Raw genomic sequence first — 72,089 nt, 5'->3', positions numbered from 1 at the left:
AGGCCAAGTTTGTGTTTGTGTCTCTTTCTGACAGTTGACTCATGCACTTCAATATTGATTGTGGCAAGAGAGGCCTGTAGATCCCTTGATGTTACCCTGGGGTTCTCAGAGACTTCTATGAGCATCTTTCGGTCAGCTCTTGGGCTGAATTTGGTGGGACGACCTGTCGTAAGTAGATTGCCAGTGGTCTGGAATTTTCTCAATTTTTAGACTGTCAGACAGTGAAATGATGTACTTTGAATTGCTTGGAAATGTATTTGTAACCCCTCCCAGACTCAAGGACATGAATAATATTTATTCTGATGGCCTCAGATAGGTATTTTGATCTTTGCATGATGTGTTACCACACACCGATATGTTTAATACCAAACCAGACCAAGTTTCTAATCTTTATGGAAGGCTGGCCCCTCCCAAGGTACTCTCTAATGATTTCTTAATCATTGTCACCGGTTTGGGTGCACCTGATCCTAATTTTAGCCATTTTAGGTGATGGTAAAGGCAGGGGGGTACAAATTATTTCTGCAGAAGGAAATTGTATTTTTGTTTATTTTAATTGCATAACAATTTCAAATATGTTTTGTGTGTGAGTTGTTAAATTGGGTTACCTTTATCAATTCATTTGGTTGCAATTTAGCTCAAATATCCATGTGTCCAAATACGTAAAAAAAAATACAATAAAAAAATTACCACTTTCCAAAGAGTGTACTTACTTTTTCACATTTTTATTTATTAAATTTTTTTTATTTCAGCTTTATTTAACCAGGTAGGCCAGTTGAAAACAAGTTCTCATTTACAACTACGACCTGCCCAAGATAAAGCAGAGCAGTGTGACAAAAACAACAACACAGAGTTACACATGTGATAAACAAACGTACAGTCAATAACACAATAGAAAAATCTATATACAGTGTGTGCAAATTTCGAGAGGCAATAAATACGCCATAGTGGCGAAATAATTTGAATTTAGCATGTGCAGATGATGATGTGCAAGTAGAGATACTGGGGTGCAAAAGAGCAAAAAAATAACTACATGGGGATGAGGTAGTTGGGTGGACTATTTACAGATGGGCTGTGTACAGGTGCAGTGATTGGTAAGCTGCTCTGACGGCTGATGTTTATAGTTAGTGAGGAAGATATAAGTCTCCAGCTTCAGTGACTTTTGCAATTCGCTCCAGTCATTGGCAGCAGAGAACTGGAAGGAAAGGTGGCCAAAGTAGGTGTTGGCTTTGTGGATGACCAGAGAAACAGCCAACGAGGGCATACAGGTTGCATTGGTGGATAGTATATGAGGCTTTAGTGACAAAACTGATGACACTGTGATAGACTACATCCAATTTGCTGAGTAGAGTGTTGGAGGCTATTTTTGTAAATGACATCGCCGAAGTCAAGGATTGGTAGGATAGTCAGTTTGACGAGGGTATGTTTGGCAGCGTGAGTGAAGGAGGCTTTGTTTGCGAAATAAGAAGCCAATTCTAGATTTAATTTTGGATTGGAGATGCTTAATGTGAGTCTGGAAGGAGAGTTTCCAGTCTAACCAGACACATAGGTATTTGTAGTTGTCCACATATTCTAAGTCAGAACCGTCCAGAGTAGTGATGCTAGTCAGGTGGGCGGGTGCGGGCAGCGATCGGTTGAAGAGCATGCATTTAGTTTTACTAGCATTTAAGAGCAGTTGGAGGCCACGGAAGGAGAGTTGTATGGCATTGAAGCTTGTTTGGAGGTTTGTTAACACAGTGTCCAAAGAAGGGCCAGATGTATACAGAATGGTGTTGTCTGCGTAGAGGTGGATCAGAGAATCACCAGCACCAAGAGCGACATCATTGATATATACAGAAAAAAGAGTCGGCCCAAGAATTGAATCCTGTGGCACCCCCATAGAGACTGCCAGAGGTCCGGACAACAGGCCCTCTGATTTGACACACTGAACTCTATCAAGTAGTTGGTGAACCAGGCGAGGCAGTCATTTGAGAAACCAAGGCTATTGAGTCTGCCCATAAGAATTCAGTGATTGACAGAGTCGAAAGCCTTGGCCAGGTCAATGAAGACGGCTGCACAGTACTGTCTTTTATCGATGGCGGTTATGATATCGTTTAGGACCTTGAACATGGCTGAGGTGCAGCCATGACCAGCTCGGAAACCAGATTGCATAGCGGAGAAGGTACGGTGGGATTCGAAATGCTTGGTGATCTGTTTGTTAACTGGGCTTTTGAAGACTTTAAAAAGGCAGGGCAGGATGGATATAGGTCTGTAACAGTTTGGGTCTAGAGTGTCTCCCCCAATCTTTAGGGATCTCAGATGATACGAAAGAGAGGTTGAACAGGCTGGTAATAGGGGTTGCAACAAATGCGGCGGATAATTTTAGAAAGAGAGGGTCCAGATTTTCTAGCCCAGCTGATTTGTAGGGATCCAGGTTTTGCAGCTCTTTCAGAACATCAGTTATCTGGATTTGGGAGAAGGAGAAGTGTGTGTGTGTGTGTGTGTGTGTGGGGGGGGGGGGGGGGGGCGTCTAGTGCGTTGGAAACAGAGAATAAAAGGAGCAGATTTCTGGGCATGGTGGAATAGATTCCAGGGCATAGTGTACAGACAAGGGTATGGTAGGATGTGAGTACAGTGGATGTAAACCTAGGCATTGAGTGATGATGAGAGAGGTTACGTCTCTGGGGGCACCAGTTAAGCTAGGTGAGGTCACCGCATGCGTGGGGGGTGGGAAAAAAGGGCAAAGGCATGTTGTGCGTGACTGGGGGCTCTACTGTGAAATAAAACAATACAAACAAACCGAAACAGCAGTAGACAAGGCATATTGACATTAGAGAGGGGCATAAGGCAAACACCGGTGTTGATCGGGAGAGCTAAGACAACAACAGGTAAATGGCGTTGAATGGGCACAGTTAGGTACATACAGGACCTGAGTTCAAGGCTGGAGCCAACAGATAGACAAAAAGATGTACAGTGTTAATGAACAGTCCAGCAGGCATCAGCTGTGTAGCCGAGTGATCATATGGTCCAATGAGCAGCAATTGGTGAGTCAGGGAGCCGTTCGGTAGTCGATACTAGGTGAGCGGGAGCAGATGGGTCTTCGCGACATCGCAACGGAAAAGCCTGTTGAAACCACATCGGATGATTACGTCGGCAGAACAGTCGTGATGGATACATGACTGTATTCCAGAACCGACACATACAGTTGAAGTTGGACGTTTACATACACTTAGGTTGGAGTCATAAAAACTATTTTTTCAAACAGAAACTATAGTTTTGGCAAGTCGGTTAGGACATCTACTTTATGCATGACACAAGACATTTTTCCAAAAATAGTTTACAGACAGATGATTTCACTAATAATTCACTGCACCACAATTCCAGTGGGTCAGACGTTTACATACACTAAGTTGACTGTGCCTTTAAACAGCTTGGAAAACTCCAGAAAATGATGTCATGGCTTTAGAAGATTCTGATAGGCTAATTGACATAATTTGAGTCAATTGGAGGTGTACCTGTGGGTGTATTTCAAGGCCTACCATTAAACTCAGTGCCTCTTTGCTTGACCTCATGGGAAATTCAAAAGAAAACAATTGTAGACCTCCACAAGTCTGGTTCATCCTTGGGAGAAATTTTCAAACGCCTGAAGGTACCACGTTCATCTGTACAAACAAGTATAAACACCATGGGACCACGCAGCCGTCATACCCCTCAGGAAGGAGACGTGTTCTGTCTCCAAGAGATGAACGTACTTTGGTACTCTCAATCCCAGAACAAGAGCAAAGGACCGTGTGAAGATGCTGGAGGAAACAGGTACAAAAATATCTATTTCCGCAGTAAAAATGAGTCCTATATCAACATAACCTGAAAGGCTGCTCAGCAAGGAAGAAGCCACTGCTCTAAAACAGCCATAAAAAAAAGCCAGGCTATGGTTTGCAACTGCACATGGGGACAAAGATCGTACTTTTTGGAGAACTGTCCTCTGGTCTGATGAAACAAAAATACAACTGTTCGGCCATAATGACGATCGTTATGTTTGGAGGAAAAAAGGGGAGGCTTGCAAGCCGAAGACACCATCCCAACCGTGAAGCACATGGGTGGCAGCATCATGTTGTGGAGATGCTTTGCTGCAGGAGGGACTGGTGCACTTCACAAAATAGATGGCATCATGAGGGAATACATTTATGTGGATATATTGAAGCAACATCTGAAGACATCAGTTTAAGTTTAAGCTTGGTCGCAAATGGGTCTTCCAAATGGACAATGACCCCAAGCATACTTCCAAAGTTGTGGTAAAATGGCTTAAGGACAGCAAAGTCAAGGTATTGGAGTGGCTATCACGAAGCCCTGACCTCAATCCTATAGAACATTTGTGGGCAGAACTGAAAAAGCGTGTGCAGGCAAGGAGGCCTACAGACTTCACTTAGTTACATCAGCTCTGTCAGGAGAAATGGGCCAAAATTCACCCAATTTATTGTGCGAAGCTTGTGGAAGGCTACCCGAAACGTTTGACCCAAGTTAAACAATTTAAAGCAATGCTACCAAATACTAATTGAGTGTATGTAAACTTCTGACCCACTGGGAATGTGATGAAAGAAATCAAAGCTGAAATAAATAATTCTCTCTACTATTATTTTGACATTTCACATTCTTAAAGTAAAGTGGTGATCCTAACTGACCTAAGACAGAGAATTTTTACTAGGATTACATGTCAGGAATTGTGGAAAAACTGAGTTTAAATGTATTCAGCTAAGATGTATGTAAACTTCCGACTTCAACTGTACAAAAGTTATTTTGTCTTCCATATTGTTGATGAACATGTAAGATGGCAACAAAAAAATGAAGCATTCCTAATCTTGTACCATGGCCATCCCTTTAACGTGTTCTTATTCCTAATCTTGTACCATGGCCATCCCTTTAACGTGTTCTTATTCCTAATCTTGTACCATGGCCATCCCTTTAACGTGTTCTTATTCCTAATCTTGTACCATGGCCATCCCTTTAACGTGTTCTTATTCCTAATCTTGTACCATGGCCATCCCTTTAACGTGTTCTTATTCCTAATCTTGTACCATGGCCATCCCTTTAACGCGTTCTTATTCCTAATCTTGTACCATGGCCATCCCTTTAACGCGTTCTTATTCCTAATCTTGTACCATGGCCATCCCTTTAACGCGTTCTTATTCCTAATCTTGTACCATGGCCATCCCTTTAACGTGTTCTTAAACGGCTCTTAATTAGATGGTAAAGTAATCCTACAGATAAACAGATTGCTCTGAATGCGCTTGCAAAAATCCCGCATTTCCCTGTGCCTGGCTTGCATTCTTCAACCCTACAGATCTGAAGTGGCAGTGCCAGTTGTATGATGACACGTCTATATTGAGATATAGGTGAGTGAAATAATTCCCTGTGTATTCCAATTTAAAGGGGTGAGGATAGAAGACTCAGGCGGCAAAGGGAAGTCCACAGACAATTGTATAGGATTTATATTGTAATTTGGATATAATGCATGGTCTGGATAATTATTGTGAGATAATAATTAAAAAAAATGAAAATAACACCTTGCTTCTTTTGTAAAACTATCCATGGAAGGCTCTCACCATTAATGTTAATCAATTCCTGTAACTGTAGAATTCTGATATCAGGAAAGTGTTATCTCATTATGGAGTTGAATTGCTTCAATTATACATTGCGTAGCAATACTGGCACATTTGTGTCTGGGCTGAAGTACGGTACATCTACCTGGGCACTTTTTTCAGTAGTGTTCAACTGGGAGGCAGCTGCGTGGGAAGATAGTTGAAGATGGTATGGCTCATAAAGATATCGGAGGTCATCTTCTCTCCATTATCTATGTTTCTATGGATAAGACAGCACTACGAACGTGCAGAACTGCAGCTACGGGAACGTGCTGACTACAGTGGGTGGAACATGTTGTACATGTCGTTTTAAACTTCATGTGTAAAATCAGAGGTGGAAAAAGTACTCAATTGTCATAATTGAGTAAAAGTAAAGATACTGTACCTTAATAAAAAATGACTCAAGTAAAAGTACAAGTCACCCAGTAAAATACTGCTTGAGTAAAAGTCTAAAAGTATATGGTTTTAAATGTACTTAAGTACAGTGGTGGATATTATATTAAAGCAAACCAGACAGCATGATTGACTTTTTTTTATTTACGGACAGATGGGGACACTCCAAAACGCAGACATAATTTACAAATGCAGTATGTGTTTAGTGAGTCCGCCAGATCAGAGGAAGTAGGGGTTACAACTTGTGATATATTGATAGGTGCTTGAATTGGACCATATTGCTGTCCTTGTCTAAGTAACATTTTAATTCCCAGAACTGTAGTAGCCTATCACGTTTACTCTTTTATGATGTATTCAGAACCTCTGTGAATGGAAAGCTGAGTAAATAATGCCCTCTTGTGGTGTAAATGAGTCATGACACCACCACTGTAAATTTGCAGCTTAACCTTAGAACATGTGTTGTTAGATCCCAGACCCTTTTACGGTCAATGGTTTGATCTTCTTGTGGGCTGTGAGAAGAGGAGGTTCCTCGTATTGTATAACAAAAACTACATCTCCACGTGCAGTGTCAAGAAGAGCCATGTTTAAAGCATATGTCCTCCAGTCTTTGTGGATCAATCAAGAGAAAAAAAGATCATAGCACCTGAAAAATAATGTACCTGGTGTTGACTAGGGTTCTGATTCTTGTCCTTGTGCATGAGCCAATGGTCAATTAGCTGTGTAACTCTGTGAAAAGACCCTGTCATTAAGGTGCTTTGTTATGCCTTTCCCAAAATACATCATGAATATTCTCTGACAAGATACACACAGACAGAGGGAAAGAGGAATGAGAGGAGCACACAGCCATTGCAGAAGAAAGGACTGTAGCAACCAAGGGCACAACTTTCACTGGGGACATACATTTGAGGACATGTCCCCCCCCTCCCTCCCACACATTCTGAAATTGCATTTCTGTCCACCCCAGTTTTATAATTGGATTGTGATACAAAACGGGGTAACGGTGCACATTAGGACCAGGCAGACGCCTCCGAGCGGTCGGGTAGGCTGTTTGAAGTGTTTATCCGACTGGATACAAATAATTAAAAAAGATAATAAAATGTCCCTCCCCTGGTAGCAGCTATAGCTTTTGACTGTATTGAACAGCCTCACAAAGAGTTTGCATGGCATGCTGGGAAGTATTCCTCAGGTCCTGCCACTGCATGAATGCCAAGGCCTGTCTATGTAAAGCCTAGTTGTTTCGCTACACAACACCTCCCAGTGGGCACACACTGGTTGAATCAACGTTGTTGCCACGTCATTTCAATGAAATTATGTTGAATAGACATTGAATTGACGTCTGCGCCCAGTGGGCTACGCTTCAGGAGCTCTGTAAATGGACTAAAAGCACTTCAACGCTATAATGAGTAGACTGAGCCGGCCTGACTTTACTGCAGCAATGAGTATAATGACTTGTTTGGTTTCAAAGCAGTCCTCCCAAGTGCAGATATAGAGTAGGCCTAATCAGCACCACTTAAAAGCAGGTTCCCACCCATGATTTCCTTAGGCTATAAAACTCGTGGTGGAGTTTCCCTCTGTGGATTTTGCAGTACTCCCGGCAGGAATCCCACTCAATTGCCTACACACACACGGTGCTAAGCATCTAGTTACTGTGCAGAGGAGCCTCCTCACTCAAACTCATCTGCATCTGCAACACCTGGCCACACGGTAGTCTCTCGGCAAGCCAACAACTAAAATAAAGCAAATCTACCATTTATTGAAGACTTTATTGAAATAGTGTGTCTTAGAGCATCAATCAATCTTCTGTCTCAAGATGCACTGTCCCGTTGAACACTAACATACAGTTGAAGTGGGAAGTTTACATACACTTAGGTTGGAGTCATTAAAACTCGTTTTTCAACCACTCCACAAATTTCTTGTTAACAAACTATAGTTTTGGAAATCAAGACTATTGTTCTGACATTTCACGTTCTTAAAATAAAGTGGTGATCCTAACTGACCTAAAACAGGGAACTTCTACTAGGATGAAATGTCAGGAATTGTGGAAAAACTGAGGTGTATTTGGCTAAGGTGTATGTAAACTTCCAACTTCAGCTGTCACTTACCTCAAAACAAAATCATTACAGAACATTGCAGAGCCATCCATTTTGTTTTCGATTTTCTGCCATACTCCTATGTTTCTTTGTTGGGTTAAGGTGTCAGTTTCCATATTTCTATCCATTTGTATCCAGGAGAAGATTGACAGTTTTCCAACACTTGAACTAGTGGTGGGAACAGTGGAGAAGGGGTGTGTAACCACAGTATGCTTACTTTGTGTAATGCATAAACCAGTAAACCATCATAAAACAATCAAATATAAATCTACATGTGATATTGCAGGAAAATACATTTTAGATTAAAAAAAATCCCATTAGTCATGTCCTGAACATTAAAAAAAGCATATTCATTCCCTCAAGTGTTTTGCTTGATGGAATACCATGAATTTGATTTCAAAAACATTTCTAAAATGATGACATGTCATTGTGGCCAGAGCTTAGCAATTAGCTATTAGCTTTTCAACACATTTAGCTAAAGGTGGGTGAGAGAGGAGTGTGTCGTTAGGATCTTTTTTGTTTTTGTTTTTCGGCGGTGGGAGTATAAAGAGAGATGTGTTGAGTGTAGCTGGAGGCACTGTGTTGATGAGGGCAACAGCTACATCCGTTACTTCACCCTGAACGCTTCCATCATGGATGCAGACTTTTTGTGCTGAATTATCATCGCCAAGAACCATTCAAAAGGCTTAGAGACAGACAGAAATATAGCCTACTGCTGCTGTGGGTTATGAGTTTACAGCACTTGAATCTTAGATCCACTTGATTTATTGGTCAGTGGGAGCGTATACAATTGTTTTCATTGGGCCTATTACACATTGTAAAAACTAAATAAAATCACGCATCTAAATCAAATGATTTTTATAGTTTAAATGATCCTGTTGTCCAAGTGTTTGCCAACAATGCCACCATAAATGGTCTAGCCTGTGTCCCATGCCAATTATAAACCGTATCATAACAATGGGAACATTTCTCTCCCTTAAGATTTCCCATTCAACTTTAATGTGTCCCCGCATCTGACACCCTTGAAGAGGACGCACCGAGGAAACCCATCAGTCTGCCTCTAACTCATAAGGATACTAAGCTCACCTAAAGTCATTCAGGGTCTACTCCCACCAGAATGGACAATGAATGGTCGAATGAATAAATCAAGGCGAGGGAAATAAACTACACAGTTAACTTCTGGATTATAATTCAGACCACACGGTATTTAAACAATGATGTAGTACACAGCCACATCATTCCACTGGTGAAGCATCATCCTTCATGTCTACATCCTTCGTGTAGCCTACCTGGTTGCACCTTTACAGCAGCGGTGTTTTGGTATAACCACTGAGGATGATCAACCAAGCCAGTAAAAGAGCCATATCGCAACCGACGTGGTGATAATTGCATTGTTTTCTCTGTAACCCGTTCATTCACGTGCCACCGTGGTATACAATAAAGACCTGACAACAAAAAAAGACAACTGTCACACAGTGGCAGAATGTATTCAACTACACACGTACGGTTGTTTTTATCCAGAAACCGGAGAGCAACATCTGTCCTAGCAAATATTGCGTGTAACAAACTGTTATATCACCTGCAGCATGGTCAAGCAAGTTCATGTTTGACACTTGACTAACCATCTAGAGATTTAGAACCACAGAGTCACTGCAACTCAGCACAAAGATAACAGGAGCGCTGCCTTCGCTATTCCAGCACCATTTTAACTTAAACACCATCAAATCAATACGGCTGTACATGCTTTGTTTAATACACTGAAAACAAACTTGAAGATACCCAAAACAATTTAGACCAATCCAGTGGCATTTTTAGCATGTGAATCCTGGTGGGGCAAAGCCACTACACAGCTCAACGCAACACAACACTAACCAATTCATTCATTGCACTATAATGGTGACAAATGGTGCCCACAATACGAGAGCTTTCTTTTCAGCACCAGGGAGGGACTCCTTACCACCGCTACACCTGGCTATCAGCGGAGCCTTGTTTGGCAGTGAAACGGTTAAATCAGCCTCATTTGCTGCCTTGTAAAAAAAAACATAGCTGATATGGCTGACTTGCTTAAACAAATGTGGTTTCTACTGACAATTGAGATGTAGAAACTATGGCATAAAGGAAAGATGAGCGGATAAGAGGCAATCCATAATTTCGATTAAGACATTAATGAGCGAGCTAAGATGGACGGAGTCAATATAACTATTTGTTCAGCACTTTTGAAATGTACGGCAACAGAATTCAGAACATGGGCCGTTTTTACAGTATTCCCCATTTATACCAAGTCAGAACCGTAGGATAAATAAAAGGGGCATATAAGCAGATAATGAAATCTCTTACAATATTCGATGATCACAATTCTCTAAAACAGGCAAAGTTATGAGGGAGGAAAGGGACCAAATGATTAGGGTGAAACACATGGGCTACTAACAGCTTACTACACAACATACACTTGGTATTACTTTCTTGGCTACAGTATGCATATCTCCATGGCATATTACTTCATTTGTGCAGTAGCATACAAGACATTTTTGGACTCACCTTGTTGTGCTGTGGTCACTTGAACAGGAAGGTGGCGTGGCGGTCCTTCTTGTGGGCTCTAGAAAGAGGCCCAAAATCCTGACTTTGAATTCCGAGTTGGATGACCGTTCAAAATTATTTTGGGTATTTTCCCAGTCGGAGCTAGTTTTATCCGAGTCTGACATTTCCCAATTCCGAGTTTCCAGTTGTTAGTAACGTGGCAGAAGTCCTGCTGGATTGACATGCCAATGTATTGAAAATTTTCTGGCCCATGGCGTTATCCCCATTTTTGTGTTATCCATTTGGTAGTTACGATCTTGTCTCATCGCTGCAAACCCCCTACGGACGTGGCGAAGGTCGAGAGCCAAGCCACACTGCTTCTTGACACACTGCTCGCTTTACCCGGAAGACAGCTGCACCACTGTGTCGGAGGAAACACTGTGGAACTGACAACCGAAGTCAGCTTGTAGGCGCCCGGCCCGCCACAAGGAGTCTCTAGAGCACGATGAGACAAGGACATTCCGGTTGGCCAAACCCTCCTCTAACCCGGACGATGCTGGGCCAATTGTGCGAAGCCTCATGGGTTTCCCGGTCACAGCCGGCTGTGACACAGCCTGGGATCGAACCTGGGGCTGCAGTGGCACCTTAGCACTAATTGTTGCATTTGCGATTTCAAACTTGTTGTGTAATGTTTATGTCCAATGGCTGATACAGCCAGCAATCTACTGGCTGCACCCTGATACGTTTTATATATAATTTCTCTTTACATGACAAGGATTGAAAACAATTTGCCAGTAGATTGCTGACTTTCTGCATAATGATGACTGCTAGCTTGCTAGCTATGATTTTGAAAGTATGATGTTGACATGATCAGTCCAATCAAAGCTATGGTAGATATAACACGATTTTACATAATTGTATCTGTGGCCAATGACCTTGAGTATTCTTCGATGGGCACTTCTAATGGAAGTCTATGGCAGCAACCAAGGGTCTTGCTGTGACGTGGTGTCCCCATGAGTGACAGAACACTGAGCAAATCACGGCGCATCTAGAGAACATTATCAACCCCTACGCTCTGTATTTACCGCTAGCACTGAGCTAGGCTGAAACACCTGCATTTTGGAGCTGCCTTACTCAAGAAAGCAAAAAAAAAGAGGGGGTTGTTTTACATATGTGAAACATATTAATGATACGTTTTTTACTTTATTGTTTATATGTAAATAGATGGGGCTCTGCCCTGAATGACAGGTCCAATCAATTTAGCTAAATATCATGTGGCTGTCCATGGCACTGATTTCTTTCTGTGTGTGTGCGCGCAAGTAAAAACACCCTACTTATAGACTAGATGAATACCAATGCCATCCTCCTCTTTCATGTTGGTAAAACGGTCTATGGCTCTGTCATACAGTAAGTACACTTTTAGTTTTTTTTGTCATAGGCTACCTAGCTAAAATGCTTGCTAGCCTAACTTTCTCGAATGGGCAACAATGAACCTGCTAAATTAGCTAACTAGTTAACTAGGCTACATGTAGGCTACATATTGTAAAGTAAAATCCAAACTGGCTTCCCTTGTTGGGCGTTTTGCTGCACCAGGACAAACCACAGTTGAGCTCAGCTCAACGCTGATTGGCTAATTATTTTATCAAGGGAGGCCAAATGCTTGCTGGCATCAATCAATCAGATGCTATGGCGGCAACATACTCTTTTGGTCCAGACAGCATCAGATACAGTGCCTTCGGAAAGTATTCAGACCCCATGACTTTTTCCACATTTTGTTACGTTCCAGCCTTATTATAAATTTGATCAAATAAAAAAAAAATCCTCAGCAATCTACACACAATACCCCATGACAACATAAAAATTAGTTTTTAGAAATGTTTGCAAATGTATTAATACAAAAAACAGAAATACCTTATTTACAGAAGTATTCAGACCCTTTGCTTTGAGACTCGAAATTGAGCTCAGGTACATCCTGTTTCCATTGATCATCCTTGTGTCACATCCTGATCTGTTTCACCTGTTTTTGTGCTTGTCTCCACCCCCCACCAGGTGTCTACCATCTCCCCTCATTATTACCTGTGTTCTCTGTTTGTTTGTTGCCAGTTTGTTTTCTTCGTCAAGCCTACCAGCGTTTTCCCCTTTGCTTTTATCTGCTTCTAGTTCTTGTTTTCTGCCTGCCCTGACCCTAAGACTGCCTGTCGTCCTGTACCTTGTCCCACCACACTGGGTTATTGACATGTGCCTGCCCTGACACTGAGACTGCCTGCTGTTCTGTACCTTTTGGACTCTGATCTGGATTTACTGACCTCTTCCTGCCCTTGACCTGTCGTTTTGCTTGCCCCTGTTCTACAAATAAACTGATGTTACATCAACACTGTCTGCATCTGGGTCTTACCTAAAACATGATACCGTGAGATGTTTCTACAACTTGAATGGAGTCTACCTGTGGTAAATTCAATTGATTGGACATGATTTTGAAAGGAACACACCTGTCTATATAAAGACCCAAAGTTGACAGTGCATGTCAGAGCAATAACCAAGCCATGAGGTTGAAGGAATTGTCCTTAGAGCTCAGAGAAAGGATTGTGTCAAGGCACAGATCTGGCAAAGGGTACCAAAAAAATTCTGCAGCATTGAAGGTCCCCAACAACACAGTGGACTCCATCATTCTTAAATGGAAGAAGAACCATCAAGACTCTTCCTAGAGCTGGCCGCCCAGCCAAACTGAGCAATCAGGGAAAAGGGCCTTGATCAGGGAGGTGACCAAGAACTCGATGGTCACTCTGACAGAGCTCTAGATTTCCTCTGTGGAGATGGGAGAACCTTCCAGAAGGACAACCATCTCTGCAGCACTCCACCAATCAGGCCTTTATGGTAGAGTGGCTAGATGTAAGCCACTCCTCAATAAAAGGCACATGACAGGCCTTTTGGAGTTAGCCATGAGAAACAAGATTCTCTGGTCTGATGAAACCAAGATTGAACTCTTTGGCCTGAATTCCAAGCGTCACGTCTGGAGGAAACCTGGCACCATCCCTACGGTGAAGCATGGTGGTGGCAGCATCATGCTGTGAGGATGTTTTTCAGCGGCAGGGAATGGGAGACTAGTCAGGATTGAGGCAAAGATGAACAGAGCAAAGTACAGCGAGATCCTTGATGAAAACCTGCTCCAGAGTGCTCAGGACCTCAAACTGGGGCGAAGGTTCACCTTCCAACAGGATAATGACCCACACAGCCAAGATAATGCAGGAGTGGCTTCGGGACAAGTCTCTGAATGTCCTTGAGTGGCCCAGCCAGAGCCTGGGCTTGAACCAGATCAAACATCTCTCCATCCAACCTGACAGAGCTTGAGAGGATCTGCTGAGAAGAATGTAGCGTCATACACAAGACTCAATGCTGTGATGCCTACCAAAGGAGCTACAACAAAGTACTGTGTAAAAGGTCTGAATACTTATGGAAATGTGATATTTCACTTTTTTATTTGTAATAAATTAGCAAAAATGTTCAAAAAAATACTTTTGCTTTGTCATTATTGGTTATTGTGTGAAGATTGATGAGGGTAAACACGATTTAATCAATTGTAGAACTGTAAGGTAACAAAATGTGGAAAAAGTCAAGGGGTCTGAATATTTTCCGTAGGCTTCACATACTGAAACAGAGTGGCGCTGTTTCGCTCGTTTGGATGCTTTCTCCTGTGAGAATCAAGACACTTGCGAATTGATGGAAAATTATTGAAAAGAGAGAGAGACGAAAGAGAATGTTTCAATTGTTTTATTTGTCAAATATTTTGCTACGCCTGGCTTTCCTTGGCATCCATGAATACACGTTACTGCACCATTATGTCCTTATGTCGAAGTACCTTTTATTTTTCTTGACAATAGCGGCAGTAGACTAAAGACATAAACGCGCTCATTGGGCTTGAGGTCTCTACACAAATTTCGTATGGATTCGCTTTGGATTGGTCGACGTAACCTCCTCGCGTCTGCCTGAGCGTGCACAATTCGATATTCCCGTAGTTTTAGATTTGCGTAGAGCCCGTAGCGGGTTGTCCCTAGTTACCACAGCCACAAAGTCATACACCCCGCCCATTTCTAAAATGTATTTTCTTAAAATGTGTTTTTAATCCTAACCCCGTTGATAACCGTATGCCTAACCATGGCCTTAAATTAAGACAAAAAATACATGTTTTATTTTCATGAGCCTTTACAATATAGGCACTTTGACTCTGTAGCTGGGCTATCTAGTGGAGATCGTGAAAGAGGTTCACCCACTCAATAGTTTAAGTAATTTGCGTTGTTTTGGTCGTAGTCTGACAAAGAGAACTAGCAGACAGAGAAAGAAGGAATCAAAAGAGAATTTCACATTTAGTGGAGCGGTAGCATGGCTGTTTTCAACAAAAAAATACATTTGGAATAGTCTTTCACGTCGTCGTCAACCAGCAAGGACTATCGACAATTGCTTCTGTGTTTATGGGGGCGAAGTTCTCAAAGAAACGTCGGTGCGTTTCTTTCGGCCTGAAATCGGGAATTTTGTTCATTTGTGTCCGATTTGAATGTTGGTCGGTCTGACACTGGGAGCCGCCATGGCTGGTGCTGTCGGATCCTTTAGTGTCAATATAAGAATATGAAGATTAGCTATTGGACCTGATATTGTTTTATTTTGAGAATCATTCAACGTAAGCAGACTTGTCGTTCATGCCATTGTATGTAGCCTATTCCTCTTTACCGCGTTGTTTTTTTAATGGACTGGCAACTTTGAGAGGCCCAATTTTATGAGACACCTGGCTCAGGCCGTTATTTTCTAGAATGCCTTTATAACGTTAGCCTAGGTAAGTGAAAGGAACATACAAAATAAAAGGGATGACAGATTATTGCTGAATGTGGCTGGACGACAGCTCGAGAACAGACACAGCTGACCGGTTCGAAATTAGTTCGCTAGCTAGCTGGCTGGCTAGCTCGTGTTAGAACGATATAAGAAGAAGCAGACCTCTATCGTGGAATTGGCTACCAATTTTTTTTAAACATTTTTTAAAATAAAAAACAACGCATTCTACATTCTTTGTATGACAGTCGAAGACTAATAGAACTGGAAAAAGTACGATTCGACTGAAGACGAAGCAGGGATAACTTGGATTGGAATATGTCGGGTCGGCCCAGAACCACCTCCTTCGCAGAGAGCTGCAAAGCGGTGCCGCAGCCTTCAGCATTTGGCAGTATGAAAGTCAGCAGTAAGTATGACCATAGAGCTAACGTTTTCTCTGTGCTTTTTTTTGGTCATAATAGGCCTAGCCTAATTCACAGTCAATACTGAAATGCCATATGGGTCCATACATAGAATAACCCCATATTTCCAGACAGTAACGTTACACTCCCATTCACTGTCCAATGCGTTTGCTTAGTTAACCGTTGTTACCTAGACCCAACTAGTGCGCTTCGAGCCACCGTCTGGTATTTTACTATGATGTTATTAGCATATGTCTGGGATTATTGAGAAACGTGATCATACAAAATGTAAATGGATGGTAAGATACCATTGGAGCTTTCCAAATGATCACTGATGATATTATTATCGACCATAAAATAGCCTAAATGCAAAAGTATCTTTGCTTGTAGTGCTTCATGTGTAAGCTAGTCAAAATGTATCTGGCAGGAGTGATCACTGCATTTGAGCCATCCCTCTAGTCTAGACTCTAGAGATTGACCCCTTAATTTTTGGGAGTACTGAAACAATGGATTGGTGAAAGAGCTGATAGGACATGCCTAGAGGTACACTGTCATGTCCGCTCCTCTCATTCCCCACCCTGCAGCTCTGAGGCAGGCAGTCAGACAGACCAGGGGTAGTGTTGATCGAGCACTCTCGGGTATCAAGCAGGGATATGTTAAACATGGCTGGTCAGATGAAGCCTCGGGGCTGCAGAATTAATTAATCCAGACCAGTGGATTTAGAGGTGAATGTCCACTGGATTGGAGAGCCTACAGTATGTACTGCAGGTCGGTTTTGCTATTCTGTTGGGTCAGGTGGGACCCACAGTATCTGACCATTGGTCTTTGACAAAGAGTTTGTGAAAGTGGAATAAAAACCTAAAACGTTGCTTAACTTTTCCATAGGATTCCATGTCATTATACTCAAATCTAATGCCAACATACGATTGCTTGGTTCATCAAAAGAATAACTCACATAGGAGCATCAGCCTTTCACTAAATTCATTCATATTCATCTACATTCTCTCTGTACTGGATGCTTTGGCTTCATGGGTCTAATTCTAGTAAAGCTTCAACATCTGGCAAATGAGGCTAGTTCTGACTACTACTACTATTGGAGCTTCACACACAGCCAGCCAGGTCACACAGCTCATTAGCACTTTGTTCAGCTCAATAATTGACAAGTTTCTCAGTGGATGGAGTGCTGCTGGCCTCTGCTCTGCCGTGCAGCATCAGCAAACCCCAGGCAATGGGGGTAGCACCGGGACTTTCTGATTGGTTCGCAGCATCTTGTGTCTGCCTACGTCTCTGAAGGTATCTATGGTTGGTCATATGACTCCACACAGTCAGTCCTCCTGACCTACTAGTGCTTTTTAAAATGTCTGTCTACTGAGAAGCCTGGTCAACCCTTGGAGAGCAAATAACATTATAAATAGACCAAAACCAAGTTCCCATCTTTGGAGAGTCGTCCTGTTTATGTACATAAGATGACAGTGGGCTATGCTCTTTTCTCACACATCAGTGTAGACTTACATGTAGGGTTGCACATTTTGGGGCATATTCAGAAGTGGAAACTTTCCATGGGAATTAACGAAAATATATGGGAATTAATGGAAATATATGCAAATTAATATGAATACCATTTAAATGTAGATACTTTTTGCATTGGCTATAGAAACATAAACATAAACCTTTCACCTTATCATAAGTAGACATAATTGCAAATTATGAAATCCTTCCAATTTAAATAAAAAAGCAATTTAGTTATGAATTGAACTGTAATTAAATGAGTTGACTCGTCACATGGGATGATTTCACTGAACAACAAAATAAACGGAATATTGAATGATCCCCAAATCAAATTTATTTATATAGCCCTTCGTACATCAGCTGATATCTCAATGTGCTATACAGAAACCCAGCCTAAAATCCCAAACAGAAAGCAATGCAGGTGTAGAAGCACGGTGGCTAGGAAAAACTCCCTAGAAAGGCCAAAACCTAGGAAGAAACCTAGAGAGGAACCAGGCTATGCAGGGTGGCCAGTCCTCTTCTGGCTGTGCCGGGTGGAGATTATAACAGAACATGGCCAAGATGTTCAAATGTTCATAAATGACCAGCATGGTCAAATAATAATAATAATAATAATCACAGGCAGAACAGTTGAAACTGGAGCAGCAGCATGGTCAGGTGGACTTGGGACAGCAAGGAGTCATCATGCCAGGTAGTCCTGAGGCATGGTCCTAGGGCTCAGGTCCTCCGAGATAGAGAAAGAAAGAGAGAATTAGAGAGAGCATACTTAAATTCACACAGGACACTGGAATAAGACAGGAGAAGTACTCCAGATATGACAAACTGACCCTAGCCCCCGACACATGATCTATTACAGCATAAATACTGGAGGCTGAGACAGGAGGGGTCAGGAGACACTGTGGCCCCATCCAATGATACCCCCGGACCGTGCCAAACAGGAAGGATATAACCCCACCCACTTTGCCAAAGCACAGCCCCCATACCACTAGAGGGATATCTTCAACCACCAACCTACCATCCTGGATCAAGTCCGAGTATAGCCCACAAAGATCTCCGCCACGGCACAACCCAAGGGGGCGCCAACCTAGACAGGAAGATCACATCAGTGACTCAACTCACTCAAATGACGCACCCCTCCTAGTGACGGCAAGAAAGAGCACCAGTAAGCCAGTGACTCAGCCACTGTAATAGGGTTAGAGGCAGAGAATCCCAGTGGAAAGAGAGGAACCGGCCAGTCAGAGACAGCAAGGGTGGTTCGTTGCTCCAGAGCCTTTCCGTTCACCTTCACACTCCTGGGCCAGACTACACTCAATCATATGACCCACTGAAGAGATGGGTCTTCAGCAAAGACTTAAAGGTTGAGAACGAGTTTGTGTCTCTCACATGGGTAGGCAGACCATTCCATAAAAATGGAGCTCTATAGGAGAAAGCCCTGCCTCCAGCTGTTTGCTTAGAAATTCTAGGGACAATTAGGCCTGCTTCTTGTGGCCTTAGCGTACGTGTAGGTATGTACGGCAGGACCAACTCAGAGAGATAGGTAGGAGCAAGCCCATGTAATGCTTTGTAGGTTAGCAGTAAAACCTTGAAATCAGCCCTTGCCTTGACAGGAAGCCAGTGTAGGGAGGCTAGCACTGGAGTAATATGATAAAATTTTGGGGTTCTAGTCAGGATTCTAGCTGCCGTATTTAGCACTAACTGAAGAATATTCAGTGCTTTATCCGGGTAGCCGGAAAGTAGAGCATTGCAGTAGTCTAACCTAGAAGTAACAAAAGCATGGATACATTTTTCTGCATAATTTTTTGACAGAAAGTTTCTGATTTTTGCGATGTTACGTAGATGGAAAAAAGCTGTCCTTGAAATGGTGTTGATATGTTCTTCAAAAGAGAGATCAGGGTCCAGAGTAACGGCGAGGTCCTTCAGTTTTATTTGAGACGACTGTACAACCATTAAGATTAATTGTCAGATTCAATAGAAGATCTCTTTGTTTCTCGGGACCTAGAACAAGCATCTCTGTTTTGTCCGGGTTTAAAAGTAGAAGGTTTGCAGCCATCCACTTCCTTATGTCTGAAACACAGGCTTCTAGCGAGGGCAATTTTGGGGCTTCACCATGTTTCATTGAAATGTACAGCTGTGTGTCATCCGCATAGCAGTGAAAGTTAACATTATGTTTTCGATTGACATCCCCAAGAGGTAAAATATATAGTGAAAACAATAGTGGTCCTAAAACGGAACCTTGAGGAACACCGAAATTTACAGTTGATTTGTCAGAGGACAAACCATTCACAGAGACAAACTGATATCTTTCCGACAGATAAGATCTAAACTAGGCCAGAATTTGTCCGTGTAGACCAATTTGGGTTTCCAATCTCTCCAAAAGAATGTGGTGATCGATGGTATCAAAAGCAGCACTAAGGTCTAGGAGCACGAGGACAGATGCAAAGCCTCTGATGCCATTAAAAGGTAATTTACCACCTTCACAAGTGCAGTCTCAGTGCTATGATGGGGTCTAAAACCAGACTGAAGCATTTCGTATACATTGTTTGTCTTCAGGAAGGCAGTGAGTTGCTGCGCAACAGCCTTTTCTAAAATGTTTGAGAGGAGTGGAAGATTTGATATAGGCCGATAGTTTTTTATATTTTCTGGGTCAAGGTTTGGCTTTTTCAAGAGAGGCTTTATTACTGCGACTTTTAGTGAGTTTGGTACACATCCGGTGGATAGAGAGCCGTTTATTATGTTCAACATAGTAGGGCCAAGCACAGGAGGCAGCTCTTTCAGTAGTTTAGTTGGAATAGGGTCCAGTATGCAGCTTGAAGGTTTAGAGGCCATGATTATTTTCATCATCGTATCAAGAGATATAGTACTAAAACACTGTCTCTCGGTCCAGAGTATGACTGTGACAGTGAGTAGGTCCAGAGACATGTTGGACAAAACCCACTGAGTCGATGATGGCTCCGAAAGCCTTTTGGAGTGGGTCTGTGGACTTTTCCATGTGAATATTAAAGTCACCAAAAATTAGGATATTATCTGCTATGACTACAACGTCCGATAGGAATTCAGGGAACTCAGTGAGGAACGTTGTATATGGCCCAGGAGGCCTGTAAACTGTAGCTATAAAAAGTGATTGAGTAGGCTGCATAGATTTCATGACTACAAGGTCAAAAGACGAAAACGTCTTTTTTTTTTTTTTTTTTTTTTTTTAAATTTACATTTGTTTTGGTAAATGTTTGCAACAACTCCGCCTTTGATCCATCGTATCCCCAATGATCCATCGCATCTCCCAAAAATGTTTTCAACATACATCTGTAAAATTATTGTCTAGAAACTAAAGCTTTGGTTGTCTTCCTCTCAGGCTTCCATGTCTTCTCCCTGGACCTCAATGTCCACCTCATCTTCACTGTCACTTTCCAACCTTGTTGAGGATGGCTCGTTGTCAGGCTCAAAAAGCCTCAAATTTGCCCGGATGGCCACCAATTTTTCGACCCCTGTATTGGTCAGCCTATTGTGTGCTTTGGTGTGTGTGTGTGTGTGTGTGTGTTCCGGAAGTGATGACACCATAGGCCTTGTTGATTTCTGCATCAGACAGGATGCTCTTGCCAGCATACTTGGGCAGTATGGATTTCTTCTCTTCCATCTGCCAGCAGAGTCTGAACATCAGACAGGGTGGCACTGTCTCCCTCAGTCCGTGCAATGGCTACTGCTATAGGTTTCAGGCTGTTTACCACTCGCCCAAAATAGATCATCCTGGAGGATCCTCTTGATGGGGTTGTCCATATCGGCAGACTGTGATATGGCCATTTCTTGGAGAGACTCCTTCCCCTCCAGGAACGGGTGTTGCTGGGCAGCTTCAATGTGGTGCTCTTATTCTTCTCACTTTGCTTGGTGAGGTAGATTGCTGCTATAACTTGATTACCCTTCACATACCTAACCATTTCCTTGTCTCTCTTGTATAGTGTATCCATTGTTTTCAGTGCCATGATGTCCTTGAGGAGCAGGTTCAATGCATGAGCAGCACAGCTAATGGTGGTGATGTGGGTGAACCAGTTGCATACACAGCTCGAGCAAGACATTCATCAGCATTTCTCTGACTACGTTCCTCTATTGAATCAAAAAATCTTCTGATTCCAGGAGGACCATGAGCTGTTGCTATCGATAAGGTGCCTGATTCATAATTTTCACCTCGAATATAAGTTGAGGGACTTTTGTCAGAGGTTGCTTGTTGTGAGCGCTGAGGGAACTATGCACTTGGCCAGATGATTCTGCATCTTTGTTGCATTCTTTGCATATGATTTGGCACAGTATTTGCAAATGTACACAGCTTTTCCTTCTACATTAGCAGCAGTGAAATGTCTCCACACATCAGATAGTGCCTGTGGCATTTTCCTGTAAAGATGAGAAAGAAATTAGTAAAAATAAATAAATACAATTCCATGTTCAGAAATAGTTAAGCAGTTAGATTAAACAAGTCCTTTGTAAGATACATGTTTTAAAATGAAACATGCATGGAAACAGGTGAATTAACACTCCACAGTTAGCAGGTTTAAGCACGCTAATACCCACATGGTAGCAGAAATTAGCAGAAACTAGCAGAAATTGTTTAGTTAGAAATAATTTCAACACATTTTGCTGTAGGCTAGTATTTACTAGTTAACAAAAAATCATGTATGTCATATAAAATACACTGCTCAAAAAATAAAGGGAACACTAAAATAACACATCCTAGATCTGAATGAAATATTCTTATTAAATACTATTTTCTTTACATAGTTGAATGTGCTGACAATAAAATCACACAAATTATCAATGGAAATCAAATTTATCAACCCATGGAGGTCTGGATTTGGAGTCACACGAAAAATTAAAGTGGAAAACCACACTACAGACTGATCCAACTTTGATGTAATGTCCTTAAAACAAGTCAAAATGAGGCTCAGTAGTGTGTGTGGCCTCCACGTGCCTGTATGACCTCGCTACAACGCCTGGGCATGCTCCTGTTGAGGTAGCGGATGGTCTCCTTAGGGATTTCCTCCCAGACCTGGACTAAAGCATCCGCCAACTCCTGGACAGTCTGTGGTGCAGCGTGGCGTTGGTGGATGGAGTGAGACATGATGTCCCAGATGTGCTCAATTGGATTCAGGTCTGGGGAACGGGTGGGCCAGTCCATAGCATCAATGCCTTCCTCTTGCAGGAACTGCTGACACACTCCAGCCACATGAGGTCTAGCATTGTCTTGCATTAGGAGGAACCCAGGGCCAACCGCACCAGCATATGGTCTCACAAGGGGTCTGAGGATCTCATCTCGGTACCTAACGGCAGTCAGGCTACCTCTGGCGAGCACATGGAGGGCTGTGCGGCCCCCCAAAGAAATGCCATCCCACACCATGACTGACCCACCGCCAAACCGGTCATGCTGGAGGATGTTGCAAGCAGCAGAACGTTCTCCACGGCGTCTCCAGACTGTCAAGTCTGTCACATGTGCTCAGTGTGAACCTGCTTTCATCTGTGAAGAGCACAGGGCGCCAGTGGCGAATTTGCCAATCTTGGTGTTCTCTGGCAAATGCCAAACATCCTGCACGGTGTTGGGCTGTAAGCACAACCCCCACCTGTGGACGTCAGGCCCTCATACCACCCTCATGGAGTCTGTTTCTGACCGTTTGAGCAGACACATGCACATTTGTGGCCTGCTGGAGGTCATTTTGCAGGGCTCTGGCAGTGCTCCTCCTTGCACAAAGGCGGAGGTAGCGGTCCTGCTGCTGGGTTGTTGCCTCCTACGGTCTCCTCCACGTCTCCTGATGTACTGGCCTATCTCCTGGTAGCGCCTCCATGCTCTGGACACTACGCTGACCGACACAGCAAACCTTCTTGCCACAGCTCGCATTGATGTGCCATCCTGGATGAGCTGCACTACCTGAGCCACTTGTGTGGGTTGTAGACTCCGTCTCATGCTACCACTAGAGTGAAAGCACCGCCAGCATTCAAAAGTGACCAAAACATCAGCCAGGAAGCATAGGAACTGAGAAGTGGTCTGTGGTTATCACCTGCAGAACCACTCCTTTATTGGGGGTGTCTTGTTAATTGCCTATAATTTCCACCTGTTGTTTATTCCATTTGCACAACCGCATGTGAAATGTATTGTCAATCAGTGTTGCTTCCTAAGTGGACAGTTTAATTTCACAGAAGTGTGATTGACTTGGAGTTACATTGTGTTGTTTAAGTGTTCCCTTTATTTTTTTGAGCAGTGCATATTCACCCCACCCAGTATTGTAATCAAAACTTACCAGAAAGCATGTAGTCCTTGGCTTAGACAGTGCAGTAGTGTGGGCTCAATAGCATCTCATTAGTGTGCAAGATCTTGAGAAACAGCTGTACATGTGATGGAAGAATTCTATTGAATTGGGGATAGTTTAACCAAAATATGCCACAAGACCTTGTGTATCCCACAAAAAAGGTTCACTGTTATAAGCTAACTTTTTTGATGAATTTTAAGCAAAATTTCCCAAATTCCTGGGCTTAACCCCCAATGGAAGATTTTCGTTGAAGTTCCGACCTTTTGCATCCCCCTACTTACAGGGCGTGACAAACCTTTTAGCTACTTGTCTTAGGAATATTTTTTACTTGTCCAAAATCTCAAGTCGCTTGTCCACTTTACAAAATAAAATGCATTAGATTTTTTTACCATAGAGAATCAGACAAAAATGTAGGCAACACTCTGCCTATTGGCTTTTTTTTCTCTTTCTTTTTAAGGCTCTCCTAGAGGATGGTTGGCCATCCTTGGTAGCCTATAAAATATTGCAACATTGCAATTACAACCAAATACTTGTCTTTTTAAAATAATTCCCTCCAGGGCTCGAAATTAAGGACGTCCAATGAGGCTGATGCAGCAGGTCAGACCGTTTAGCTTAAAATGTTGATACATATTTATTACTTCATATTATAAGTTCAACAATGCGCACATAGCTGTAGGCTATGCGTGAATGCTCCAAAATGCAATAAGGGGGAAAACACTGTCTCAAAAGCGCACTGCACGTACAATTTGTTTAATGTGACAGAGATGAAAATATCCTTTAGAAATTAAGTAAGAGGGGAGTTTTAAAGATGCATCAACTAGTATGGGTTACAAATATGACTAGAATTCTGTTATTGGCTGCTGGACAATAAAATAAAGTTGATTTTGAAAACCAATGGAACATGAGAAAAATGCTTGTTTCAATGGCATATTAATCAAGTATTTAGATGATGTTAATTATCTTTCATTATGTGTCAAATATGACTGGCTTTTAACCTATATTTATGAAATTAAAAGGCTCATATCAGCATCGCTTTGGACATGAGACTCTAGCCTACACTTTGAAATGTAGCCATTTTTAATATGAAAAAGGATTTGAATATTATTCTGATCGGAGTAATTGTTTGACATTGTGATTGTGTGATTTTATAGTTATTTAAATATATATATATGTTTCACTTATCCATTCATAGAACTTAAATTCTATGTTCTTGTCCCAGTCAGGAGGACAATTGTTAATGTTGAGCTAGGCCTTGGTGTTTGCTTGCTTGCTGATGTACAAATTAAAGAACCTGGACAAAGATGTTGGGTAATAGCTCCCCATATTATACACCTTTTTAGCCCCCATTTGTATTCGGAGAAGGCTTTGCCCCATAGTGGTGTATTACATAGTCTATTGTGTACTAGCCACCGCAGAAATGGAAACATGGACCAAGGAGGAAATGGCAATAGGGATCTGGAGAAGAAAGCATCACATGTAATGTCCAGCTGGGGATAAGATGTGAAGGCTGAGCATGTGAGACTGGACGAATGACTGGGTGGTATGCGGGTGGGTGAGGTGGCAGCATTGATCAAAAGACTGTTAATTAGACGTGTTCTCCATCAATTACAAGGGACACGTTCAGTAGGCACCAAACGATTGAAAACGGAGTAAACCTTAATTTTGGCAGCAGGTAGCCTAGCGCTTAAGAGTGTTGGGCCAGTATCCGAAAGGTCGCTGGTTGTAAATCAGCCCTTGAGCAAGGCAGTTAACCCCCCAACAACAACTGCTCCCCAGGCTCCAATGATGAGGACGTCGATTTTAAGGAAGCCCCCCTCACCTATTTGATTCAGAGGAGTTGGATTAAATGCAGAAGACACATTTTTCTTGAATGCTTTCAGTTGTTCAACTGACTAGGTATCCCCTTTCCCTGAAGCGGGAGGAACTTCCTGGATCTGTCCAATTAGAAATGCAAATGTTAATTTGTTTGCTATGGTGTGTCCTACTGAACAATTAACATGGTAATGAAGGTCCGATGACATGCCTTGGGCTGCGTTTACTCAGGCAGAACATTTCTGATATTTTTTTCTCTAATTAGTCAACTCTGAAAAATATCTCATTTGAAAAGACCTGATGTGATTGGTCAAAGGACCGATTTAGTGTGAAAAAATGAAGATCAGAATTGGACTGCCTGTGTAAACGCAGCCTTGGTGATGCAGTTAAAGCAGCTGATAAAGAACCCTAATTGACTTAGGAGTCTACTAAACGTTAGTTTAAAGTCCTCATCTTCTTGGATCATATGAGAAGACCAATGTCCACCACATTTTCAAAAATAGCCTTTTTATGGTTTGTTCATGTCAGCGTATATTATTTACACCCGTAGCTCCGACTCACTCCCCTCTGAATGGATTACATTCGCTGTTTGTTCTCAGCAGGCTTACTACGGCCCGACGTCACGAACATGTCAAGGGCCTTGTGACCAGTTCAGTGGGTTTGTGCGTCTCCTCTGGTGTCCTGTTTCCTTCCTGTTGCTGAGCTACTGCTGCTCCGGCGTCAGAGCTTCTCCCCGTGGCCTTTGGAATTAACCCAGCTGTGAAGGAACTGCAAATAAATCAGGGTCCTTATTGGCAGTTGTGCACCGGCATACATATATTTGACTCGTGCACATGATAGTCTTGACATCGGCTAGTGTAGCCATAAGCAAAGTATATCTGAGTATACACATTACACAATGTCAAAGAAAAGGTTTTGGGAATTTTGGGGGGAGCAGTTACTGCATTACATTCTACAGGTGTTAAGCTCTTGGTCTCAGTGTGGGATATGTCTGTGTTTATTTCAAGGGATTGGCCTCACCGACAGGGCAGTATTTTGGGCTGAGTGTGTATGTAGCAACAGTGAAGCATCCTCCGCTTATAACACTACACTTAGTGGCACGGGTGCTCTTTCTCTCCCTGTTGTGTTAAACTGCACCTTATCAGAGGGAATCACATGCTGACTCACCATGGCAGTGGCACTATGGCAACCTACAAACCAAGCACTGTTGGGATACATCCTCACATCCTTGGTGTGGTTTGTGTTGGAGAAGGAATGCCAATGTGCCAACACATTCTCATAAAAAAATAAGATGAAATTCATAATTTCTGAATTTCTGACAGTTGATAGTTTATGAGTATTGCTCATCAACATTCTGAATGAGGGCAAGAAAAAAGGCAGGTTCCACCCATCTCTCACAGCTAAATTGAGAAAAGTTTAGGGAATTGAATGCAAATAGCAATACTCTTAAAAAAATAAAATAAAAAAGTGGCTCTGTATAAAGGTTGTTCACAGCCTAGCTCCGTGTGTGTGTCACGGTGGGTGGAAATGTACCTGTGCTGTCACAGGCTCTGCTCTGACTCATCACATAGCAAAGTGCTGAGCAGGTATCAGCCTCCTTGTCAGTCTGCTCACCTGGCTCTCCAAGGAACAGCCCTTGATCCAGAGGCCAAAATCAAACATGCTGGAGGGCAGCGTTGAATACTCACACACCCACAGTAGTGTCACTAACTTGTTTCAGTTCTTTTCACACACACACACACACACACACACATCAGCTTTTGGCAGTATTGGGCTAAGACACAAAACCACAAGCCTTTCCTTTACAGGATTGCTCAAGCAAATCAAACCCTCATTGCATTCATCCCCTCGCTACATTGAAGTGAAACATCATTCCCTGTGGATAAGCTGTTGTGTGCGATGGCCTTCACCTTCTCCCCAGTGCACTGTCGTGCTGCAGTGTGTGCAGAACGTAGCCCCTTGTAATATAACGGCTAACCCTATAGTGCCCAGGCCCTGCAGGCCTGCGCTCCAATCATAATCGCATTCCTCTGTCTGTGCACGCATCGTTTGTCTGTCTGCTGAACGTGGCTGCTGGGAACGTGGCCCCAGTTCTGAAGAACTGGTATTAGCAGCAACATGACGCAGCTGCAAACCTAAAACAGCTTGTGGCTCGCTTGCTTAGCTACTCTGAGGAGTTTCCAAAGCAGCTGGCCAAGAACAAAAAAAGTATTTAGCTTTTATCCCCTGCCATTATAAAGATTCTTAAAATGCAATCTATACTGCAGTCAATGACAGTAATCTGTGTATGCAGGGTTGGGTATGTTACTTTCTTAATGTAATCTGCTAGTTGCCAGTTGTCCAAATTTGTCCAATGTAATCTGATCACTGTTACTTTTGGATTACTTTCCTTTAGACATTTGAAGAAAACAAAAATGATCAAACACATTTGGTGTGTCATCATAGTGGTCTCTGACTTGGGCCTTGTTTCAATGCTGAATTTGATGTCATTGAGAAAACAAAGATGCCATAATGCATCCTTTCTGAATTTAGTCCAATAAGTAATCATCTAGTTTTTCAAAAGTGTCTAATCTGATTACAATATTTTAGCTGGTAACGGAACTGGTTAGTTGTTTCATAGTCGGATTACGTGTAATCATTTACTCCGCCACCCTGTGTTTGTGTTAGGCGGAAGACCGTTTTGATTGCAACGCTTGTTTTCGAGAACTGAGGGACAACATGGCAGCTGTGTCTTTGAAACCAGATCTCTATCATTTCCAATTTAAGAGCATCATGTGTCGTCTGTGTCCGCTTGTTTGCGCCGCCTGCAAGTCTGTGTGAATGGTTCTCTACTTGCATCCCTCCCTGCGTACATTTGATAATGTGCGTCTGGGAAGTGTATTGACTCAGTGTTGATAATGGTATCCAGTGTGATGGTATGATGATAGTGTGAGTCAGCGTATAGAAGGAAATGAAAGGCTTTGATCTAGCTGTTGATGTGGGCTGATCCTCTGGCCCCTGTAGGGAAGGGAAATGGCTCATCACCAGCCAGGCTCTGGAATGTGTGAGGAAAATGTAGGCATCTGTGCTCAGGACTCGGTACTACCAGGAACACATTACATGAGAACTGCAATCCAAGAGGTTTCGCATTACGTTTCCATTCCACTCTGGAAAAATGTCAAATTCAAAGTTGTAAGATGCCAGGCTTTCACGTGTAGTTTATAGCAGAATGTTGCGCATTCCATGGAAAGTGTATCAGTGACACAACAATATCAAAATTAGTATTTTCGTAGTATTAAACCCAGTGATAACATTAATCTGAAGTTAACATAGTATGTCAAGAAAATCCTGTGACACTGAGACAGTCCTGTAACTGTCTGACTGTCAATCAGGCAGTATCTTTGTCTGTTCAGCAAGAGGTACTTTTTCTCTCTGGACTTGAGACAGTCTAAACTAAGCCTTTCCAATCTAAGCCTTAAGGGTGTCCCACAACAAGGGGTGTAAACCTGTTGAAAGAGCAATAATAATAAACCCTTGGATCAGAAATGGTACAGAGCTCTGTCATGAAGTTGGCCTGGGGGTAGGTTTATGACAGTCATAAATACCTCTTTCCCTCCCCCTTTTCCTCTCTCTACCCTACTGATGTTACATTTGCAAAACCCTTGGTTAATAGAGAGATTCATAGAGATTCTGGGAACATCAGAAGGTGGGGGGAAATGAACTATATTCTGGTAATCCGACCAATTGAACATATGCGGTGGTACTTAAAACTTCTTGCGACTCTCAAACCCGGATCCGGGAGCGTAATCATCGCCTCAAACGAATTAGCATAACGCAGCGGACATAAATATCCCTAGAAAATCTTCCTATTCATGAAAATCACAAGTGAATTATATTGAGACACAGCTTAGCCTTTTGTTAATCACACTGTCATCTCAGATTTTCAAAATATGCTTTACAGCCAACACTAGACAATAATTTGTGTAAGTTTATCATAGCCTAGCATAGCATTATGCCCTGCTAGCAGCAGGCAGCATTTTCACGAAAATAAGAAAAGCAATCAAATTAAATAATTTACCTTTGAAGAACTTCGGATGTTTTCACTCAGGAGACTCCCAGTTAGATAGCAAATGTTCCTTTTTTCCAAAAATATTATTTTTGTAGGCGAAATAGCTCCGTTTGTTCTTCACGTTTGGCTGAGAAATCGACCGGAAAATGCGGTCACTACAACGCCAAACTTTTTTCCAAATTAGCTCCATAATATCGACAGAAACATGGCAAACGTTGTTTAGAATCAATCCTCAAGGTGTTCTTCACATATCTATTTGATAATATATCCACCGGGACAATTGGTTTCTCATAAGAAGCGATTGGAAAAATGGCTACTTCTGTACTTTACGCAAGATTTTCTGCGGGAGCCATCATGTGACCACTTGCTCAATGTGGTCCCTTACGGCTATTCTTCAACATAAATGCGTAAAAAGTCGTCACAATGCTGTAGACACCTTGGGGAATACGTAGAAAGCGTAAGCTCATTCGTAGCCTATTCACAGCCATATAAGGAGTCATTGGCATGCAGCGCTTTCAAAAAATGGGGGACTTTCTGATTGGATTTTTATCTGGGTTTCGCCTGTAACATCAGTTCTGTTGCACTCACAGACAATATCTTTGCAGTTTTGGAAACGTCAGTGTTTTCTATCCAAAGCTGTCAATTATATGCATAGTCGAGCAACTTGTCGTGACAAAATATCCCGTTTAAAACGGGAACGTTTTTCATCCAAAAATGAAATACTGCCCCCAGAGTTTCAAGAGGTTAATGAATATTATGTCAGTTCGGTTGTCATCTGAGACATTCTCATCAATGATAAGATGACATAAACTCTACAGTGGAAAGTCTACACATCAGAGTTATTGGATTCACATGGAATTGTTGTTCAATTTAAATGTTTGAATATTAAATTATTCGTGATGGGATAAAATGTGATTTTAGCTTCTAAAATGTGAGATTTGGGTTTTCATAAGGTAGGGCTCTGCCTAATCAGTGGCCCCTGTGAAGGGACATGGGCTATAAAACTTCAAACACGCCCTCCTCTCCCTTCCTATATAAAGCCTTGACGACAATATAACCTCTTCCGAGGATGTGAGGACGACGGTCCGATGTCAGAATGGTTCAGATAATAACTACAGAACGAAGCCAACATCAGCATGAGCTTTGGTTGCGAATGGTATGAACTTTGAACTCTTATTCACTACAGAAGTGATACCTCCTAGCCGTTGAGTTAGCAACAGCAGCTGCAAACCAGGTTAGGAAGGAACAGACAGTTTCCCGTCTACCACATAACGACGTTACTACAATGTATCCAATTTACCAGCAGAGACATTCTACAAAGGACTCGGTTGGGCAACACGGCGTTCCATCTACCACCAACCTACTGAAGTGCAGCTCAGAGTACATATTTATTGCATTTTCCTTTTCCAAATGGGCGGTAATTTAGAATGCATAAGATTCTGTATTTACTATAGCACAGCTTCGCCCTTTGTTCCTTGGTCTTCCCACTCTTTTACTCCAACCCAGCCCTTTTCTTTTGTGTAACAAGCTGTCATATCTGTTCCGCCCGCTAGGGACGTTTTCCTTTATGACGTAATTTGTAATCAAGTTATGATTTAATTATGTGTATGTGTAATTCTGTGTGATTAGTTAGGTATTTAGTAAATAAATAATTAAACCCAATTTTGTTTTGCTGATTCAACTTGTTAGCCAGGGTTCGTGCAGATAACCAAGAATGTACAACTTTCAGATGAGTCTGAATTAAGATGACGATTAATATTGACCTCTATTGATGTAAAATATTACTAGGTCTTTAAGAGTTTATTTGGAAGATAACAGCTATATAAATATTATTTTGTGGTGCCCTGACTCTCTAGTTAATTACATTTACATGATTAGCTCAATCAGGTAATATTAAATACGGAGAAATTATTTTATATAATAGCATGTCATATCACTTAATCCGGCATAGCCAAAGACACGACAGCTCTATCTGGTCAATTGTTTCCATGCTTTCTGTGGGGCTGACCCTCCATAACCCACATCCTAGCCCTGACTTTATTTCACCTTTATTTAACTAGGTAGGCTAGTTGAGAACAAGTTCTCATTTGCAACTGCGACCTGGCCAAGATAAAGCATAGCAATTCGACACATACAACAACACAGAGTTACACATGGAATAAACAAAACATACAGTCAATAATACAGTAGAACAAAAGAAAACAAGAAGTCTATATACAGTGAGTGCAAATGAGGTAAGATAAGGGAGTTAAGGCAATAAATAGGCCATGGTGGCGAAGTAATTACAATATAGCAATTAAACACTAGAATGGTAGATGTGCAGAAGATGAATGTGCAAGTATAGCTACTGGGGTGCAAAGGAGCAAGATAAATAAATTATGTACGGGGAGGTAGATAGATGGGCTGTTTACAGATGGGCTATGTGCAGTGATATGTGAGCCGCTCTGACAGCTGGTGCTTAAAGCTAGTGAGGGAGATATGAGTCTCCAGCTTCAGAGATTTTTGCAGTTCGTTCCAGTCATTGGCAGCAGAGAACTGGAAGTAAAGACGACCAAAGGAGGAATTGGCTTTGGGGTGACCAGTGAGATGTAGCATGTGCTCCGGTAGGTATGAGTGGGTGCTGCTATGGTGACCAGTGAGCTGAGGTAAGGCGGGGCTTTACCTAGCATAGACTTGTAGATAACCTGTAGCCAGTGGGTTTGGCGACGAGTATGAAGCAAGGGCCAACCAACGAGAGCGGACAGTTCGCAATGGTGGGCAGTGTATGGGGCTTTGGTGACAAAACGAATGGCACTGTGATAGACTGCATCCAGTTTGTTGAGTAGAGTGTTGGAGGCTATTTTATAGATGACATCACCGAAGTCGAGGATCGGTAGGATGGTCAGTTTTACGAGGGTATGTTTGGCAGCATGAGTGAAGGATGCTTTGTTGCAATATAGGAAGCCAATTCTAGATTTAATTTTGGATTGGAGATGCTTAATGTGAGTCTGGAAGGAGAGTTTACAGTCTAACCAGACACCTAGGTATTTGTAGTTGTCCACATATTCTAAGTAAGAACCATCCAGAGTAGTGATGCTGGATGGGCGAGCAGGTGCGGGCAGTGATCGGTTGAATAGCATGCATTTAGTTTTACTTGCGTTTTAAGAGCAGTTGGGGGCCCTGGAAGGAGAGTTGTATGGCATTGAAGCTCGTCTGGAGGTTAGTTAACAGAGGGGCCAGATCTATTCAGAATTGTGTTGTCTGCGTAGAGTTGTACCAGAGAATTCCCAGCAGCAAGAGCGACATCATTGATGTATAAAAAGAAGAGAGTCGGCCCGAGAATTGAACCCTGTGGCACCCCCATAGAAACTGCCAGAGGTCCGGACAACAGGCCCTCCGATTTGACACACTGAACTCTATCAGAGAAGTAGTTGGTAAAACAGGCGAGGCAATCATTTGAGAAACCAAGGCTGTCGAGTCTACCAATAAGAATGTGGTGATTGACAGAGTTGAATGCCTTGGCCAGGTCAATGAATACGGTTGCACAGTAATGTCTCAATGGCGGTTATGGACCTTGAGCACGACTGAGGTGCACCCATGACCAGCTCTGAAACCAGGTTGCATAGCGGAGAAGGTATGGTGGGATTCGAAATGGTCTGTAATCTGTTTGTTAATTTGGCTTTCGAAGACCTTAGAAAGACAGGGTAGGATAGATATAGGTCTAGAGTGTCACCCCCTTTCAAGAGGGGGATGACTGCGGCAGCTTTCCAATCTTTGGGAATCTCAGACGATACGAAAGAGAGGTTGAACAGGCTAGTAATAGGGGTTGCAACAATTTTGGCAGATCATTTTAGAAAGAGAGGGTCCAGATTGTCTAGCCCGGCTGATTTGTTGGGGTCCAGATTTTGAAGCTCTTTCAGAACATCAGCTATCTGGATTTGGTTAAGGGAGAAATGGTGGGGGCTTTGGCGGGTTGCTGTGGAGGGTGCTGGGCAGTTGACCGGTGTAGGGGCAGCCAGGTGGAAAGCATGGCCAGCCGTAGAGAAATGCTTATTGAAATTCTCAATTATAGTGGATTTATCGGTGGTGACAGTGTTTCCTAGCCTCAGAGCAATGGGCAGCTGGGAGGAGGTGCTCTTATTCTCCATGGACTTTACAGTGTCCCAGAACTTTTTTGCGTTAGTGTTGCAGGAAGCAAATTTCTGTTTGAAAAAGCCAGCCTTAGCTTTCCTAACTGCCTGTGTATATTTGTTCCTAACTTCCCTGAAAAGTTGCATATCACGGGGGCTATTCGATGCTAATGCAAAACACCACAGGATGTTTTTATGATGGTCAAGGGCAGACAGGTCTGGAGTAAAACCAAGGACGATATCTATTCTTAGTTAATTTTTTTTTGAATGGGGCATGCTTATTTAAGATGGTGAGGAAGGCACTTTTAAAGAATAGCCAGGCACCATCTACTGACGGGATGAGGTCAATATCATTCCAGGATACCCCGGCCAGGTCAGTTAGAAAGGCCTGCTCGCAGAAGTGTTTTAGGGAGCGTTTAACAGTGATGAGGGGTGGTCGTTTGGTCGCAGACCCCCTACGGATGCAGGCAATGAGGCAGTGATCGCTGAGATCTTGATTGTAAACAGCAGAGGTGTATTTGGAGGGCGAGTTAGTTAGGATGACATCTTTGAGGGTGCCCGTGTTTACGGATTTGGAGTTGTACCTGGTAGGTTCATTGATAATTTGTGTGAGATTGAGGACATCAAGCTTGGATTGTAGGATGGCCGGGGTGTTAACCATGTCCCAATTTAGGTCACCTAGTAGCACGAGCTCAGAAGATAGATGGGGTCAATCAATTCACATATGGTATCGAGGGCACAGCTGGGGACAGAGGGAGGTATATAGCAAGCGGCAGCAGTGAGAGACTTGTTTCTGGAAAGGTGAATTTCTAGAAGTAGAAGCTCGAATTGTTTGGGTACAGACTGGGATAGTAGGACAGAACTCTGCATGCAATCTTTGCAGTAGATTGCAACTCTGCCCCCTTTGGCAGTTCTATCTTGGTGAAAAATTTTATAGTTAGCGATGGAGATGTCATGATTTTTGGTGGCTTTCCTTAGCTAGGATTCAGACACGACTAAGACATCAGTGTGCAGAGTGTGCTAAAGCAGTGAGTAAAACAAACTTAGGGAGTAGGCTTCTAATGTTAACATGCATGAAACCAAGGCTTTTATGGTTACGGAAGTCAACAAATGAGAGCACCTAGGGAGTGAAGCTAGGCACTGCAGGACCTGGATTAACCTCTACATCACCAGAGGAACAAGACAAAGAGACAAAGAGACAAAGTAGGATAAGGGTACGGCTGTCTAGCACGTTCGGAACAGAGAGTAAAAGGAGCAGGTTTCTGGGCATGATAGCATAGATTCAAGGCATAGTGTACAGACAAAGGTAAGGTAGGATGTGAGTAGATTGGAGGTAGACCTAGGCATTGAGTAATGATGAGAGAGATATAGTCTTTAGAGACGTTTAAACCAGGTGATGTCATCGCACATGTCGGAGGTGGAACATCATGGTTGGTTAAGGCATATTGAGCAGGCCTCCTGGGTGGCGCAGTGGTTAAGGGCGCTGTACTGCAGCGCCAGCTGTGCCATCAGAGACTCTGGGTTCGCGCCCAGGCTCGTAACCGGGCCGCGACCGGGAGGTCCATGGGGCGACGCACAATTGGCCTAGCGTCGTCCGGGTTTGGGAGGGCTTGGTCGGTAGGGATGTCCTTGTCTCTTCGCGCACCAGCAACGGGTGCAGTGTTGCCAGGTGCACAGTGTTTCCTCCGACACATTGGTGAGGCTGGCTTCCGGGTTGGATGCGCTCTGTGTTAAGAAGCAGTGCGGCTAGGTTGGGTTGTGTATCGGAGGACGCATGACTTTCAACCTTCGTCTCTCCCGAGCCCGTACGGGAGTTGTAGCAATGAGACAAGATAGTAGCTACTACAACAATTGGACACCATGAAATTGGGGAGAAAAAGGGGTAAAAAAAAAAAAAAGAGCAGGGCTAGAGGCTCTACAGTGAAATAAGACAGTAATCACTAACCAGGACAGTAATGGACGAGGCATATTGATATTAGAGAGAGGCATGCGTAGCCAAGTCCAGTGAGTGGTTGGGCTGACTGGGAACACGGCGATTCAGACAGTTAGCAGGCCGGGGCTAAACAAGCTAGCAGTTAGCACACCGGGGCTGGCAAGCTAGCAGTTAGCAGACCGGGTTAGCAAGCAAGCAGACTGGGTTAGCAAGCAAGAAGTTAGCAGGGGCTAGCAGTTAGCATACCGGGGCAGGCAAGCTAGCAGTTAGCAGGTCGGGGCTAGCAAGTTAGGCTAAGTCTGTTTTTGCCTCTTCGTGCGGTGACGTCGATAGACCCGTCGTGGAGTTAGTAGGGTTCCAAATAGCTCTAGGTAGGTAGCAGGCCTAGCAGGTTAGCAGAATGGGCCTTCAGCGGGTGTCAGCGGGCCTGTAGGAATCCTCGGGCAGATTGTTGTAGAGGATCGGCGGGGTTCCGTGCCCCGGCGGGGTCCGGATATTGTAGCCCAGGAGTGGGCTTCGGTGGTAGCACAGGAGCCCTGGCCGGGCTAGCTTCAGGCTAATTGGTGCTTGCTCCGGGATGGAAACGCTAACCAGGAGTGGTCTCCCGGGATTGCAGTTAGCTAGTTGCGACGATCCAGATGAAAATGTTCAGAGTTTGCGGTAGGAATCCGGGGATATGGAGAGAAATGGGGCTGTTATGCTCTGGTTTGAGTCACGTCGGTCGAACTGGCGAGAGCTTTCCGAGCTAAAGGTTAGCTGATGACCGCTAGCAATGGTTTGATAGCTGGTAGGTAGTTAGCTGGCTAGCTTCAGTTGAGGGATTCCAGATCCGAAGTAAATAGAAATACGTCAGAAAAAAGCAGATCCACGCCACATTGGGTGAGGCGGGTTGCAGGAGAGTATTTAGAAGTTTAGGTTGAAAATATTTGTAAAAATATGTGCGAAGAAAAAGATGTAAAAAGATGTATACAACAGGACAAAAGACTGCTACGCCATCTTGGAAGAGAGACTTAAATCCTTCCTCATACTGGGGGTAATTCCCTAGAAGGAAATGGGAAGCCGTCAGTGTTAGGGGACGTCCCCCCTCCTGCTATGCTAAGGCCAGTTAGTCAGTCCCCTGTAGGAATGAAGGGAGGGTTGGGCTGTCAGTAGACCATTGAACTAATGCATCCGGTCATGTGATCTGTAGGCTAGCCTAAGCTGTGTTCGAATACTCATACTAACTGTACTATTTGATGTGAATTGAGTATATTGTATGCTTATATAGTATGCTTGGTATAGATATAGTTAGTATACCAAAAGTGACATACTGCACAGTAGTCAAGTGATTGCATGGTGGTGACGACTGACTGGCTAAAGTGGATGGATAGACTGTCAGGGGCAGGTCCATAGAATATAATTACTCGATGGGATAAAGACCCATCGGACCAGGGCAATTTGACTCTACACTCAGGCCCACCCATCGTAGAACATGAATAGGAATGTCTGTTCAAGTAATTGTATTTCTATGGTAGGAATCCAATTGGCTAGTCTATCAGACCCAATTTCTTCATGCAGTGCTAAGCTGGGAGAGAGCAGCCAATGGATAGATGGACTAGAGGATTATTGCACTGCTGCCAAGGGCGTGATGCAGCGGTCAGGGTAGGGATTTTCATTAAGGGCCTTTTGCGCTAATGTGCTTTGCTCTGTCTCTCCTTTCAGACCCAGGGATGAGTACGGGGAGGTGTTCAAGGATTTATCACAGGGAGAGGTATTGAGGCCTACTCCCTGGTGTCGGGTTTCTCTTTTGACATTTTGAGGATAAACAATGGTCACTCACGGTAGACACTGTCAAACGCATTAGGATAATGAAAAGGCTTGTCCAATCTGTAATCTCTGATTGTCACGATTTTTAACGTCAGTGATCTCCATTTATAATCGACATTGTCCTTATTACAATTCCATCCCCTGCAGTAGTGACATGGTGTCAGGCTTCCGGTTGGGTGCTTGTTCTCTCTGTGTTCAGAGGAGGAGGGGATGCCTAATTTGGCAGAACTCTCTTCCCTGTCCCTCCCTTCTCCATCAGGCTTTGGCAGCTCTGATATTTTGCTCCACTTTCCTGCTACTCAGCAGAGAATGGGAGGAAGTGTGTGACCTGGAGTGGTCTGACCCCCAAGATCAAATTCCCATATTCTACCACATTACGAGCTCAGTGGGTTCCTATAGAGATGCAGCATGTTCAGACAGGATTGGCACATTGATAATGTATATTTAACATTTTGTTTGACTAGTATTTCCTCTATGCCTTGACTTCTGACCCAGACGGTAGCAACGCTGGAGAGAGTGCAGAGTTCAGTGCTGGATCCCCCGACGTAGCTGTGTTGGACCTGTTGTGAAATTCTGCTGCTGCACTGTCTCATCCCTCGTCAGGCCTCTGCAATAGCCAAGGCAGTAGTATCAGAGGTCAGGTGACCTTGTCACTGTTAGAGGGGCATTAGGGCACTCTGTGTGTGCGCACCATAGAGATATGTAAATGCTGGTTGTAAAACAGATTGCAGGGTGCTAAGAGGTCAGTGCTACACCAACACTCCTACAAGGTATAATCACTAGTATATAGGCCTAGAGCTATGTCTTTAAAGTATGGAGTGGCCATTTTTAAAGTGAATGGAAAAAATAATTCCCCTCTATTTAACAAACCACCAAGCCAACTCGCCTACGTTCCTTACATGATCTGAGATGATAAATTATCTCTAGTAAATTGGTAAGACTGGCTGTCAGACCAAGGTCATGTTCATTAGGACTCGCAACTGGAATGCTTTAAAACATTTAGCCAAGGAAAGCAATTAGGCTTTTTTTCTTATTGAACACGTCCAGATAGTCCCACCTTGTTCCAGAGTGTTTTCTGTTTATTCCGTTTGGTGTCTAATGGATACCCAGGCCTAATATTTTCCAAACAAGTAATGGATTTTAAACTTTTCCGCGTGTCATCCTTGCAAACAGTGGCGTAGAAAGGCTCAATAATAATAATGGATCTTCTCCATTCCTCATGTTGCTAATTCCTATGCAGGGGGGACTCTGTGAAGTCACTCATGGACAGAGCTCCAGCTGTTTATGTGAGATCTGTTTTTTCCTTCATTATGTTTGAAGATCAAACTCCTTCAGCATATCGTTCATTTTACGGAGTACTTCGCCACTGGTGTCTTTCATTCTCTTCATGCCAATTAGAATGTTGCATGACTACTGATGGGGCATGCTGGTGGAGTTTGCTAGCAGTTTTAGGCTGTATAATGTTGTTTTGGCTTGTCAATTTCCAAAAACAGCATTGTGGTAGACTCCATCATGATGCATTTCTTAGTTCGTTGAAGAGTAGTTTGTACTTTTGTACTTTTTTGACAGGTTCGTGCACTGCTATTGATAAAGCTTATAGTCAATCAATCAAATGTATTTATAAAGCCCTTTTTACATCAGCCAACGTCACAAAGTGCTATTCAGAAACGCAGCCTAAACCCTAAACGGCAAGCAATGCAGATGTAGAAGCACGGTGACTAGGAAAAACCTAGAAAGGCAGGAACCTAGGAAGAAACCTAGAGGGGAACCAAGCTCTGATGGGTGGCCAGTCCTCTTCTGGCTGTGCCGGGTTGAGATTGTAACAGTACATGGCCAAGATGTTTCAACCTTTCATAGATGACCAGCAAGGTCTAATAATAATCATAATCATCATCAGTGGTTATAGAGGGTGCAACAGGTCAGCGACTCAGGAGTAAATGTCAGTTGGCTTTTCATAGCCGAGCATTCAGAGGTTGAGACAGCAGGTGCGGTAGAAAGAGCTTGTCGAAAACAGCACGTCCGGGACCTGGTAGCAAGTCCGGTGAACAGTTCAGGGTTCCATAGCTACAGGCAGAATACTGGAGCAGCAGCATGGTGGACTGGTGACAACAAGGAGTTATCAGGCCAGGTAGTCTTGAGGCATGGTCCCAGGGCTCAGGTTCTCTGGGAGGGAGAGCGAGAGAATTAGAGGTAGCGTACTTAAATTCACACAGGATACCGGATAAGACAGGAGAAATACTCCAGACATAAGACTGACCCTAGCCTCCCGACACACAAACTATTGCAGCATAAGTACTGGAGGCTGAGACAGGAGGGGTCGGGAGACACTGTGGCCCCTTCCGACGATACCCCTGGACAGGGCCAACCAGGCAGTATATAACCCCACCCACTTTGCACAGCCCCCATACCACTAGAGGGATATCTTTCAAACCATCAAGTTACTACCCTGAGACGAGGCTGAGTATAGCCCATGAAGATCTCCCCCCCCCCACCCTGGCACGAACCTGGGAAGGGGGGGCGCTAAACCCGGACATGGAGATCACGTTAATGACTCAACCCACTCAAGTGATGCACCCCTCCTAGGGACGGGATGGAAGAGCACCAGTAGCCAGAATCCTGGTGGAGAGAGGGGAGTCGGCCAGGCAGAGACAGCAAGGGTCGTTGCTCCAGTTCCTTTCAGTTCACCTTCACACCCCTGGGCCAGACTACACTCAATCATAGGACCTACTGAAGAGATGAGTTTTCAATAAAGACTCTCACATGGATAGGCAGACCATTTCATAAAAATGGAGCTCTATAGGAGAAAGCCCTGCCTCCAGCTGTTTGCTTAGAAATTCGAAGGACAATAAGGAGGCCTGCGTCTTGTGACCGTAGCGTAAGTGTAGGTATGTACGGCAGCACCAAATCGTAGAGATGGGTAGGAGCAAGTCCATGTAATGCTTTGTAGGTCTGCAGTAAAACCTTGAAATCAGCCCCAGCCTTTTAAAATTTTTAATTTAACCTTTATTTAACTAGGCAAGTCTGTTTTAAGAACATTCTAATTTGCAATGACGGCCTACCAAAAGACAGAAGGCCTCCTTCGGGAACAGGGGCCTGGGATTTAAAAATAAATATAAATATAATATAAATATAGGACAAAACACACATCACAACAGGAGAGACTACATAAAGAGACAGGAAGTCAGTGTAGAAAGGCTAGCACTGGAGTAATATGATACAATTATTTAGTCCTAGTCAAGATTCTAGCAGCCGTGTTTAGCACTAATTGAAGTTTATTTCGTGCATTATCCGGGTATCCGGAAAGTAGAGCATTGCAGTAGTCTAATCTAGAAGGGACAAAAGCAACTTTTCTGCATCATTTTTGGACAGAAAGTTTCAGATTTTTGCAATGTTACGAAGATGGGGGGGGGGGGGGAAAGCTGTCCTTGAAATAGTCTTGATATGTTCGTCAAAAGAGAGATACGGGTCCAGAGTAACGCTGAGGTCCTTCAGTTTTATTTGAGACGACTGTACAACCATCAAGATTAATTGTTAGATCCAACAGAAGATCTTTGTTTCTTGGGACCTAGAAATAGCATCTCTGTTTTGTCCAAGTTTAAAAGTTTAAAAAGATCCGCCATCCACTTCCTTATGGCTGAAACACAGGCTTCCAGGAAGGGCAATTTTGGGGCTTCACCATGTTTCATTGAAATGTACAGCTGTGTATCATCCGCATAGCAGCAAAGTTGTTGTGTTGAATTGGAGCTGTTATGTGGGGAAACATTTGCTGCCTGCAGCGTTGCTTCAAAATAGGAACCATACTACAAAAGTGCTTAGCCGTTTGCAGTGCACCCTCCCCTATCTGAGACTAAAACTACATCCTCATTTCACCACAACCTTTACGCCTACACCCTTTATCCTTCCTTCTACTGTACTCTCAGGCTGTCGTCATTACAGTGTCTGCCAGCGTCTTAACATGGGTAGCCCTGCTCCTAGGAAATTACTCATTGCTAAAAAGTGGGTTAGTACAGCTTCCTATTTCTGGCTTACAGGCTTCATTCTGAGCCTACATTTAGAGATGCAGTGATGAGAGAGGATGAGAAATGTTACAGGAGCTTCTTGGTGTAAAGATTGTGTGTGGCTGAAAGAGTTGTCCTATACTGTATCTCTTGTGTGACATTGATTATTCTCTTTTCTTTCTCTCCCTCTCTCTCAGGAGACAAAGATGGCAGTAAGGTGACCACGGTGGTAGCGACCCCAGGCCAGGGCCCCGACCGGCCGCAGGAGGTCAGCTATACAGACACTAAGGTCATCGGCAACGGCTCGTTCGGCGTGGTCTACCAGGCTAAACTGTGTGACTCCGGGGAGCTAATAGCCATCAAGAAGGTTCTGCAGGACAAGAGGTTCAAGGTGAGGACCATTTCACTGCAGAGATGACTACATTTGAGAGTTTATTTTTAGAACTTCTTGTTGCACTGTGCGTTTTTGAGTAACGAAAGTTTAGTATGACGTCACTGAAACTAGAGACTCACATTTTAATAAGCAATTCTTAAGGAATAGTGTTGATTTTCTTCCCCCAAAAAGTGTTTTCTACACTACAGTTTAAGTCGGAAGTTTACATACACCGTAGCAAAATAGATTTAAACTCAGTTTTTCACAATTCCTGACATTTCATCCTAGTAAAAATTCCCTGTCTTAGGTCAGTTAGGATCACCACTTTATTTTAAGAATGTGAAATGTCAGAATAATAGTAGTGATTGATTTATTTCAGTTTTTATTTCCTTCATCACATTCCCAGTGGGTCAGAACTTTACATACACTCAATTAGTATTTGGTATCATTGCCTTTAAATTGTTTAACTTGGGTCAAACATTTTGGCTAGCCTTCCACAAGTTTCCCACAATAAATTGGGTGAATTTTGGCCCCTTCCTCCTGACAGAGCTGGTGTAACTGAGTCAGGTTTGTAGGCCTCTTTGCTCGCACATGCCTTTTCAGTTTTGCCCCAAAATTTTCCATAGAACTGAGGTCAGGGCTTTGTGATGGCCAATACCTTGACTTTGTTGTCCTTACGCCATTTTGCCACAACTTTGGAAGTATGCTTGGGGTCATTGTCCATTGGAAGACCCATTTGCGACCAAGCTTAAACTTCCTGACTGATGTCTTGAGATGTTGCTTCAATATATGCACAGAATATTCCTACCTCATGATCCCATCTATTTTGTAAAGTGCACCAGTTCCTCCTGCAGCAAAGCACTCCCACGACATGATGCTGCTACCCCCGTGCTTCATGTTTGGGACAGTGTTCTTCGGCTTGCAAGCATACCCCTTTTTCCTTCAAACATAACGATGGTCATTATGGCCAAACAGTTATATTTTTGTTTAATCAGACCAGAGAACATTTCTCCAATAAGTAAGATCTTTGTCAGTTGCAAACCATAGTCAGGCTTTTTTATGGCGGTTTTGGAGCCGTAGCTTCTTCTTTGCTGAGCGTCCTTTCAGGTTATGTCGATTTTAGAACTAATTTTACTGTGGATATAGATACTTTTGTACCTGTTTCCTCCAGCACCTTCACAAGGTCCTTTGCTGCTGTTCTGGGATTGATTTGCACTTTTCGCACCAAAGTACGTTCATCTCTAGGAGACAGAACGTGTCTCCTTCCTGAGCGGAATGACGGGTGCATGGTCCCATGGTGTTTATACTTGCGTACTATTGTTTGTACAGATGAACGTGGTACAACCAGACTTGTGGAGGTCTACACATTTTTTTCTGAGGTCTTGGAAGCTTTCTTGTGATTTTCCCATGATGTCAATGCAAAGAGGCTCTGAGTTTGAAGGTAGGCATTGAAATACATCCACAGGTACACCTCCAATTGAGTCAAATTATGTCAATTAGCCTATCAGAGCTTCTAAAGCCATGACATTTTATGGAATTGTCCAAGCTGTTTAAAGGCACAGTCAACTTAGTGTATGTAAACTTCTGACCCGCTGGAATTGTGATACAGTGAAATAATCAGTCTGTAAACAGTTGTTGGAAAAATTACTTGCATCATGCACGAAGTAGATGTCCTAACCGACTTGCCAAAACTATAGTTTGTTAACAAGAGAGTGGTTGAAAAACTAGTTTTAATGACTCCAACTTAAGTGTATTTAAACTTCTGACTTCAACTGTATGTTTTACTTTTATCCGTAGCTTATGTGAGCTCACATTAAATGGTCTCACATGTCTACTGTCATTCGACTGAAAATACTTTAGGAGGTTAGTCAGGTCGCTTACCGCTGTGAGACTGCTCTCTCGTGATCGTCTAGCACTGCCTGCCGTACCACACTGATGGGCGTTTGGTTCATCATCTTGGCACTCGGCCTGAGCATGATGCCCTCGTCCCGAGTGATGCCATGTCTTGTGAGAACACGCCCCTTCCTGTTGGAGCTGAAATGGAGTCTCGTCCCTCCCTATTCCAGCTTTATCTCAAGCATTGAGTTGTTCTTCATAACTCCTATTGTCGCCCCCTAAAGGAAACTCAACCCATGGATTTCCTCAGTCATCATGAATGGACTGCATGTAGCCTACATTATGACTGCCTTAACTGTGTTAAACAAGTGTTGCAATGGCTGCTCTGTGCCAGTGTTTGAAATAGCTTATAATGTGTGTCTGTGGGTAATTTGCTCCCTGTTCAGATTTCACTGACATGATTTGACCCCCATTCAGTTATGGCTGTCACTGATCTATGACGGATGTAGCTGGCCTAAATTAACCATGTGTGGGCTTGTAATTTAAAACAGTGACAGGGTGCCAAACTCAGTCTAGAAATGCTCAGATTCTTATCTTGAATGTTTCACTACCTGTGTGATGGACACCCATGGTTATGTTTTAGCTGTTTCCCAAACCTCTCCTTGAGTACCCCTTGCCATTCCACTTGTTTGATCTAATCTAATACTAGCACACCTGATTTAACCAACCGGCTGACCAGGTGTGCTAGTACTGGATTAGATCTGGTAAGTGGAGCTGCTAGGCTGCGGGGTACTCAACGAGCGGTTTGGGAAACACTGAGGGCTTTAGGGGAGAAGTCTGGATGCTCCATGTTATGTTGTCTCGCTCTCGCTCTCTCTCTCCCTCTCTCTCTCTGAACAGCCGTTTTCCTTAACCCTGGATCTGTCAGCCCCTGTCAGATGAGCCTCAAAAGCTTTTTAAGACTCATTTAAGAGAGCGTGTCTAACTGGTTCAGAATCAGAGGAAAGTTTCTTCTGGGAGAGTGCAGCTTCTTTAGCCTGTTTGACTTGTCTAATACTCGCAGGTTGTCAGATTTTCTCAATGTCTCTTTCTCGTCACAGAACCGGGAGCTGCAGATCATGAGGAAACTGGACCACTGCAACATAGTGCGTTTACGCTACTTCTTCTATTCCAGTGGAGACAAGGTGGGTGGTTGCTGCTCATACGTCTGTCTCTGTGTGTGGTTGCAGGTGATGGAGACTCGCTATTCAACAAGTTTTTGTTTGACACTGGCTAGGCTAAATGTTGCTCCTGAACTTCTGTTTCTACCACTTACATCCTTTGACTTTCCATTGTTAAGATTTTCATATTAACTTAAGCTGTTTAGGTTTATACTCTTATATTGTTGGGATTAGGGCTAGCCCCATTTAGTCGTCTGAGTTTTTCTTTATTTTTACTATTTTATACATTGTAGAATAATAGGGAAGACATCAAAACTATGACAACACATATGGAATCATGTAGTAACCAAAAAAGTGTTAAACAAATCAAAATATATTTTAGATTTGTCAAAGTAGCCACCCTTTGCCTTGATGTCTGCTTTACACACTCTTGGGAACCTCACAACCAGTTTCATGAGGTACTCACCTGGAATGCTTTTCCAACTGTCTTGAAAGAGTTCCCACATATGCTGAGCACTTGATGGATGCTTTTACTTCACTCGGTGTCCAACTCATCGCAAACCGTCTCAATTGAGTTGAGGTTGGGTGATTGTGGAGCCCAGGTCATCTGATGCAAGCGCAAACTAGATGGGATGGCGTATTGCTGCATAATGCTGTGGTAACCATGCTGGTTAAGTGTGCCTGGAATTCTAAATAAATCAGTGTCACCAGCAAAGCACCATTACACCACCTCCATGTTTCACGGTGGGAACCACCCATGTGGAGATCATCTGTTCACCTACTCTGCGTCTCACAAAGACCTGGCGGTTGGAACCAAACATATCAAATTTGGACTCATCAGACCAAAGGACAGATTTCCACCGGTCTAATGTCCATTGCTTGTATTTCTTGGCCCAAGCAAGTCTCCCCTTCTTATTGGTGTCCTTTAGTAATGGTTTCTTTGCAGCAATTTGACAATTTAAGGCCTGGTTCACGCAGTCTCCTCTGAACAGTTGATGTTGAGATGTGTCTTGTTACTTGAACTCTGTGAAGCATTTATTTGGGCTGTAATTTCTGAGGCTGGTAACTAATGAACTTATCCTCTGCAGCAGAGGTAACTCTTCCTGTGGTGGTCCTCATGAGATCCAGTTTCATCATAGCGCTTGATGGTTTTTGCGACTGCACTTGAAAACACTTTCAAAGTTCTTAAGATTTTCCCGATTTGACTGACTTTCATGTCTTAAAGTAATGGACTGTCGTTTCTCTTTGCTTATTTGAGCTGTTCTTGCCATGAAATGGACTTGGTATTTTACCAAATAGGGCTATCTTCTGTATACCAACTCTACTTTGACACAACACAACTGATTGGCTCAAACGCATTAAGAAGGAAAGAAATTCCACAAATGCATTCCAGGTGACTACCTCATGAAGCTGGTTGAGAGAATGCCAAGAGTGTGCAAAGCTGTCATCAAGTCAAATGGTGGCTACTTTGAGGAATCTGAAATATATTTAGATATTCTTTTTTTTTTGGGGGGGGGGGGGGGGGGTACTACATGATTCCATAGGTGTTATTTCCTAGTTTTGATGTCTTCACTATTATTCTACAATGTAGAAAATGGTAAAAATAAAGAAACCCTTGAATGAGTAGGTGTTTCCAAACGTTTGACTGGTACTGTATATATCATGGCGTATAAGACACTGATTTTGCCCTGTCTGAGTCGACTGATCCATTGTGGAGGTCATGGGGATGACACGGTCCATCACTCTAAGACGTGCTCCTGAAATTGTATATGGTTAAATTACATAAGAACAATGGTGCAACACAAATATAAATGATATTATTTTAAACAAATGCGCTTCCTCGCGCGTTGGATTAGTGGTCGCTGTCCGCGGTTTGGAAACACATCAGTGTGCTGTTGAATTGGCGCCTTTTCCTTGACCATGTTACTATGTGCATAATAGCAAAGTTAACCAGCGTATTGGTGTTGAGAACTTGGAATGTGGTGGAGGCAGCAGCGGAGTTAGATGAGAGAACAGCCCTTACCTTATTGTCTAAGAAAGGTGAGGAGAGAGGAAACCCCAACTTAATTGGGTCTATAATCAATAGCCTAACTGTTAAATGTGCCTGGCTTTAGAAATCATCAGTATATCTGCAGAAATAAGATGGGTCCTGCTTCAGTTGCCTGTTTGAGTGTTTAATAGCCTACTGATTCCGTGCTCACGCAACATGTCAAGTAAACAATTTCACAAATTCGGCTGTTTTTAATCTTTGCATTGCTGTAATAAAGGCTTTATACTTTAGTTTTTTGTTAGAACATCCTCTCTGACATTATTTCTAATTTATTTAGTGTTTACACTGTTGCAAGTTGTCGAAGTAACTATTTATAATGCTCTTTTTTTTCTTGATCGTCTTATTATTATGATCATAAGTAATGTCATTATCATTGGTAGGTTTAGTATAGCAGCCTTTTATAACTACCACTGACTGAGCTGTCGGCCTGAAAGCGCATCCGGTTTAGTCTTAACACCGTAACTTTCTTAGGCCTGTATTTCAATACTTTTATAGGCTACTGTTTCAATCAGTCATTCATTCATGTCATCGCACAGCATACGAGTCATTCATGATTTGAAATGCAGTCAAGTATTTTAGTTTTAAAATGAAAATAAAGTGAGCCTTGATTTAATTAGCTTAAACAGACTGTTTTTAGTCTTTGCTGTAATAAAGGCTTAACAAAAAAACGTTACAACAGACTCTGGTACGCTTATACATTATTTGCTGTTTACATTGTTCCAAACGGTCAGAAAAATAATATTGTAATCTATACAGCGTCTGTTTTGCACACATAATATGCCCGCAGCGCTCGCGCCTTACCTTTTTCTTGATCTCCAGTGTTTTCCCACAACTTGTCAAATTTATTCCACACATCGGACTATCCCTTTATCTCCTCAGCAACCAGTAAACATACCCCTTTTTCGAGTTTGTCATTTACGTTTTAGTCATTTAGCAGACGCTCTTATCCAGAGCGACTCATCCTTAAGATGGCTAGGTGGGACAACCACATATCACAGGCATAGAAAGTACATTTGTCCTCAAAAACATAGCTGTCAGTAGAGTAAGAGCTAGAAGGGGGGTTGGGGTCAAGTGCATAATTGTTTTTTTGGTGGGGGGTGTCGAGGTGAGGAGGAGTATTATTTAAGATACTTTTTAAGAGGTAGGGTTTCAGGTGCTTTTGGAAGATGGGCAGGGACTCTGCTGTCCTAGCTTCAGGGAGAAGCTAGTTCCACCATTGGGGTGCCAAGAGCTTGGACTGAGCTGAATGGGAGCTGCCTGAGGTGGCAGAACAGAGTGCTTGGGTTGGGGTGTCCTCTGCATCCATTTGGCTGTTACGGTGTTCAGAGTTTATGACCAATACATTGATGTGATTATGATATGCTATAAATCAGTCCCCATTGTGCCCTATTCGGATTGGATTTGTTTTACTGGGGGAGGTCAGGGAATGTAATTATGTGCACAAGCACAAAACACCACATCTGTGATTTTAGTCCCGTCCGAATGTACCATGTCAGTAATTTTGACATGGCAGGAGAGTAACAATTCCACCCAGAATAACCTACTGTTTTTTGGCGATAATACTAGTCCCGTTTGAATTGACATCCCTGTGTTTTGATAGAAATGTCTGAGCTTGACAGGTGTTGCGCAAGAGAACTGATTGGATAAATTGTGCTAAGTGCTGTTCATAAGCTATATATGAATGGCCTATCAACTTTCACAGTGAATTATTTTGTTTATGTTTTGTGCGTATGAATAGAATATTTCCAAATGCATCAGTAAAAAATATTAAGCCTATTTAATGCAACCTTTGCTTTTAATAGATCGCAAGGCAGCATACAACTGATCTAAACATTTGGAAATGATAACTTTGTCATCCATAGCCTTTAGGATGTACTGTGGATCACTAAAATGTCCTAATGATGGTTTAGAAACTTGGGAACCAGGCTTGAGTTATCAGTGTGGCCCTATCACCTGGACATATTCACGCCTAGAATAAAAACCTCCAGGCTTCTGTCATAACTGTCAATTTATAAAATAATAATAATTACCGGGCAGTTTTGAAAATAACTAATCCTGTCCGAATCGTCCTCTGGAATAACAGACATTCTGAAGTAATAATTACATAAACAACTTTCTCTAGTAATACTAGTCCCATACAAATAGGTCTCTGGTCAAGGGCATGCAATACATACATGTGTCACATGAAGAGAGCAAAGGTTGAGGGAATAGGGAATGTTTTTCCTAAACAAATGAGGGATTTTGGTAACATAAATTTAGTCAGAAATTGCAGCTTCAGCAACACGGACAGCACGATAAACACTGATGTTCAGTGGTGTTCACTGCAGCAGGGAGGAGAGTAACTAGATTTTTTGTATTTTTTTACACCGCAGCAAGTCTAAACCCGGCACAATCAAATCAAATGCCGGTCAGACTCCCTCTAGTCATTTGTGTGTCTTAATTATTTAATCAAACAGTGTGCTTAACCTCTCTGCGATCGTTCGGGACGCTAGCATCCCACCTCGCCAACAGCCAGTGAAATTGCAGGGCGCCAAATTCAAAACAACAGAAATCTCATAATTAAAATTCCTCAACCATACAAGTATTTTACACCATTTAAGATACACTTCTCGTTAATCCAACCACAGTGTCCGATTTTCAAAAAGGCTTTTCGGCAAAAGCAGAACATATCATTCAGCCATTTTCCAACCAAAGAGAGGTCACAAAAAGAAATATAGATAAAATGAATCACTAACCTTTGACGATGTTCATCAGATGACACTCCCAGGACTCAATGTTAGACAATACATGTATGTTTTGTTCGATCAAGTTCATATTTATATGCAAAAACCTCAGTTTACATTGGCGCCATGTTCAGAAATGCCTCCAAAATATCTGGAGAAATTGCAGAGAGCCACATCAAATAACATAAATACTCATCATAAACTTTGAAAGATACATGCTTTACATAGAATTAAAGATAAACTTGTTCTTAATGCAAGCAACCGCTGTGTCAGATTTCAAAAAAGCTTTACGGCAAAAGCACAATATTCAATAATCTGAGAACGGGTTCAGCCACAAAAGCAAGCAATACAGTTGCCAAATTGTGGAGTCAACAAAAGTCATAAATGGCATTATAAATCTTCACTTTCCTTTGATCTTTGTCGGAATGCACTCCCAGGATTCCCACTTCCACAAGAAATGTTTGTTTTGTTTGATTACGTCCATATTTATGTCCCAATACACGCGTTTTAATTTTGTTCACGCGTTTAGTTCACTATTCCAAAGGCACAATGCGCGAGCGCAAAATCCAGACGAAAAGTCAAGAGTTCCATTACAGTTTGTCGAAACATGTCAAACGATGTTTACAATCAAACCTTAGGGTCTTTTTACAATAAATCTTCAATATTCCAACCGGACAATAGCGTATTCATTACAGAGGAAAAAGAAGGAACGGCGCGCCCGCGTGACTGCGCAGTAAACAACTGATTGGCCTCAACCTAGTCCACTTGTTGAAACAGCTCTTATTCGACACCCTTCCACAATAGAAGCCTCAAACAACTTTCTAAAGACTGTTGACATCTGCTGGAAGCCTTGGGAAGTGCAATCTGGCCCCATAGACACAGCATATTGGATAGGCCATCACTTAAATGAAACTACAAACCTCAGATTTCCAGCTTCCTGGTTGGATTTGTCTCAGGTTTTTGCCTGCCATATGAGTTCTGTTACACTCACAGACATCATTCAAACAGTTTTAGAAACTTCAGACTGTTTTCTATCCAATACTACTAATAATATGCATATTTTAGCATATGGGACAGAGTAGCAGGCAGTTTACTCTGGGCACCTTATTCATCCAAGCTACTCAATACTGCCCCCGTCACCAAGAAGTTAAAGCATCAGATGAGCTCAGTGAATATAGTTGATTTGATTAAAACACATAGAAATACACATTGAAAAATGTTGACCAATCGATTGGAACAAACGACTCTTGGTCGACCAATATTTTATTTTTGTCAGGGACAGCCCTAGCTGGGATATATGTGAACAAGGGGACATTAACAAACCTGTTAAAAAGAAAGGCATGTGGTGCATTATGATATTTTGGTCATTGTGGCTAGGCAGACTGACATTGTGGCCTATGGTGGTGTGCAGTGTAGGTCTGTTTGCATAGACAAAGTGACAGTCTGCCACTGTGACCTGTGTCGTGTCTGGTTAATGTGATGTGATCCTGGCACAGTGTGGTGGGCATGCTGACACTGGGTGTCTGGCCTCTAGATGTGGGCCAGAGGAAACTGGAGCCTGCTATGTGACCAGACTAAAAGGATTCTGCTCTACCTTAAAAAGAGCCGGCTCATATTCTTCCCTGCCTTGCCCAGTGATTGGGTTCATCTCCTTGCCGCCTCTTGTGATGGGAGAAAACATTTTATACAGTTATCAGCGTATTATTTTGGGTGGGGACTAGGAGAGGAATCCACTTTACACTATTGAAATGTGGCCCATGACTGTATGCCCTTTAGCCCCAGTCAGACAGAACACCAGGACCTAGTGTCTGGAGGGCTGTACACTGATCTGCGACCCTGCTTGCCCTTTCCCCTCTGGCTGTGACTTCATAGACACATGAGACGGTCTGGTGTGGAAGGGGAGTCACTGTTGTTCCATAGAGAGGGTTGCCTCAACAGGATGGTGCTCATTAGGGCATGCAACAGATTATTGTAATTTTTTTAACTGGCTGGTTTGGTAACCAGTTCATAATAGCAATAAGGCACCTCGGTGGTTTGTGTTTTGTGTCAATATAACACGGCTAAGGGTTCCGCATTGCGTTGTGCCTACGAACAGCCCTTATAACACACCCCCTCGGGGCTTTATTGCTTAACTATACCATTCTGCAAAATACACAGATTTGCATCTTGTATACTGTATAATTTCCACCATCTAATGGTTAATCAGGGTCCTAAATGGTCTGTTTGAAACAGATTTGCCTTTCCTCTTGATTGGTGAAGCATAGCTTTGCTTCATTTATAAGCATATACAAGGCTTCTAGTGAGACTCTGGGAAAACAAAATCTAATTTAGACATATGCAGCCATGGCACAAATTGGCACATAAACGACATACCCCATGTAAAAAAATTCAAAAATATATGACATTTGCCATATTTTTTCCAGCCCAATATCATAACCTACCACATGATTTACAGATAACTTATGAGTTTATTTAGCGAATGCTGGCAAATACAGAAAATAGACAGACCACACACTGTCACTTGGGGCAGAGCACTGAGCAGTCAAGCAGTCACTACCTGTTGCTGTCAAACCAATCAGCTATTTACATGGTCAGGAGGGAACAAGGGAAGTATCCAATCACCTGCCTTTTGTGTGAGCAAATGAGCCAATCAGAGGTGTAATTTAGGGGCTGCTGTTGCTGTAGTGAGGCAGGCAGGAGAGTGAGTCATCATTTGTGTGGGGCTTATTTTAGAGCATTGCTCTATCAGGAAGTGTCTGTTTTGTGTGTCTCTCTCTCTCTCTCTCTATGTGTGTGACTGACTGTGTCTTGAGATTCCTGATGTTTAATCCTAGTAGTTCTACAAGCTTCCCACAATAAATTGGGTGAATTTTGGCCCATTCCTGACAGAGCTGGTGTAACGGAGTCAGGTTTGTAGGCCTCCTTGCTTGCACACACCTTTTCAGTTCTGCCCACAAATTTTCTATAGGATTGAGGTCAGGGCTTTGTGATGGCCACTCCAATACCTTGACTGTGCTGTCCTTATGCCATTTTGTCACAAATTTGGAAGTATGCTTGGAGTTGTTGTCCATTTGGAAGACCCAAGCTTAAACTTCCTGACTGATATCTTGATGTTGCTTCAATATATCCAAATAATATTCCTCCCTCATGATGCCATTTATTATGTGAGGGGCACCAGTCCCTCCTGCAGCAAAGCACCCCCACAACATGATACTGCCACCCCCATGTTTCACGGTTGGGATGGTGTTCTTCGGCTTGCAAGCCTCCCCCCTTTTCCTCCAAACATAACGATGTTCATCCTGGCCAAATAGTTTTATTTTTGTTTCATCAGACCAGAGGGCATTTTCCAAAAAGTACAATCTTTGTCCCCATGTGCAGTTGCAAACCATAGTCTGGCTTCTTCCTTCTTCCTCAATATAGGATAGTTTTACTGTGGATATAGATACTTTTGTACCAGTTTCCTCCAGCATCTTCACAAGTTCTTTTGCTGTTCTGGGATTGATTTGCACTTTTCACACCAAAGTACGTTCATCACTAGGAGACAGAACATGTCTCCTTCCTGAGCGGTATGACAGCTGCGTGGTCCCATGGTGTTTATACTTGGGTACGGTTGTGTGTACAGATGAACGTGATACTTTCAGGCGTTTGAAAATTGCTCCCAAGGATGAACCAGACTTGTGGAGGTCTGCAATTCTTTTTCTGAGGTCTTGGCAGATTTCTTTTGATTTTCCCATGATGTCAAGCAAAGAGGCTCTGAGTTTGACGGTAGGCCTTGAAATACATCCACAGGTACACCTTCGATTGACCCAAATGATGTCAATTAGCCTATCAGAAGCTTCTAAAGCCATGACATCATTTTATGGAATTTTCCAAGCTGTTTAAAGGCACAGTCAACTTAGTTTATGTAAACTTCTGACCCACTGGAATTGTGATACAGTGAAATAATCTGTCTGTAAACAGTTACAAATTACTTGTCATGCTCAAAGTAGATGTACTAACTGACATGCCAAAACTCTAGTTTGTTAACAAGTCATTTGTGGAGTGGTTGAAAAACAAGTTTTAATGACTCCAACCTAAGTGTATGTAAACTTCCGACTTCAACTGTATACAAAACATTTTAGAACACCTTGTCTTTCCATTTCATAGACTGACTAGGGGAATCCAGGTGAACGCTATGATCCATTACTTAAATCAACTTCAATCAGTGTCGATGAAGGAGAGGAGACCGGTTGAAGAAGGAGTTATGAGTGTAATTATGCCGTTCAGAGGGTTTATTGGCAAGACAAACGGGGGATTTGAACGGGGTATGGTAGTAGTTGACAGGCGCACCAGTTCGGGTCAAGAACTGCAACACTGCTGGGCTTTTCATGCTCAACAGTTTCCGATGTGTATAAAGAATGGTCCAACACCCAAAGGACATTAAGCCAACTTGACACAACTGTGGGAAGCATTGGCGTCAACATGTTCCACGGGGATGCTGGCACGCTTTTGACACCTTGTAGAGTACATACCCAGACAAATTGAGGCTGTTCTGAGGGCAAAAGGGAGGACTGGGGGAGGGCTAGCAACTCAATATTAGGACGCTGTTCTTAATGTATTATACACTGTAAATGTGATCATTCTTTTCGTGGTTCATTGAAGACATCTGCAGCGACGGATCCCATTGCCCTCACTAGAACAGTCATCTGTTCCTCTGTTGTCCTGCCAAGAAAAACAACTATCTGACTCCCTTGATGTTAAGTCTAGCTTGTGTCTCTCTGCCAGATCATACAGTAACTGTTTTTCTTCTTTTTTTCCTCTCTCTCTCACTGTCTGTCTGGCCTGCTTAGTCACACAGCAAGGCCTGGGTTGTTTTCATTAGGCACACAATGGAAAATATGTTTTGCAACGGATTACGAAAATGTGCCTTTCTTTTTGCTCCAGGTAGCCCCTCAGCATTTCAGTCCATTTTCTTCCGTTTGGTGCCTAATGAACAAGAACCATGTTACATTGTGATCACACCAAAGGAATTGATACATGCTTCTAACCTCCTCGGCCCACTGCCCCTAGTCTGACTCATACTCTAAATGTGTGTGTGTGTTTGTTTGTTTGTTTGTTTGTTTGTTACAGAAGGACGAGGTGTATCTCAACCTGGTTCTGGACTACGTTCCTGAGACTGTGTACAGAGTTGCTAGACACTACAGCCGAGCCAAGCAGACCCTCCCCATGGTCTATGTGAAGGTAAGACCCCCTTGAGTCTATTGCTTCATCAAGAGACTGCTCTCCATGTTCATTTAGATCAGTGTTTCTCAACTGCAGTCGAGCACCCAACATCACACATTTTTGTTGTAGCCCCGGACAAAAATACCCGATTCAACTCATCGAGGGCTTGATGATTAGTTGACAAGTTGAATCTGATGATCTTGTCCAGACCTTTAATAAAATGTGTATTGTTTGAGGACTGGAGTTGAGAAACACTGGCTTAGATGCAAAATGTGGTAGACCTCGGTCAAATGCAAACGTCAAATACTTGAGCTGCTCTTTAGTTTGCCCAGTATAGGGCCTTCTAACTGGCGCAGCGGTCTAACTCACTGCATCGCAGAGCGAGAGGCGTCACTACAGACCCGTGTTCGGTCCCAGGCTTTGACGCGACCGGGAGACACAAGGGGTCGCACAATTGGCCCACTGGGTTGGCTGGCCTAAATGTCCTTGTCCCATCGCGCTCTAGCGACTCCTTGTGGTGGGTCTAGTGCATGCACGCTGACTTCGGTCGCCAGTTGTAGGGTGTTTCCTCTGACACATTGGTGCTTTTTTGGTCAAGTGTGAAGTGTGTCAAGAAGCAATACGGCTTGGCGGCGTCGTGTTTCGGAGGACGCATGGCTATCGACCTTCGCCTATCCCAAGTCCGTACAGGAGTTGCACCGATGGGACAAGACTGTAACCACCAATTGGGGAGAAAAAGGGGTCAAAATAGAAGTGTTTGCCCGGTACTGTAGAACCTACAGAATAGTCCCACGCAGTGTGTGGTGGTGGGATGGTTGTGTCTGGCCAGGCAGACGGACTCCTTTGGGCATTTCCCTCCCATCCTCCTCACCATGCTGTCCTGCGTCATCGTGCAGCGGCCAGTTGAGATGTCGTCAGTGGCCTTATTATAGCGCCCCCGCTGTCTCTGCCTTTCCAACTTGCCACTTAAGGAAGCGGAAGTAGTGGTATAAACAAAGGACTGGAGTCTGAGCCAGGGCCCGCTAGCTGGGGCTTTCTGGGGGATTTGAACACTGGCACACTGTTATTTTTAGCACATTGAATACGAGGGAGCAGGAATTGCCTCTACTCTATAGGCCTACCACTCATGTCACTATGTGTAGCTAGCTTAGCGCATGTACTAAGTTGTGTGTGTCCACATCTTTCTCTGCAGATGTACATGTACCAGCTCTTCCGGAGCTTGGCCTACATCCATTCCTTTGGGATCTGCCATCGGGACATCAAGCCCCAGAACCTGCTGCTGGACCCGGAGACAGCCGTGCTCAAGCTCTGTGACTTTGGCAGGTGGGCTGGAACATTTGAAATACAATGGAGCCATATTGATGGAGGAAGCCCTGATTTGACAGCTAGTAATGTTTTCAGACATAGACCCAACCTAGCCCAGCTCATAGAATATAATTACTAGAATGGACAAAGCCCCTCAGGCTCACACAACAACAATTTGCTGTGGTCTGGGCCTGAGTTCTAGCTGTGTCTGAAAACGTTACTTGCTTCGTTACCCTGCTTCCTCCATCCCTTTTTCCTTTGAGAGGAATTGAGGAAACTACTAATTGGTATACATAAAAGAAAAAGCTGTTTCAAGTCTCAAATCCTCCTTTTGACTGTCCTTACCCACCATCTTTCCTTCCTGCCTTCCTTCCTTCCTTCCTTCCTTGGTTATCTTTGGCAGTGCGAAGCAGCTGGTCCGTGGTGAGCCCAATGTGTCCTACATCTGCTCACGGTACTACAGAGCCCCAGAGCTCATCTTTGGGGCCACTGACTACACCTCCAGCATAGGTACGCTTCTACTACTAACGCCTTACACTGACTACACCTCCCACTACCAACACCTTACACTGACTACACCTCCCACTACTAGTGTGTGTGTGTGTCCTCACAGTATTTCTCCATCCTCTGCAGATGTATGGTCCGCTGGCTGTGTTCTAGCAGAACTGTTGCTAGGGCAACCCATTTTTCCCGGTGACAGTGGGGTGGATCAGCTGGTGGAGATCATCAAGGTAAAAACACCTGCCTTCAAATGTCAACAGACAGACGGTAAGCCGGACCGTCACCCAAAGGAATGCACAGAGATACCGTGAAGAGATCTTGAGGCCCATTCTTGTGCCATTCATCTGCCGCCATCACCTCATGTTTCATCATAAGGCATGGCCCCATGTCACAAGGATCTGTACACAATTCCTGGATAACTGAAAATGCCCCAGTTCTTCCATGGCCTGCATACTCACCACACATGTTACCCATTGAGCATGTTTGGGATGCTCTGGGTCAACGTGTATGACGGCTCGTTCCAGTTCTCACCAATATCCAGCAACTTCGCACAGCCATTATAGAGGAGTGGGACAACATTCCACAGGCCACAATCAAAAGCCAACTATGGGAAGGAGATTTGTGCATGAGATATGTGCATAAGTTTAAATGGTGGTCACAGACACTGACTGGTTTTCTAATCCACGTCCCTACCTTTTATTTTAATGTATTTGTAAGCAGCACATGCATATCTGTATTCCCAGTCATGTGAAATCCATAGATTAGGGACTAATTTATTTATTTAAATGTCCTTATTTCCTTATATGATCTGTAACTTAGGTAAGTCTTTCACATTTTAGCATGCTGCGTTTATATTTTTGTTCAGTGTACATATTGTACATAAAATATTCGTTATATAGTGGCATATAAAACATTGAAACAAATTATTTTCAGGACTCACTCTTAAAATGAATGATCAAGCAAAACAAAACCTGTATGCGAATATTTGAAGATATCTCATTAATCACTTTTTTGTAAGTACATTTCCCAGTATTTATCCCTCAAGTTGACCCTAGAGCCTTCAAAAAGAAGCTAAACAAATGAAATGGTTGGTGGAAATATAATTTGCTTTTCTAAGCACTAAGGTTAAAATAAATGTGATATATTCTTTGCTATCTATGTTCTATGACTGAGTGGAATTTCTTTTGCTGAATTAAATTATATTTCCTATCACCCATTCTACATCCTGTATGTAGGGTGTGGCCAATCCAACTAGAATTTCAACTGATGAGTTGAATGGGAGTCAATTCCCAAATTCCGAATTAAGAACAACCATGGTGGCATTGTATCTAATGTAATGAGTGATTAACTTCTGTTTTGTGCTCAGTACACACCTGATACTTCAAATGTACATAGTTGTACGTATCGATGGGAAAACGGTTCCTCTGTCTCCGTGTCTCCCCAGGTTCTCGGCACTCCCACTCGGGAGCAGATCCGAGAGATGAATCCCAACTACACTGAGTTTAAGTTCCCTCAGATCAAGGCACACCCATGGACTAAGGTGAGTCAACAGGTACAGGAACCGTTTTTTACTATTTTAAAATCTGTCGCCTACATCTGAGTGTCTCTCTTTCTCTCTGTGTGTGTGTCCCGTCTTCAAATCTCACTCATGCATCAGTGAACCTCAGTGTTCTTGAGATGTTAAACACTCCCACGGTCACCAGCCCCAGGGGCAAGCAGAGGAACAGCAGTGTACGCACAAACCCTCACATAAGAGCTCGTTCTAGAATCTGCAGGTTGAACAGCATGTGCAGGACTCCCAATGTGCCGCACCACATTGGTGGCAAAAGGGACAGCTGGTCCAAATTCGCTGCCTATTGCGCTCCCCATAGGCTCTAACCCTTCAGTGTTTCCACATCTGAAGGGTTGGCTAAGTATCCCACATTACAAATCTGCACACATCGAAGGGTTACATGCTGACCACACCGCTCGCGTCGCTAAATAAATGTACACGTGCAGGTTATTCAATCATTGCACCCACACTGCACGCGCGCGTCATCGAGGGCTGCATGGCCAGGCGAGGTTGAGTTTGATATTTCAACCTGCGTGTCCTGATCGCTTCTGGTGTGGGTGAACAAAATCAGCTTTCACACATGCGCCAGTGCAGTTTGGTCAGCATGTTAGGGATACAGGTAGGGAGCTAATTGGGACCGGAATATTTGTCCCACGGTTTTACACCAGCTCTCCCCTCTGCAAGAGACAATTTATGCTTGATCTGAAAATGTGGTCGGAGATGCCGTTTGGGAGGTGTGGCCAAATTGAGCTCCGTACCGCATCTCTTTGCGCATCTCAAATTCTGTAACAATGCGGAGGGCTCCGTATGGCTCCGCATTGACATGATTGGTTGACGGTAGGTGAGGGCGGGAGGTCCTGTATAAACACAAACTCACTTCCTTCAAAACAGCTTTGGGCTGCTCGGTGAAGCGCAAGAAGTGTGAATGCCCTGACTTCTGCAGTGGCCATATCACCGTAAATGCTGCACGGCCAATGCCAAGATCGGGATTGACCATGCAGCACCTTTAAGATATGTTTACACTCCCTCTGGTGGTGTTCTTCTGCACTGCACTGTCCTCTGGCCTGTGAGTTTCTGAATAAAAGTGAATCTACGAGACATTTTTGGTCCCACTTTAAACAGTCACTTCAAAGGTTTAACGAAGCCTTTATAAACCCTTTATAAATGCTTCAGAATCAATTCATAGGATTATGCCACATTTGGCAAAACACGATGTAAGAACCATATATAGATATATCTGGTTATATAGATATGTCTTGTCTATATATGCAGTGCTTATGAAGACTTAAAGAATGCTAAGTAAGGCTTTGTAAAATTGTTTAAAGTGTGGAGCAAGATTGTAAAACCCTGTCAGGATTTTGCACAGGCACTGTATAATGTTTAGCAGGTGTAGGGTGAAGTTGTCTTTGGATGCTGATCTTTGGTCAGTTTTGCATATTCCCCACTAATGCTTAAGGCTAGGATTGGGGGAAGCTGATCCTAGATCTGTACCTAGGGTAATCTTCACCCAGGAGCTTTAGCTGACGTGTCACCTCTAACCTGTGTCATTGACCGGTTTCAGCCTTGTGTGATTGGCTCTCAGGTGTTCCGGCCGCGCACGCCCCCTGAGGCCATCGCTCTGTGCTCGCGTCTGCTGGAGTACACGCCCACAGCGCGCTTCACGCCCCTGGAGGCCTGTGCCCACACCTTTTTCGACGAGCTCCGGGACCCCAACCTCAAGCTGCCCAACGGGCGCGAGAAGCCCCTGCTCTTCAACTTCTCCACACAGGGTATGGATGGAGCTCATACACAGCTCTGTATCTCCTACAGAATTACTAGAACGGACAAAGACCCTCAGACCACTGCAATTTGACTGGAACACTCATGGAGACCACTCAATATGGATGCCAGTCGACTCATCACAGAACTTTGACTTGAATAGGAATTGTATTTCTATACATGCCAAATCTGACTACTGATTAGCATGGTGGTTGGTAAAGGGGAATGTGACTATTAGTCCATTAGATGATTATGATTGTAAATTGTCACTATTCCTTGCTGCTTTGTAATGCAGGGCTTCCTCGTAAAAGAGGCCTTAGTCTCAATGGGACTTCCCCTGGTAAAATAAAGGCTAATTATGCTATGATGGTGAATGTGAAAGTTGGGCCTGTAGTTTTAGGCCAAATGGTAGAATGTGTGTCTATAGGTAACTGTATTTGGGTAGTTGGGTCTGTGGTTGTAAATGGTAGAATGTGTGTCTATAGGTAACTGTATTTGGGTAGTTGGGTCTGTGGTTGTAAATGGTAGAATGTGTGTCTATAGGTAACTGTATTTGGGTAGTTGGGTCTGTGGTTGTAAATGGTAGAATGTGTGTCTATAGGTAACTGTATTTGGGTAGTTGGGTCTGTGGTTGTAAATGGTAGAATGTGTGTCTATAGGTAACTGTATTTGGGTAGTTGGGTCTGTGGTTGTAAATGGTAGAATGTGTGTCTATAGGTAACTGTATTTGGGTAGTTGGGTCTGTGGTTGTAAATGGTAGAATGTGTGTCTATAGGTAACTGTATTTGGGTAGTTGGGTCTGTGGTTGTAAATGGTAGAATGTGTGTCTATAGGTAACTGTATTTGGGTAGTTGGGTCTGTGGTTGTAAATGGTAGAATGTGTGTCTATAGGTAACTAGTTGGGTCTGTGGTTGTAAATGGTAGAATGTGTGTCTATAGGTAACTGTAGTTGGGTCTGGGGTTGTAAATGGTAGAATGTGTGTCTATAGGTAACTGTAGTTGGGTCTGTGGTTGTATATGGTAGAATGTGTGTCTATAGGTAACTGTAGTTGGGTCTGGGGTTGTAAATGGTAGAATGTGTGTCTATAGGTAACTGTAGTTGGGTCTGTGGTTGTATATGGTAGAATGTGTGTCTATAGGTAACTGTAGTTGGGTCTGTGGTTGTAAATGGTAGAATGTGTGTCTATAGGTAACTGTATTTGGGTCTGTGGTTGTAAATGGTAGAATGTGTGTCTATAGGTAACTGTAGTTGGGTCTGTGGTTGTAAATGGTAGAATGTGTGTCTATAGGTAACTGTAGTTGGGTCTGTGGTTGTAAATGGTAGAATGTGTGTCTATAGGTAACTGTAGTTGGGTCTGTGGTTGTAAATGGTAGAATGTGTGTCTATAGGTAACTGTAGTTGGGTCTGTGGTTGTAAATGGTAGAATGTGTGTCTATAGGTAACTGTAGTTGGGTCTGTGGTTGTAAATGGTAGAATGTGTGTCTATAGGTAACTGTAGTTGGGTCTGTGGTTGTAAATGGTAGAATGTGTGTCTATAGGTAACTGTATTTGGGTCTGTGGTTGTAAATGGTAGAATGTGTGTCTATAGGTAACTGTATTTGGGTCTGTGGTTGTAAATGGTAGAATGTGTGTCTATAGGTAACTGTAGTTGGGTCTGTGGTTGTAAATGGTAGAATGTGTGTCTATAGGTAACTGTAGTTGGGTCTGTGGTTGTAAATGGTAGAATGTGTGTCTATAGGTAACTGTATTTGGGTCTGTGGTTGTAAATGGTAGAATGTGTGTCTATAGGTAACTGTATTTGGGTCTGTGGTTGTAAATGGTAGAATGTGTGTCTATAGGTAACTGTAGTTGGGTCTGTGGTTGTAAATGGTAGAATGTGTGTCTATAGGTAACTGTAGTTGGGTCTGTGGTTGTAAATGGTAGAATGTGTGTCTATAGGTAACTGTAGTTGGGTCTGTGGTTGTAAATGGTAGAATGTGGTTGTATTCTGACTCTCCACCCTTCTCACAAAGTTTTCACTTTCACACTTCTTGTCGTGGATGTGACATTGTTGGAAACGCCCTCTATTCACTATTTATACCAATCCAACTCTTTTAAATCCATGATGGGAGTGTGCAAATTTGGTCCATATCCATAGAATGTGACTTGGTGAATTTGAGGATGGTGATTGATTAGGATGTGATCATAGTGAACAAATGCTGTGACTCCGGTAGGATGGTGATTGATTACGATGTGATCATAGTGAACGTATGCTGTGACTCCGGTAGGATGGTGGTGAATGTGATAGTCGGCTCTGTAGTTGTAAATTTAAGATGTGCTGTCTATCTGTAGGTGATTTTGTCTGACGTGGTGTTTCTTTCTCTGCTTCCCCAGAGTTGTCCAGTAACCCCTCCTTAGCCTCCATCCTCATCCCCGCCCACGCCCGGAATCAGCCCGGGGCCTTCACTCCTAACAACGCCTCCGCACCCTCAGGTCATTACACCCCCCACCCCCCTGTCTCTCTCTCACCCTTTCTCTCTGTCTCTCTCTCACCCTGTCTCTCTCTGTCTCTCCCACTATTGCCATTCCTAAATCAACCTCTAGACACGTTTGTAGATCTGACAGGGTTGGATAGGTGTAAACTAGGGTTCTTGTGGCAGGGGCTATGGGTCAGTGGAGGATTGGGAACTTCTCTCTCTTATGTCCTCACCCTCACCTCTCACTACTCCTGGCGAGTCTCTCTTCTCAGTACTAACCAGGGCCCGTGTTCACAATGCGTCCCAGAGTATAGCGCCTAGAGTGCTGATTTAGGACCAGATTTCCCCTTTAGAAAATAACGAATAACATGATATGGAAAGAGTGGACCTGATCCCAGATCAGCGCTGTTACTCTGGGACGCTTTGTGAATATGGGCCAAGAGCTCTCCTCATTAAGGGCAAGTTGTGTAACGTACTGCTTCCATTTCCAGATGCCAACAGCGGAGACCGTGGCCATACCACCAATGCTGCCTCCGCCTCCAACGCCTCCACCTGAGACCTTCCTGACCCCGCTGCCCATGCCCGAGCTCCTGGACAACAACAGTGGCATGGCGGCACACCAACCAATTAATAAAGCAAAGCAAGAAAACTGACGCCCGAAAAGATGAACAACAAGGAAAACCGAATCGGAACTTTGTTATTCCCCTACCACCTCCACCCTCTCCTCTCCCATCGTTTTAATGTTTGTTTATTTATTTGTATAAAAAGGACAACCGTGATACGTTCTCAGAGCTGCTCTTCATCTTTCTGTACTTTGAAGAGGAGGGGACCGGGTGTGTTGAGTGTAGAGATAATGTATAGCTATATAAGTATACAAAAGTACTCTGACGTGTTAGTTTCCATGGACAATCTTCTTTTTATCGTATGCTAGATAGTCATCCCACTCTCTCTGTGTAGGAGAGGCCTCTACTTGCGTCCTGCAACAGCCTTACGTTCAGACTGTGGCCCCTCGGGGCCCCTGTCGACCCCTTCCCACCCATTCATACATATACATCTGAGGACCTTGATGACGTCGCAACTTTTAATGGTTGACCTCGATATCTGTGTCTGTGTTCAATGTACACATAAACAATTGATATATTGTAGAATTGTGTCAGCTAATTTCTCTCCCACTTCAGAAATCACACTCCTGCTATGCAGCACCATTTTTAGATTCTGCTCGTAGGGCAACAGTTGTCTCGCAACTCCGCACGTTTTTTGGGTACGTCCCCCTTTTAGCTCTGAGAAACGGTGCATAAATGAGTTTTACTGCGTTTTTCCCCTAAGGGTTATGCCGTACCGACAAAACTTTGCCAGAACAGACCTAAGAGCAAGAAAGAGATTCTGTCTCGTGATTTCAATGAAGACCAGGACCTCTATTACCTTTCCTGTTGCTTGTCAGATAGACATTATGACTAGTAAAGCCTGGCATTGTTCTGTTTCTTGTTAGTGGGTGGGTTTCGAGGACTGGCTATGAAGGATGCTTGGATGCGGGCGTATGATTGCATTTCCTCACAATCTTTTGTTACCATTCTGTGTCCGAATGTTCCCTATAATTTAGTGCACTACTTTTGACCACAGTCCACATAGTGAGGGAAAAAAGTATTTGATCCCCTGCTGATTTTGTACGTTTGCCACTGACAAAGAAATGATCAGTCTATCATTTTAATGGTAGGTTTATTCGAACAGTGAGAGAGAGAATAACAACAAAAAAATCCAGAAAACACATGTCAAAAATGTTATAAATTGATTTGCATTTTAATGAGGGAAATAAGTATTTGACCCCTCTGCAAAACATGACTTAGTACTTGGTGGCAAAACCCTTGTTGGCAATCACAGAGGTCAGACGTTTCTTGTAGTTGGCCACCAGGTTTGCACACATCTCAGGGGGGATTTTGTCCCACTCCTCTTTGCAGATGTTCTCCAAGTCATTAAGGTTTCGTGGCTGACATTTGGCAACTCGAACCTTCAGCTCCCTCCACAGATTTTCTATGGGATTAAGGTCTGGAGACTGGCTAGGCCACTCCAGGACCTTAATGTGCTTCTTCTTGAGCCACTCCTTTGTTGACTTGGCCGTGTGTTTTGGGTCATTGTCATGCCCATCCAAGACCCATTTTCAATGCCCTGGCTGAGGGAAAGAGGTTCTCACCCAAGATTGGATGGTACATGGCCCTGTCCATCGTCCCTTTGATGCGGTGAAGTTGTCCTGTACATTTAGCAGAAAAACACCCCCAAAGCATAATGTTTCCACCTCCATGTTTGACGGTGGGGATGGTGTTCTTGGGGTCATAGGCTGCATTCCTCCTCCTCCAAACACGCGAGTTGAGTTGATGCCAAAGAGCTGCATTTTGGTCTCATCTGACCACAACACTTTCACCCAGTTGTCCTCTGAATCATTCAGATGTTCATTGGCAAACTTCAGATGGGCATGATTGTGCTTTCTTGGGCAGGGGGACCTTGCGGGTGCTGTAGGATTTCAGTCCTTCACGGCGTAGTGTGTTACCAATTATTTTCTTGGTGACTACGGTCCCAGCTGCCTTGAGATCATTGACAAGATCCTCCCTTGTAGTTCTGGGCTGATTCATCACCTTTCTCATGATCATTGCAACTCCACGAGGTGAGATCTTGCATGGAGTCCCAGGCCGAGGGAGATTGACAGTTCTTTTGTGTTTCTTCCATTTGCGAACAATAGCACCAACTGTTGTCACCTTCTCACCAAGCTGCTTGGTGATGATCTTGTAGCCCATTCCAGCCTTGTGTAGGTCTACAATCTTGTCCCTGACATCCTTGGAGAGCTCTTTGGTCTTGGCCATGGTGGAGAGTTTGGAATCTGATTGATTGCTTCTGTGGACAGGTGTCTTTTATACAGGTAACAAACTGAGATTAGGAGCACTCCCTTTAAGAGTGTGCTCCTAATCTCAGCTCTTTACCTGTATAAAAGACACCTGGGAGCCAGAAATCTTTCTGATTGAGAGTGGGTCAAATACTTATTTCCCTCATTAAAATGCAAATCAATTTATAACGTGCGTTTTTCTGGATTTGTTTTGTTATTCTGTCTCATTGTTCAAATAAAACTACCATTAAAATTATAGACGGATCATTTCTTTGTCAGTGGGCAAACATACAAAATCAGCAGGGGATCAAATACTTTTTTTTCCTTCACTGTAGCTCTGGGCAAAAGTAGTAGGGAATAGGGTGTCATTTCAGACGCAGCCCCCATGTCATTTTAAACCACTGTTGGAAGTCCTTCCTCATTCTGACTTCACCCTATCCTGCTCTTCTTTTACAACTGAAAGTCCTTCCATCCCATCCCTCAACACTTTGAAGACCTATACAAAAAGTACACACAAATGTGTTTGTATTTATGTTTGTAGATGCTCTTCACCAAACTGGCTTACGTGTGCGTGTCTTCCTGTGGTATGTATGTAAATAGGCAGACCCAAGAACTGTTAATGAGCAAAAACAACAAAAATGAATGATATAAAGAAGAATACAAAATGTTTAAAAAAACCATTCAGGTTAAAAGTTAGTGTAGTCAAACTAGATCAGCTTTGTTTTTTTTCCTCCAGACATATAGTTCAATCTCAACTGTACAGTAGGTGCCAGCTGTATCATTGTAAGAATAACCAGTAATGTATAGTGTATCTATAGGTTGGAGTGCCTTTGCTTCCACTCATTCTCTCCTCTCTTCCCCATGTCCCCTCCCTCCATGGTCCTACCTGGAGGTTCTGGTGTGAAATTGCCCTTATGCACAGATCTAGGATCAGCTTGGCCTCCCGAAATCCTAACCATAGTGGGGAAAGCGCAAAACTGACTCAAGACCAGCGTACAGGGCAACTTCACCCTATTCCTTCCTGGGGTGCTGTTGACTTCCCCTTTCCACCTCTCTGATCTTACATGTACCACAATTCACTGCAATAGCCAGTTGTCACACAGACCACACTCATCACATCATGTTTCTTTTTGTACGATTGTCTGTGTCTTTGACTTTCTCATTGTCTTTTTAAAGTGTCTGAGAAAATCATTCTCTTTCCAGGAAGGTTTGGGGTTTTAAAATGTGTTTTTATGGTTTTATGAGAGATGCGCATACAACCCCACACGGTTCTGGGGGGGAAGTCTTTGTCGTATTCAGTATTACTTTCTCAGCTATGGCAATAAACAATTTGTCTGTAGGATTTGTGTCCACATTCTCAACAGCACTCTGGGAGAGATGTCATGTAGCACCAATCCTTCATGTTTTTTTTATTTACATTTTTTTAAGCATATATTTGAATGCTTGCTTGTAATATTTGCATCCGTAAATGTGTTGCTATCCAATCATCTGGCCTGTAAAACAAACAATGTTACCACTTGTGACTTTAAGGATAACATATGTACAAAACAATGTTTAAAAAAAACAATTATATGTATTAAAAAAAAGGTCTGGGTTATCTTCAATTTACAACAGAAAAAACTATATCATTACTACTACTTGAATGCCTCTGTGACTGAAATTTCGATTTCATTTTGAATATAAACCTTTTGTTCTGTGAAGGTATGCTTAATGTCCCCTCTCCCTGTAAATATTTCTGTCTGTGACTTGGTTCAGAGAAATAGTTACCTGGTACTGTAATTTGCATTAAATAAACAGTAGATTAGCCTGGAAATGAACACACTGTTGTGTCATGTTTTTGTGTGTCTGGTTTTGTTCTCATATGCTACCTGGGCTGTGTTTTAGAACAGAGAAAACATTGAAACTGGGTTACTTGTATGAGAAGGCACGTATTTGTTATTCCGTTGAAAAACATTTGTTGCTACGTTCCCTACTGAGCACGACCCTGTTAGCTCAAAGTTGGATGCGTTCCAGTAGAAAGTAGCCTATCCCGTGGTCCTGGCGACACACTTCTTTTGAGCCTACAGTTAAGATGTACATCTACCCCGGGTTGTGGCTTATGGTATTATAATATAGATAGTTGGACTCAGGTCTAAATTTCCCATTTTAAAATGGGGATTAACATGAAATACATTTCAAATGAACAAAATTCATTTCATTTTCAGATTTGACAAGTACATTACCTTGTTCCCTTAAATTCCTCTACCTTTCTGCAGTATTTACACATCCGCCTGAAAAATGTACATAAAATGTTTTTGAATCATTCATTTATTAAAGAACTACAGGTGTTTCTGGATTTGAGGAACTGCTGAACACAGTTGATTTGGATGGTTCTGGATACAAAATTACTTCCTTTTAACAGTACTGCTTCTTCAGTGGTCTGTTCAATCCAAAATACAAAAGAGTGGTCATTTCAGTTCTTAAAAAATGTACAAGTGACAGACTGCCGCTGATAACAATCGAATAAAGTTATTTTGCAGGTGTTGCGCGTTTTGTAAAATCATCATTTATTCTGCGCTCTGGCACACAGACGAAAGTGCTCTGAAATTGGAGTAGATAGCCAGAGTGAATTTACAAACACACCCAATGTGACCTACCTGTGTTGAACTGCATGCCCTCATATTTAGACACTAATGTCGCCCCGCTCTATGGGTGGTAAATATTTGTAGCATCGCAGTCACAAAACCCAGGCATATAAACAAAAATACAAAACACAGTGGAATCTAAAGTAGTCTAATCCATGGACCTGAATGATGCGCTTCTTTTGAAGCCAAAATTGCAGGATGCTAAATTTCCCTGCACAAGTTCATGGCTTATGGTATAATAGGCCTAATGTAGATGTTTACAACTTGATTATACAGTTGAAGTTGGAAGTTTCACACCTTAACACAAATACATTTAAACTCAGTTTTTCACAATTCCTGACATTTAACCCCAGTACAAATTCCCCTCAAACGTTTTGGGTAGCCTTCCACAAGCTTCCCACAGTAAGTTGGGTGAATTTTGGCCCATTCCTCCTGACAGAGCTGGTGTAACTGAGTCAGGTTTGTAGGCCTCCTTGCTCTCACACCCTTTTTCAGTTCTTCCCACAAATGTTCAATATGATTGAGGTCAGGGCTTTGTGATGGCCACTTCAATACCTTGACTTTGTTGTCCTTAAGCCATTTTGACACAACTTTGTAAGTATGCTTGGGGTCATTGTCCATTTGGAAGACCCATTTGCGACCAAGCTTTAACTTCTTGACTGATGTCTTGAGATGTTGCTTCAATATATCCACAGAATTTTCTTCCCTCATGATGCCATCTATTTTGTGAAGAGCACCAGTCCCTCCTGCAGCAAAGAACCCCCACAACATAATGCTGCCACCCCCGTGCTTCACGGTTGGGATGGTGTTCTTCGGCTTGCAAGCCTCCCCCTTTTTCCTCCAAACATAACGATGGTCATTATTGCCAAACAGTTGTATTTTTGTTTCATCAAACCAGAGGACATTTCTCCAAAAAGTAGGATCTTTGTCCCCATGTGAAGTTGCAAACCGTAGTCTGTCTTTTTTATGGTGGTTTTGGAGCAGTGGCTTCTTCCTTGCTGAGCGGCCTTTCAGGTTATGTCGATATAGGGCTCGTTTTACTGTTGATATACAGTGCCTTGCGAAAGTATTCGGCCCCCTTGAACTTTGCGACCTTTTGCCACATTTCAGGCTTCAAACATAAAGATATAAAACTGTATTTTTTTGTGAAGAATCAACAACAAGTGGGACACAATCATGAAGTGGAACGACATTTATTGGATATTTCAAACTTTTTTAACAAATCAAAAACGGAAAAATTGGGCGTGCAAAATTATTCAGCCCCTTTACTTTCAGTGCAGCAAACTCTCTCCAGAAGTTCAGTGAGGATCTCTGAATGATCCAATGTTGACCTAAATTACTAATGATGATAAATACAATCCACCTGTGTGTAATCAAGTCTCCGTATAAATGCACCTGCACTGTGATAGTCTCAGAGGTCCGTTAAAAGCGCAGAGAGCATCATGAAGAACAAGGAACACACCAGGCAGGTCCGAGATACTGTTGTGAAGAAGTTTAAAGCCAGATTTGGATACAAAAAGATTTCCCAAGCTTTAAACATCCCAAGGAGCACTGTGCAAGCGATAATATTGAAATGGAAGGAGTATCAGACCACTGCAAATCTACCAAGACCTGGCCGTCCCTCTAAACTTTCAGCTCATACAAGGAGAAGACTGATCAGAGATGCAGCCAAGAGGCCCATGATCACTCTGGATGAACTGCAGAGATCTACAGCTGAGGTGGGAGACTCTGTCCATAGGACAACAATCAGTCGTATATTGCACAAATCTGGCCTTTATGGAAGAGTGGCAAGAAGAAAGCCATTTCTTAAAGATATCCATAAAAAGTGTTGTTTAAAGTTTGCCAAAAGCCACCTGGGAGACACACCAAACATGTGGAAGAAGGTGCTCTGGTCAGATGAAACCAAAATTGAACTTTTTGGCAACAATGCAAAACGTTATGTTTGGCGTAAAAGCAACACAGCTGAACACACCATCCCCACTGACAAACATGGTGGTGGCAGCATCATGGTTTGGGCCTGCTTTTCTTCAGCAGGGACAGGGAAGATGGTTAAAATTGATGGGAAGATGGATGGAGCCAAATACAGGACCATTCTGGAAGAAAACCTGATGCAGTCTGCAAAAGACCTGAGACTGGGACGGAGATTTGTCTTCCAACAAGACAATGATCCAAAACATAAAGCAAAATCTACAATGGAATGGTTCAAAAATAAACATATCCAGGTGTTAGAATGGCCAAGTCAAAGTCCAGACCTGAATCCAATCGAGAATCTGTGGAAAGAACTGAAAACTGCTGTTCACAAATGCTCTCCATCCAACCTCACTGAGCTCGAGCTGTTTTGCAAGGAGGAATGGGAAAAAATGTCAGTCTCTCGATGTGCAAAACTGATAGAGACATACCCCAAGCGACTTACAGCTGTAATCGCAGCAAAAGGTGGCGCTACAAAGTATTAACTTAAAGGGGCTGAATAATTTTGCACGCCCAATTTTTCAGTTTTTGATTTGTTAAAGTTTGAAATATCCAATAAATGTCGTTCCACTTCATGATTGTGTCCCACTTGTTGTTGATTCTTCACAAAAAAATACAGTTTTATATCTTTATGTTTGAAGCCTGAAATGTGGCAAAAGGTCGCAAAGTTCAAGGGGGCCGAATACTTTCGCAAGGCACTGTAGATACTTTTGTACCTGTTACCTCCAGCATCTTCACAAGGTCCTTTGCTATTGTTCTGGGATTGATTTGCACTTTTCGCACCAAAGTACGTTCATCTCTAGGAGACAGAACGCGCCTCCTTCCTGAACGGTATGACGGCTGCGTGGTCCCATGGTGTTTATACTTGAGTACTGTTGTTTGTATGAACGTGGTACCTTCGGGCATTTGGAAATTTCTCCCAAGGATGAACCAGACATGTGGAGATCTACACTTTTTTTTCTGAGGTCTTGGCTGATTTCTTTTGATTTTCCCATGATGTCAATGCAAAGTTTGAGTTTGAAGGTAGTTCTTGAAATACATCCACAGGTACACCTCAAATTAACTCAAATTATGTCAATTAGCCTATCAGAAGCTTCTAAATCCATGACATAATTTTCTGGAATTTTCCAAGCTGTTTAAAGACACAGTCAACTTAGTGTATGTAAACTTCTGACCCACTGGAATTGTGATACAGTGAATTATAAATGAAATAATTTGTCTGTAAACAATTGTTGGGAAAATTACGTGTTTCATGCACAAAGAAATTTGTGGAATGGTTAAAAAACGAGTTTAATGACTCCAACCTAAGTGTATGTTAACTTTCAACTTCATCTGTACATCGATGACGTCATCGCCACAGTGACTGTATTGTATGTACATACCCCAACCAGAAGCGATGGATTACAGGTAAAATCCGCATTGAGCTAAAGCTGCCGCTTTCAAGGAGCAGGGCTTTCAAACTATTACAAACTACAAAGGGAAGCACAAACGACAGCTGCCCAGTGACACAAGCCTACCAGATGAGCTAAATTACTTCTATGCTCGCTTCGAGGCAAGTAACACTGAAACATGCATGAGAGCATCAGCTGTTCCGGTTGACTTTGTGATCACGCTCTCCGCAGCCGATGAAAGACCTCTCCCTGTCTGAGTCCGTAATACCAACATGTTTCAAGTAGACCACCAGAGTCCCTGTGCCCAAGAACACTAAGGTAACCTGCCTAAATGACTACCTACCCATAGCACTCACTACTATTATATATCTTCATATGACAAGGATTAAAAAGGGTTTGCCAGTAGACTTGATTCATGATGATGACTGCTAGCTAAGATTGTGAAATTAAGATTAATGTCATTCAGACATGATCAGTCCAACCAAAGCTACTGTACATATAACGTGAATTGGCCTATTTTCTGTGGCCAATGACCATGAGCCTTCATGGAAGGGCACGTGTAATATAACACTATGGTGGGACCCAAAGGGCTGAAATGTTGGATGTCTACCCTTACTAAAGGATTGAAGCCAGGCGATTGCACAAAGTCCCCATGAGTGACAGAATACTGAGCAATGCTCCTATTTTCTGCTGGCTTGCCCCACCACCACAGAAAGCGCTGAGCTAGGCTGAAACACTTGCATTTTTTATTTTACTTGGCAAGTCAATTAAGAACAAATTCTTATTTAAAATGAGAGCCTTGGAACAATGGGTTAACTGCCTTGTTCAGGGAGACAGATTTTTACCTTGTCAGCTCAGGGATTCAATCTAGCAACCTTTCGGTTACAGTCCCAACGCTCTAACCACTAGGCTACCTGCCACCCCAATTTTGGAGCTGCTTTACTCAAGAAAACAAAAAAAGAGTCCATGGTTGTATGTGGCTTTTTT

General features: G+C 43.0%; 1 protein-coding gene across 4 annotated transcripts; it reads left to right on the top strand.

The window, feature by feature from the left end:
• The first annotated feature begins 14,742 nt into the window (after positions 1–14,742).
• Positions 14,743–66,945, top strand: LOC110527544 (glycogen synthase kinase-3 beta). Of its 4 annotated transcripts, none has more exons than XM_021608892.3 (11): positions 14,743–15,836; positions 41,528–41,721; positions 44,640–44,723; positions 54,582–54,692; positions 55,867–55,997; positions 56,383–56,489; positions 56,613–56,710; positions 57,925–58,020; positions 59,615–59,801; positions 62,165–62,263; positions 62,739–66,945. In XM_021608892.3, exons 1-11 carry the CDS (start codon positions 15,749–15,751, stop codon positions 62,801–62,803), a joined length of 1,260 nt encoding a protein of 419 aa, XP_021464567.2. In that variant the 5' UTR covers positions 14,743–15,748; the 3' UTR covers positions 62,804–66,945. The 4 variants fall into 4 exon arrangements, with proteins under 4 accessions (XP_021464567.2, XP_021464565.2, XP_021464566.2 ...); XM_021608890.3 differs by having other exon boundaries at positions 14,843–15,836; positions 59,594–59,801; XM_021608891.3 differs by having other exon boundaries at positions 14,843–15,836; positions 57,925–58,032.
• The last annotated feature ends 5,144 nt before the right edge of the window (positions 66,946–72,089 follow it).

The sequence above is a fragment of the Oncorhynchus mykiss genome, chromosome 7 (assembly GCF_057628025.1).
Source record: "Oncorhynchus mykiss isolate SJ-2025 chromosome 7, ASM5762802v1, whole genome shotgun sequence".
Lineage (NCBI taxonomy): Eukaryota > Metazoa > Chordata > Actinopteri > Salmoniformes > Salmonidae > Oncorhynchus > Oncorhynchus mykiss.
This window is presented reverse-complemented; position numbering and strand designations above follow the sequence as displayed.

Coding starts and splice junctions, on each gene's coding strand:
- LOC110527544 (XM_021608889.3), top strand. CDS start 15,749: ATGTCGGGTCGGCCCAGAACCACCTCCTTCGCAGAGAGCTGCAAAGCG. Junction 44,724..54,581: donor TCTATTCCAGTGGAGACAAG/GTGGGTGGTTGC, acceptor TGTTTGTTACAG/AAGGACGAGGTGTATCTCAA. Junction 59,802..62,164: donor CTTCAACTTCTCCACACAGG/GTATGGATGGAG, acceptor CTGCTTCCCCAG/AGTTGTCCAGTAACCCCTCC.